The sequence below is a fragment of the Petromyzon marinus genome, chromosome 51 (assembly GCF_048934315.1).
Source record: "Petromyzon marinus isolate PM22_M1 ecotype Great Lakes invasive population chromosome 51, UKy_Petmar_22M1.pri1.0, whole genome shotgun sequence".
Taxonomy (NCBI): Eukaryota; Metazoa; Chordata; class Hyperoartia; order Petromyzontiformes; family Petromyzontidae; genus Petromyzon; species Petromyzon marinus.
Genome location: NC_133717.1, coordinates 7,551,281 through 7,623,369, shown reverse-complemented (window position 1 = coordinate 7,623,369; position 72,089 = coordinate 7,551,281). Strand labels below are relative to the sequence as shown.

Here is a 72,089-nt window from a genome sequence, read left to right as displayed (position 1 = left end):
CAAAGAAAATGATAATACAAAATAACAGAAAACTACGACGTTTCGATCGCAACGAAAGCGGTCGTCTTCACTTTACCTGAAGACGATCGCAGTCCCTTAGAACCACCCAAACCCTTAGAACCACCTAGTCCCCTAGAACCACCCAGTCCCCTAGAACCACCCAGTCCCTTAGAACCACCAGTCCCTTAGAACCACCTAGACCCCTAGAACCACCTAGTCCCCTAGATCCACCTAGTCCCCTAGAACCACCCAGTCCCTTAGATCCACCCAGTCCCTTAGAACCACCCAGTCCCTTAGAACCACCAGTCCCTTAGAACCACCCAGTCTCTTAGACCCACCTAGTCCCCTAGAACCACCCAGTCCCAAAGATCCACCCAGTCCCTTAGAACCACCCAGTCCCTTAGAACCACCAGTCCCTTAGAACCACCCAGTCCCTTAGACCCACCTAGTCCCCTAGAACCACCTAGTCCCCTAGAACCACCCAGTCCCTTAGAACCACCCAGTCCCTTAGAACCACCCAGTCCCTTAGAACCACCAGTCCCTTAGAACCACCCAGTCCCTTAGACCCACCTAGTCCCCTAGAACCACCTAGTCCCCTAGAACCACCTAGTCCCTTAGAACCACCCAGTCCCTTAGAACCACCAGTCCCTTAGAACCACCCAGTCCCTTAGACCCACCTAGTCCCCTAGAACCACCCAGTCCTTTAGAACCACCCAGTCCCTTAGAACCACCCAGTCCCTTAGAACCACCCAGTCCCTTAGAACCACCTAGTCCCTTAGAACCACCCAGTCCCTTAGAACCACCCAGTCCCTTAGACCCACCTAGTCCCCTAGAACCACCCAGTCCTTTAGAACCACCCAGTCCCTTAGAACTATCCAGAACCTTAGAACCACCCAGTCCCTTAGAACTACCAGTCCCCTAGAACCACCCAGTCCTTTAGAACCACCCAGTCCCTTAGAACCACCCAGTCCCTTAGAACCACCCAGTCCCTTAGAACCATCTAGTTCCTTAGAACCACCCAGTCTGTAAACAATCTGACAGTGAGCCAGCATTGATGCAAGCCAACCTGAGTCTACTGCTGATGAGACATTGGATGTCGAAACCAATCCTTGTTTGTAAACAACTTGAGAGTTCACCAGCATTGATTCACGCAAACTTGAGTCGACTGCTGATGAGACATTGCATGTCGAAACCAATCCTTGTCTGTAAACAATCTGAGAGTTCACCAGCATTGATTCACGCAAACTTGAGTCGACTGCTGATGAGACATTGTATGTCGAAACCAATCCTTGTCTATAAACAATCTGAGAGTTCACCAGCATTGATTCACGCAAATTTGAGTCGACTGCTGATGAGACATTGCATGTCGAAACCAATCCTTGTCTGTAAACAATCTGAGAGTTCACCAGCATTTATTCACGCAAACTTGAGTCGACTGCTGATGAGACATTGCATGTCGAAACCAATCCTCGTCTGTAAACAATTTGACAGTGAGCCAGCAATTGGCTGAAGCGAGGCTGACTTAACATTCAAGTAGCGTCTGCGTATTTATTGCCTTAATGTTATTCTCTACGAGAGCTCTAATGATGCAACCATATTGGCAATAGACGCCGTTTGTAGGATTGTGTTTATTTATTTATTTCGTGATTCATGACTCAGAGCTTGGCAACTTTGAGTTGTGCTCAGAGCCTCCAAACCTGGCATCGTTTGATCGAGAAAGCGTGGCCACCTCTGGGCGTCGGGATCAATGTCACATCCTCTACACGCGGGGACAGAGAGAAGGCAGTCGGCAAAGGCGCAGCCCTGAAAATACCCGAGCACGCCACTAGAGGCCGCTCTAGAAGGTCCAGGTCTCGTGGGTGATTGGTCTACTATTCCTTCCACTCGAGCCAGACGTGATTTCTATATCGTTAGTAGGTGCGTGAATAACCAAGCTTTACCACTACGCCACAGAGACAAAGATAGCCTGCATAGCCTTCACAGACTATTGGGACAAGTGCCGTTCGCGAGCACCGACGAAGGCCGGCACGGCACACGAGGGGGTGGGTGGTCAACACCACGTAAACGCGACACTACCGCTCCCCACTCGCCCCCCCACTCACTCGTACCCCCCACCCCACTACTTCTCCAACCCCCCCCCTTAACCCCCACTATCTCAACCCCTATCCCGCCTCCACCCCCCACTATCCCAACCCTCCCTCCACCCCCCACTATCCCAACCCCCCCCTTCACCCCCCACTATCCCAACCCCCCCTCCACCCCCCACTATCCCAACCCCCCCCTTCACCCCCCACTATGCCAACCCCCCCCTCCACCCCCCACTATCCCCCCCTCCATCCCCCATTATCCCAACGCCCCCTCCACCCCCCACTATTCCCCCTCCACCTCCCACTATCCCCCCCTCCACCCCCCCCCCCCCCACTATCCCAACCCCCCCTTCACCCCCACTATCCCAACCCCCCCTTCACCCCCACTATCCCCCCTCCACCCCCCACTATCCCCCCTTCACCCCCCACTATCCCCCCTCCACCCCCACTATCCCAACCCCCCCTCCACCCCCACTATCCAAACCCCGCCTCCACCCCCCACTATCCAAACCCCGCCTCCACCCCCCACTATCCCCCCGTCCACCCCCCACTAACTCAACCCCCCCTCTACCCCCACTATCCAAACCCCGCCTCCACCCCCACTATGCCCCCCTCCACCCCCACTATCCCCCCCTCCACCCCCCACTATCCCCCCCTCCACCCCCCACTATCCCCCCCTCCACCCGACACTATCCCCCCCTCCACCCCCCACTATCCCCCCCTCCACCCCCACTATTCCCCCCTCCACCCGACACTATCCCCCCCTCCACCTCCCACTATCCCCCCCTCCACCCCCCACTATCCCCCCCGCCACCCCCCACTATCCCAACCCCCCTCCACCCCCACTATCCAAACCCCGCCTCCACCCCCCACTATCCCCCCCTCCACCCCCCACTATCCCAACCCCGCCTCCACCCCCCACTATCCAAACCCCGCCTCCACCCCCACTACCCCCCCTACACCCCCACTATTCCCCCCTACACCCCCCACTACCCCCCAACTACACCCCCACTACCCCCCCTACACCCCCCACTACCCCCCCCTACACCCCCCACTATCCCCCCCTACACCCCCCACTATCCCCCCCTCCACCCCCCACTACCCCCCTACACCCCCCACTACCCCCCCTACACCCCCACCATCCCACTCCACCCCCCACTACCCCCCTACACCCCCAACTACCCCCCTACACCCCCACCATCCCCCTCCACCCCCACTACCCCCCCTACATCCCCCACTACCCCCCCTACACTCCCACCATCCCCCTCCACCCCCCACTAACCCCCTACACCCCCCACTACCCCCCCCCTACACCCCCCATATCTCTCACAGAGAGAAGTAAATTAAACATCAAAGGCTCGGGGCGTAGGGGGGGGGGGGAACAAACACGCCGAGCCGGCTGGTGATGTGGAGGGTGAAGGAGGAGGGGGGGGGCACTTTGTGGAGGGGGGGGGTTATTTATTTATTTTTGGCTGCGGGGGGGGGGGTGCAATAAACGCCATGCGAGGGTTGATTTTACTTTTCTCGTTGTGGGGGGCCTCTGGGTGAGCGATGGCAGTCGCCAGGCGGCTCACCTCTTGGCGTGTGCATGGTGAGGTGAGGGTGAGCAGCTGAGAATGTGTTTATGGGTGGATGTACGCGTGCATATGAGCATGAGTGGGGGAGACAAAGGCGGCCGGGTGCGGTGGTGGCCGCCCAGCACATTGTCTCGCCGTTGCCTGCCTTCATAGGCGCTCGCTAGCAGCACTTGCCCCAACGGTATGTGAAGGCTACACGGGGGATCTTTGGCTGTGTATATGGGCAGGTTTGTGAGTGGGTGGGTAAGGTTTGTGAATGTCTGAGTGTCTGTTACTGAACACCCCCCTAGCCTGTTACTGAACACTCCTATAGCTTGTTACTGAACACTCCTCTAGCCTGTTACTGAACACTCCCTTAGCCTCTTACTGAACACTCCCCTAGCTTGTTACTGAACACTCCCCTAGCCTGTTACTGAACACTCTCCTAGCCTGTTACTGAACACTCCTCTAGCCTGTTACTGAACACTCCCCTAACCTGTTACTGAACACTCCCCTAGCCTGTTACTGAACACTCCCCTAACCTGTTACTGAACACTCCCCTAGCCTGTTACTGAACACTCTCCTAGCCTGTTACTGAACACTCCCCTAGCCTGTTACTGAACACTCCCCTAGCCTGTTACTGAACACTCCCCTAACCTGTTACTGAACACTCCCCTAGCCTGTTACTGAACACTCCTCTAGCCTGTTACTGAACACTCCCCTAGCCTGTTACTGAACACTCCTCTAGCCTGTTACTGAACACTCCCCTAGCCTGTTACTGAACACTCCCCTAGCCTGTTACTGAACACTCCCCTAGCCTGTTACTGAACACTCCCCTAACCTGTTACTGAACACTCCCCTAGCCTGTTACTGAACACTCTCCTAGCCTGTTACTGAACACTCCCCTAGCCTGTTACTGAACACTCCCCTAGCCTGTTACTGAACACTCCCCTAACCTGTTACTGAACACTCCCCTAGCCTGTTACTGAACACTCCTCTAGCCTGTTACTGAACACTCCCCTAGCCTGTTACTGAACACTCCTCTAGCCTGTTACTGAACACTCCCCTAGCCTGTTACTGAACACTCCCCTAGCCTGTTACTGAACACTCCCCTAGCCTGTTACTGAACACTCCCCTAGCCTGTTACTGAACACTCCCCCAGCCTGTTACTGAACACTCCCCTAGCCTGTTACTGAACACTCCCTTAGCCTGTTACTGAACACTCCCCTAGCCTGTTACTGAACACTCCCCCAGCCTGTTACTGAACACTCCCCTAGCCTGTTACTGAACACTCCCCTAGCCTGTTACTGAACACTCCCCTAGCCTGTTACTGAACACTCTCCTAGTCTGTTACCCTTCTCTAACACCTCCAGCATCGTCCGTGCCCCCAGCGGGGGATCAGCCAACACCGCTGGGGATGACGAGGTGTGGATGACGAGGTGTGGATGACGAGGTGTGGAGGACGAGGTGTGGAGGACGAGGTGTGGATGACGAGGTGTGGATGACGAGGTGTGGAGGACGAGGTGTGGAGGACGAGGCATGGAGGACGAGGTGTGGAGGACGAGGTCACGGGCTTCCTATCCTCCTCGTTCCTTCAGCTCCAACCAACTCAACCTCGTGTTCTCCGCACACCGCTTCATATCTCACCTCCTCGCCAAGGCTCACCGGTTGCCCCCACCTATGAAGCCGGCGTCTCGGCGGCACCTCCTTCACGTGATCTCTCTCCATCATCGTCTCCACCCTCCCGTCTCTCCGGCCCCCACTCCGTGTGTGCACGCCTGCACTGCCAGTCCCCCGAATGTACCCACCGAATTACCGCTTCTCCCCTTCATCGCTGGCTCCTCTCTGGCCGCTGTTCCGTGCCCGGAACGCTTTTGCACCTGCTCGCCCTGACATGCACCCGCTGTGCGCAAACCCCTGCGCGCGTTTACGCCACCGCAACTGCATTAGACATGGCTTGACGAGGCTCCCATCAGCGAAACGTCGGGCATCATGCCGACCAACACGTGGTGCAATATTTGTTTTAGTCCATCAGCCTATTTGGCCACTCCCGGCGAGAACGTATCCGTCAGACTTGCATTTAATTTCGCGAGGAGACTCTGCACGGATTCTCACCTTGCAGGGCTCATCAGCAGACACGGGCCGCGTTGCAACAAATGCTGCCAGATGACCAGGCGGTCATTGGCAGGGGCGCTCCATCTTCTGATGTGGGACCCCGATCAACAAGTCAGGCCTGGGAATCCATCGTGATTCCGAGTTTTCTTTTTGAAATCCTCACGCGAAATACACCTGCCAAGTGCTTTCGCCTTCAACTCAAGAGAATTGTCATCACTGCTGCTGCACAAAACGCATGGATGCAACCTCAATTCGCATCCTGCTGCTACTGCTGCTGCTGCTGACAGAACTGCTGTGAAGCACTCAGATCCGGCCTCACTTCTGTACCCAGGCAGAAGTCAGAGTGGAGAAGGAGCAGCGGTCGGGGTGATTGCTGATCGGGCACTCGCCGATTCGCTCCACTGTGATTGTCTAACTAGTCTACTTTAAAAAAAAAGCTGACCAAGGTTTACGCAATAGTTAGCTGTGTTTTTACCGGCGGTCAGGCGCCTCCCTGTCACTCTTCTGTCGCTGCTGCTGCCGTGCTCACTGTTCCCAGATACTCTATCGTCTCGTCCACATTGTGTTAAAACACCACACTGCAGCTCACCACTGACTAACTCACTCATCCACTCACTCACCACAATGCAGGTCACAACAACACACTCACTCATCCACTCACTCGTCCACTCACCACATTGCAGGTCACAACAACACACTCACTCATCCACTCACCACACCGCAGGTCGCAACAACACACTCACTCATCCACTCACTCACTCATCCACTCACTCACCACACTGCAGGTCACAACAACACACTCACTCATCCACTCACTCACCACACTGCAGGTCACAACAACACACTCACTCATCCACTCACTCACTCATCCACTCACTCACCACACTACAGGTCACAACAACACACTCACTCATCCACTCACTCACTCATCCACTCACTCACCACACTGCAGGTCACAACAACACACTCACTCATCCACTCAATCACCCATCCACTCACCACAATGCAGGTCACAACACCACACTCACTCATCCACTCACTCATCCACTCACTCACCACACTGCAGGTCAAAACAACACACTCACTCATCCACTCACTCACTAATCCACTCACTCACCACACTGCAGGTCACAACAACACACTCACTCATCCACTCACTCACTAATCCACTCACTGACCACACTGCAGGTCACAACAACACATTCACTCATCCACTCACTCAACCACTCACTCACCACACTGCAGGTCACAACAACACACTCACTCATCCACTCACTCACTAATCCACTCACTCACCACACTGCAGGTCACAACAACACACTCATCCACTCACTCACTCATCCACTCACTCACCACACTGCAGGTCAAAACAACACACTCACTCATCCACTCACTCACTCACTCATCCACTCACTCACCACACTGCAGGTCACAACAACACACTCACTCATCCACTCACTCACTCATCCACTCACTCACCACACCGCAGGTCACAACAACACACTCACTCATCCACTTACTCACTCATCCACTCACTCACCACACTACAGGTCACAACAACACACTCACTCATCCACTCACTCACTAATCCACTCACTCACCACACTGCAGGTCACAACAAGACACTCACTCATCCACTCGCTCACCACTCACTCACTCATCCACTCACTCACCACACTGCAGGTCACAACAACACACTCACTCATCCACTCACTCGTCCACTCACTCACCACACTGCAGGTCACAACAACACACTCACTCATCCACTCACTCACTCATCCACTCACGCACCACACTGCAGGTCACAACAACTCACTCACTCATCCACTCACTCACTCATCCACTCACTCACTCATCCACTCACTCACCACACTGCAGGTCACAACAACTCACTCACTCATCCACTCACTCACTTATCCACTCACTCACTCATCCACTCACTCACCACACTGCAGGTCATCATCTCACTTCTTTCTCACTGTTTCTTCCCTCCCACTGCCCCACTTTAGAACCCCCTCCTCCTCCCACCACCACCATCATCATCACCACCACCACCATCGTCTCTTTTGCCCCAAAGCTCAAACAAATAGAAAATAACAACGACAACCTTAACTCGCTGCGAGAAGCGCGTGACACCTCGGCCTGGCTACTACAAATTTGACGGTGACTGTTTGTTGCTGCCCGGCAACACGTGGCTTGGCGTGTAGCCGCTGCCTCACATTTCTAATATGCAGGGAGGAGGAGGAGGTGGAGGAGGAAGGCGGCAGCAGATACCGCGTGGTAGACAGCCAGGGAGCTGCAGAGCCATGCGCTCACAGAATTGCAATGAAGGTGTCCCGGGTTTTTAGAAATCCGCGGAAGCCCTAATCGCAATTTAACGAATCTACGCAGCGAAAGAACACCCCCCCCCGCCCTCCTCCTCTCTACCCCACACACCCCTCATCGATTTAAAATAATCCGCGGATGCTCTGATTTAAGGAAAAATGAACACGCGTGGGCGCGTTGCGAGCTGGAGTGGAATTGCAACGGAAAGGTTCCAAAAATACAAAAAATCCGCGTCGGCCACGATCACAACGTTCGCGTAAACACGCGAGGCGCATTCTGGTTTAAAGAAACCGCGGAAGCGCGCGTCAGAACCTGCTCGCTGCCTCGTGCGCCGAGCGATGCGCGCTCTTGATATTGGAATAAATGGGCCCCAAGGTTGAGAAATCCACGGAAGTCCAACATCGCAATTATGCTCATTGAGACGTGCGAGTGCATGGGGGATTAGCTATCCGCGGAAGACCGAATGAGAGAAAGAACTCGCAAACCACGTGCGCGACGCTACTCGCGACGCTCTCGGAATTGTAATGAACGGATCCCCAGGCTTTAGAAATCTGCGGCAGCCCGCACCACAAGGTCAGCACGTGCGGCGCGAAGCGCGCTCGCGAAATCGCAATGAAGTTTTTAGAAATCCGTGGACGCTCGGATGGCAACCTGCTCGTAAACCCACGTGCGGGAATGACGCGGCGCTCCTGTGATTACAATGACCAGCACGCAGATTCATAAATCCGTGCAAGCGTTAATCGCAATACACGTAAGCAGGGTCCATGATGAATAAACACGCGCGCGTCAACTTCCCTTCACCGGGTTACTACTGATTCGATGATGAGTACGCGTCGTGATGCGCACCCTCCAACCCCCCGATCCTGAGTGCCCCCCCTCCAACCCCCCGATCCTGAGTGCCCCCCCTCCAACCCCCCGATCCTGAGTGCCCTCCCCTCTCCAACCCCCTGATCCTGAGTGCCCCCCCCTGCAAACCCCCGGTCCTGAGTGCCCCCCCTGCAAAATCCCGATCCTGAGTGCCCCCCCTCCAACCCCCCGATCCTGAATGCCCCCCCTGCAACCCCCCGATCCTGAGTGCCCCCCCCCACACTCCCCCTCCTTTCTCCTGCAATTGTCTCTTGAGAGGCGAAGCAAGATAGGATCGACGGAGAGGTTGGACATGCTGACAGGCACGCGCAAAAAACCGAAGCCTTATATGATGGGGCCTCAAGGCCATGATCATCATCCTCATCATCATCAGCAGCAGCAGCAGCAGCTGCGGCTGCCACGTTCTATCCACCGCTGGTTGAAAGCATCGCCAAGCCACCGGTATAGCTCACACTCCTCCTGTGCTTTGCAAAAATCAACCTTAAAATCTCCCCAGATCTGTAGAGACACAGCTGACTTTGGCGGTGCATCATCTCAATAGATAAAGACAAAGACCCTCCCCCCCCCCGTATAGTCTTAACAGACTGTTGGGGCAAGTGCTGTTCGCGAGTTCCGCCTATGAAGGCCGGTGGCGATGTTGACACGCCACACCGGGTACTACTCATTTGAGGCTGAGTCGGCTTCGGGGAATCCCAGAACCGATTCAATTAATCGTCACTGGTGTCGGCCGTGAGCGGAAATCGAACTCGGGTCACGGGGTTCGTAGCGCAGCGCGATCATCACTCACAACTACGGTTCCCGACACACATACACCTTAACATACTCGATACTTTTGATTTAAAGCTTTCGTGACTGCAGTAATTCATATTCTTAGTGTTTTCGGTAAAGTCACGTTGAAGGGAAACAACAAAATAATAAAATATATATAAAACAATAAAAAAAATTCTCACGACGTTTCGACCATAACTCAAACGACCGTCTTCAGGTGTGAAGACGACCGTTTGAGTTATGGTCGAAACGTCGTGAGAATTTTTTTATTGTTTTATATATATTTTATTATTTTGTTGTTTCCCTTCAACGTGACTTTACCGAAAAAAACTAAGAATATACTCGATACTTCATTATTATTAACTTTTGCAACAACGCACGAGCAGTGGCGAGCCGTTACGACGACATAATCGATATCATTCAGCGATGACAGACATCGACGGGTCGTCCACGTCTTCGTCACTCGCGCCGCTGGATGCTCGGGGTAGCGGCATCTCGAATAAGGGAGGGGGGGGGCTTGAGCGGGCCGATCTGCCCCCCCCCCTCCAGCCCCCCACGATTGGAGAGGAGAGGGCTGTAGGAGCCACGCATCCCAATCCCAGACGTCCGCTCACCGCTCCTTTTGACCCCACCAGGCGCAGCGCTTTGCGCTATTTCCCAAGAGAGCACGTGATCACAGAGCACGTGGGGGCCGCTGATCTGAGCTGATCCCCCCCCCCCCAACTTCTACCCCCTCCTTCCACCCCTCCTACATCCCCCCCCCCCCACTCTCCCCCACTTGCCTACCTGTCAATCAAACCCTTCACTTGTCCTGAATCTCCTCGCAGTGTCAGCCGCCCCGATTAAACCGGCGTCTCGTGCGTAGCGAGTTGACGATGGCCTCAGGCCGGTCACCAGTGATTTAGACAGATACCCATCGACTTACACATACACCCATAGACGTACAGAGTGGCCCATAGACGTACAGAGATACTCGTGGACTTTCACAGAGACCCAATATGCTTACACAGAGGCCCATAGATTTACACCGAGACCCGTAGACTTACACAGAGACCCATAGACGCATACTGCACGTGTTATTATTTCTATTAAGCGTGTTTAGTCAGGAAAGCCTCACTCAATCTCAAGACTCATTTGCAAGAGGGTCCTATCAAGTTTGTCTAAGGAGGTGATGTTGCTGCTGCTGCTGCTGTGTGATCCCAATTGAGTAATTTACAGGCAATGTTTTAGCTTTGGGTTGTTTTGGGCCGATACCATGCGGAAGGGGTGAGAGAGAGAGCCATACAAACTCTACACAGAAAGCAGAACCCGAGTCGGGAATCAAACCTAGGCCCTTCTTGATGCGAGGCACTGCGCCAACTCTATGGAGCAGTGGTTCTTAACGTTTACTGCAGCCTTGCAACCCTTTGGTTCTCAATCATGAAAACAAAGCAATCACAATGTTAATAAATACGTAGGGGTTTGGGGAAACACAGCAAGTTGTCACTTAACGAGACCGTGCTTAATTTGCATTGTCGATTATTTAACTTCTAAACAAAATCTGGCCATCGTCTCGCACCCCCAGAAAGGGCATCTCGCACCCCGCAGGCTATAAACCCATAGAAACACGTGGATTTACATAGAGACCCCCTGTTGGCGAGATGTTAACTACCTCGCCTGGTATGCAGGAGGTCGTGGGTTCGATCGCGACGCTGGCGCCTGCTGCTGTATATTTGGAGTTTGCGTGTCTCTCTCTCTTATCATCATCATCATCACGGTGGCTAGGAGATGTTAACTACCTCGTCTGGTATACAGAAGCTTGTGGTGTTCGATCCAAACCCCTGACGCCTACTGTATATTTGGAGTTTGCGTGTCTCTCTCTCTCTCATCATCATCACGGTGCCTAGGAGATGTTAACTACCTCGTCTGGTATACAGAAGGTTGTGGTGTTCGATCCCAACCCCTGACGCCTACTGCATATTGGGAATTTGCGTGTCTCTCTCCCCGTGGTGGCCGCGTGGATTTTTCTCCGGGTCCTCCTGGTTTCCCCCTCCACATTTCGACTCAGCCTCACGCGTTCAGAGTGTTGGGCTGCTATACATTTCGACATGACGATAAGCCACTTCGTTGAGCTTATCATTTGTGGCCAGGTCGCTTCTTGAAAAAAAAGAGCTTACACAGCTAAATTGTGCCTCCTTACCTAGTAAAATAAAAAATATAGTTTAGTTTTTCATTATGAGACTTCATTTGCCAGTAGCAAGATATAGTAATAGGTTTTTACCCTTTTATCTGGCACCAAAACTGACACCTTTATACAAGGGATCATGTTTGCAATAACCACAACACAAGCAGTCAAAATGCAAACAAAAAAGAGACAACTCTGATAATGATATGCACTGCCTTTTGTCGTCATCTGGTCCAACACCAGTGGAGACTAGGCTCTAAAAAAAGTCGTCTCGGGTGTGGACCAATCAATTCCAAGGACAGTGCCAATATCATTATCAGCGTTGTCTCTTTTTGTTTGCATTTTGACTGCTTGTGTTGTGGTTATTGCTAACATGATGCCCTGTATAAAGGTGTCAGTTTTGGTGCCAGATAAAAGGGTAAAAACCAATTACTAGTTTAGTTTTTGTTCTTACATGCATACCCATCCGCAGGCCCAACACAGAGATCCATCGAGTGTTAGACAGCGAGGCCGAGAGAGACGTCGAGTCCGAGCTGGGGCTAGAACCCGAGTCGGAATCGTGAGCTGACAGTCTCAGTCTGGTCACGTATTTACAAACCCCGCTGAGATATAAACAATAAAAAATATATAGTTTTTTTAATATATATACGTCCCTGCACACCTGTGCGAGAGTGCGATACAGATAACCGAGGATTGCCGAAACGACTTTAATCATACTCCTGTCGCGGAAAATACATATTCTACGCTGATTTATCCATCCAATTGCACAAGTGGAACAGAAATCCACGGAAGTTCCCGCACTCGAAAACGACCAAAAAATTTGCGCCGAGCAAATCTTGCGCGGCCTTTGCTGAGTTGGCTAGCTTGACACGTAGCAGGCTCTCGCAACGTAATATTACTCATAACAAAGGTTTTTTTGAGTTAGATCGCGTAAGTATAAATGTGTCGAAACCTTCAATCAGTAAGGGATTTATCACGTAAAAAAAAAACCGCCAAATAAGTTACCACTTCAACAACCACCGATTTGTTGGAGAGTAAATCCACAACATTCATGCGAAGCCAGGATTCATGGCCTGAACAGCCCAATGTCAGCAGGACCCTCCTGAAAAAGAGTCTCGAGACTCATCGAAGCGGTCCTCCAGTGAACACAGGCCATCGTGTCGATGTTGTTATTGTGCGGCGGAGCGGTGGCGCAGCAGTTAGCGCACCACGAATTGAACCCGGCGACGTGAGTTCCCCTTCTCGGCCACGGCTAACATCAGTGGCGCGTGATGTCTGAGCCGGTCCCGGGGTGACCCCCACCTTCATCACGGTGGTTATGAGATGTTAACTACCTCGCCTGGTATACAGGAGGTCGTGGGTTCGATCCCGACCCTGACGCCTGCTGCTGTATATTTGGAGTTTGCGTGTCTCTCTCTCATCATCATCATCACGGTGGCTAGGAGATGTTAACTACCTCGCCTGGTATACAGGAGGTCTTGGGTTCGATCCCGACCCTAACGCCTGCTGTACATTCTTTTTCCCTTCACATTCAGAATGAACGTCACGCGTTTCTAGTATTTCGGCTGCTACACATTTTCACGTGACAAGCCACTTCCGTTGAGACGTACATTTGTGCCCAAGGTCGCTTCTGAAGAAGATCTACATAACTCAGTGGGGCTTTAACCTGGTACAAATAAAATAAAAACATAGCCTCATCAACCAAGCCGCACTTTATCAGCGTGGCGAAGTATGGTCAAGCAAACCCCAGGCCCTGTCGGTCGCGGGGGAGGCTGTAAATCCACGTCGCGTGAATAAAACAAACTACCGTATTCTCCGGATTATAAGACACACCTCCTTCATAGATTTTGAAGCTTTCGTGACTGCAAGGATCCAAAACGTCGTGATTTTTGTTGTTTTATTTTTTACCTACGTGACTTTACCGAATAGAACCAAAGAGTATGGATCCTTTATATTAAAGCACACGTTGGGATGCGTCGTATTATCCAGCAGGTGAGTCTCTGTGTATGCGTGTGATCAGATTTGTAATAACTTCATTGGCACCGGGCATACGATCGGGCGCCGCGTCTTACTTTCGTCTTAAAATCGTGGGAATACGGCAAATGATTACGTATCAGTGGGAACTCACGCGACCTCTCACGCATTCTCACACACAGAGCTCAATTACCACGCACTCCAGGTCTCCATGGCAACCCTAAGCCTGCATTTCGCTGGGGGGATGGGTGGGGATGGAAGTTAGGGGAGGGGGGCGCTGTAGTGCGGGGGGGGGGAGGTGATATTGCACTCTGCACAATTTAGCGAAAGGGATGCAAACGCGTTCATTGGCCGATCACCCTAATTGAACTACGCGCAGACCACGTGCTGCACCGGAGCAACCTCGCTTTATGCAAAGGAGCGAAGGACCAAGCAATCCACGTGGCCAGCGGCCAATGAGAAATCCGCGGAAGTTATCCCCCTCCAACACCACCACTACCACCACCAGCCGCCCCACCCACCTTTGCAGGAATGCTGCCGCCATGCTGTTGATGGTCAAGGGTCCACCACATTGGCCCTTGAAATTTGTGCGGCGAGTCCATTCGATTGCACCTCGCGTAGGCTGAAACAACGATGGAAAGTTGCGATTTTTTTATGCCGTTGTTGGTGTTGTTGTCGGTGTTTTTTTCAAATCGTCCCCGCCTCTGTCCACCAGCCACAAGCAGAGTGCACGCGTCTCTGCACCACACAAAGTGTGGGTAACTACCCCACCCCTTTATTCCCATAGACGTCTGTCCAGCTTGGAAGAGGAGGCCAAAATCCAACCCCCCCCCCCCACCTCGGGTGAGTGGGGGGGTCAAGGTCAGTCGCGGTGGCGTAAAGAGGTAATTTGCAGGACTGCGCCTTTAACCTTCATTCATTGCCTTGCAACACCTCTGCGTCTGCCCGGTGGAGATTGTGGGGTTCTTTTGGGTGGTATGGGGGCTTGGGGAGGGAGGCTTGGGTGAGGCTTCCGCTGATTTCTGGCGTCAGCTGAGACCTGAGAGTAGATGTCTGGAACATTCTCATCTGGGCCGCGTTGCTCTTCTTGCTGCGGACACGATTAATTATTTAATTAAAATTTCCATCAATTATAGAAGGCGCAGCCAACCCCAATTCCCCTACAACGAAGAAAACCGACTCCATTGTTCAACACGAAATCGTCAGAGGGAGGGCTCCCTAGCCTATAATAAAGATCTGGGCAGCTCACCAGCGTCGGACCAAGCAAGCGGCCTGACACTGCTGATGAGACACTGGACGCTGAAGCCGATCCTCGTCTGTCAAAATCTGACAATTCGCCCAGCGTTAATGGAAGCAAGCCGCCTGAGACTGCTGACGAGACACTGGTGGGGATGCGTGGCTGATGGAATGCGTAACAAAAACATTGACGATTACTTTACGTCAGGGGTGGAGAACGTCCGGCCAGTGGGCCGTTTAAGGCCCCTGAAATCATTTAGTCTCTGGCCCTGCCAAGGCAACCGCAGGCGGGACTCGAAATTAAATCAATCTAGGAGCAAACCTGGAAAAGCAGTTGCGAGTAGCAACATCATCAATACCGGCTAACATCATCACACGCGTCACCAAAGAGAAACAGTTCCAGACATCGCATTAGGCGGGAGTTAATTAAATGTTTGACCAAATATAACGGGCTAATTTTTAAGTTGATAATGTTGTATGGCCCGCGAATGATGCTATAAATATCCAAATGGCCCTTGGCAGAAAAAAGGTTCCCCACCCTGTTGTATATATAGGCCTTTTTCCATTTTTGTTTTTGATATTAATAAGAATTTTGCCAATATATATTTTTTCTCAATCGTGGTGTCACTTGGGGCAAAAGGGGGTGATACAGCCCCCCTCCTCTCACACACAACAGGCTGCCGGAGATAGCAATAAAAAGTAATAAACCCAAAACAAAGAGAAATGGGGGGGGGGGGGGGAATTCCTAATGAGAGACTAAAAAAAAATCCCGACACAGCTTCAAAGCCTCGCCAGATTCCAGGGCGGCGAAAACCGGACAGACAAGTTTTGGTTATTTTAATTAACAGAAAGTCCAAGAAAAACTCAGCAACAAGAATAAGCTGACATTATAGGAATCTACACACTCACTACGATAAAATAAAAACCAGTCTACAATCTACATAGCGGGTTATTACTTCTCATACATAATATTAATACTAACGTTATTCACCTTAAATTATATTACATCTTGCCGTTTACGTGACTTTACACAAACCAAAGAAATTAATTCCAGCAGTCAAGAAGCTTAACCGAAACTTAGCTATACCTCTAAAACTTAGGACATCAAAAACAAATAATAATTCAAGCATAACAGCACCGATCCCCGGATACAGACGGGGGGACGAAAGTTAATCAAAACCCTAGGAAATACGTGGTGATGATAATGTGAAATCACGAATCTTGGAAAACATAAACCAAATAATAGTTATGCAGTATTAAACCGAGGGCTATCCAAAAGAGACGAGGCGAAATAGGTCAAACTTACACAACCAAGATAAACTGTATCCCATAGGAAAAGAGCCTCCCAACCGTCTTTGTCTTCCCACAGCACGGGATAGCAAAGACTGTAACGCCCAGAGCGAGGGAAATAACTCTTTTATTGCAGGGGGCATCTGTGTTCCACGGATGAAAAGATGGCTTAATAAATGACACACACACACGGACACACGTACAACCCCCCCCCCCCCCCGACAACACAGAGCGAGATCCAAGGAAGTTCCGGTCCTTTGTGAGAAGGCGAGCAGAGAAATACATTTTGGCATAAAAAGAGAGACACGGGCCATACATCGCAACACAGCTACCAGCGGCAGAATACGGCGACCATCAGCTACCGAAGACGACCAGCTACCGAAGATGACAGCCAGCCACTGACACAGGAAATCACCACCGACACAGAAGAAGCTTGCCAGCAGAAGAAGAATCCGCAACTCATCCAGGATGGCGAGGCTCGCTGAGTAGCGACATGCTACGCCGTGTGAATTCAGCGCCATCAGAAGAAGTATCGCTCGAAAATCATTCCGCTATGGGCATCGACTCACAAGAGCCACCGCAGTTCGAGCTAAGCTGACGAGAATTCCAGCATCATCCACGAGAGAGGGCGGAAGGCGCCAAACGTCGACCAATCCTGCACTCAACGAACGAAAGCATCGATCATCGCCGGAGAGCCGGAGCCGGCGAGGGCGCGGAGTCGAGCCACCAGGGCCACCAAGCAAGGGTGCCAGCTGCCAGCGGACAAGCGTTGTGCCGACTCGGCTCATCCAGCAGGGGAAAGAGCCTGACCAGCCGCCCGTGAGCAAGAGTGTCGGCGCCAGCGAGCGCGCCGTGGGTTCGACCCACACGCACACCGACCAGCACCAGCTGGGAACCAAGACGAGAGAGAGGGAACCAGCCGTCATTTGTATACCCTCCCCCACACTCACAAACCCACGACGCTCCCGGCGTCTGCTCACACAAGAATTTGCCAAAGGACAATCCAAGCACCCACACAATAAGAAGACTAATTATAAAGTGCATGAAACATCAGCTGGCCGTGAAGGCATCGCGGTTCATCGAGTGATAAGAATACGTCGTTTATAAGTACATTAATTTTTTTCTTCTTATTTTGTTTTATGTGATTTTACTTCCAATCGCATAAATCACCAAAAGATTCATCGATACAAACTAAACTTTTGAAACCTTCGTCACGAATCTACACGCTCACAGAGAGAATATCGTGTTAAACCTGTTTCTTTATCATATAATCTTGTCCACGAATTAATTAAAGCTTAGCCAAAGATAAGAATCTCCCATAGGAGGGCACGCACCCCGTCGCACACCCTTATTTCAAGACATTTCGTTAATTATATAATCTTGCCGATTAATCTATTGGCGTATACTTTTGCCTTTGGGGTATAATAATCTGCTTTTATTGCCTTTCGTATGAATATCGTTGCATTAATTTTTAAGGACTTTTCCTCTCGCCGTGTATATTCGCGTACTCTGAGGAAGAAATCGATTGTACTGTTACCCAGTTAACAAACGTGATCATTGAGGGTTAAATGTATGGATCAATGTGGGGAACATCTCCTGGAGTACTGTGTTGACAATTTCAAGCATACGAATTCGCATATTAGAGTGTTAAGGTTTTGTTTAGAAATAAAAATTGCTTAACACAGAAGTGTCTGAGTGGTTCCTTACTAAGTTCATGCGTAATAATCTTAATTATAAGAACTGTATCCTGCGGTGAGATTTGAATTTGGAGACCTGACATAACACACTAATACATAATCAGTAAATGTTAAAGCGACAATAATTGTATTATACCAATTGATAATACGAACCTAGACAATGAAGCCGAGTTAATCTGGCATACTTACAGCAAAAACCTGCATAACTTCATACAATTAATTGTCTTATCCTGATTGATGATACGACCCTGGGCAACGAAGCTAAGCCTAATTATCATAACTGCCCACATTAGCATAATCGCATACATTCGCATAAATTAATACGATTATCTCTCTAACTAGCATATTTTATGTGCATAATTACACCAAATAACATAATTTCAGAAAATTACGTATTTTTTCAAATGTCATTTAATTTGTATTATTTTCATAAAATTTTCAATACCCGGCATATACAACAAACCCCCTGCTATACGTGCACAGGCAGACTGTGGACAGGATGGGAATTGTCCACTTAAAATATTGTGTCCCATGCAATTTTATGCGAAAAACAAATGCACTGTTGATTAGCGCTTACTTAAATGTCCATCCGCGTGCACGCAACGGCTGGTGTGGTTATATCGTGGCTGCTGTGGTTGTGGGCATGATGCCGCTGTAGTTGTGGTCATAATGGCTGTGGTTATACTGTGGCTGTTGTGGTCAGTGCCGGATGAAGCTAGTGCGGGGCCTGTAGCATATGTTACAAAGGGGCCCTAAATTAATAAAAAAACGTAAATATTAAAACACACATTTTGTACTTGTGTAGTGTTTATAATGACGAATAAACTTCTTATGAGGCACACTCTGTGTATTGTCTTTCTTCTCTTACACAGTCCTTAACACACAAATGGGTATACGGTCCCCTCACCCGATACCCTAAGAAGGTACAGCCTCCGGACTTAGCGGGACCTACACACAGGTCTCTTGCTAACCTAAGGAGGTACAGCTTCCTGTCTTGGCAGGACTTACTCTCGAGTCTACCACTATCCTAGAGTCCTCCGGCTTGGACCTAGGGGAGGCTATCTGACCCACCGCTGGCTCGGTGGGTCTTGACCCACTAGTTACCCCGAGCCTTAGCCCTCAGAAAGGCTGGAAGGCTGGGTCCAGGGTCCTGTCTATCTTCAGCCCGGGGTTCGGTCGTCGTGTAGGGAGAGAACTCCCTGCACTCTGCGCGCTCACCCTTCTTATAACCGTTTGTGGCCATGTCTAACCAATCCCACTTTCCCACGTGGAACTGTCTGATTGGTTCTTACCAAACTGTGGCTACGATCCACTTTACCTCGTCTGACCCCAACCGTTATTCACACAGAGGTAACGCTGCACTGCCCCTTTGATACCTAGTGGCAATGCAGGTTACCGAACAGTGAGTAGTTAGGACCTCTACATCACCCCTCCTTCGGAAGCTCCAGCCATCCCGGCTGCAACAATGTGAAACCCCGAAAACCCCAACAATGCAAGAATTGTGAGTGTGCCTCGCGATCAAAACAGAACAAGAGAAATTCATATAAATACCCCCCCTGATAACACAACATATGTACAAGGCAAAATAGGCATGACACTGAACACACACACGACGCGACAGAGCAGGCGGTGGGTATTGCAAACCGGGTTGGAACCGGGAACGGGTCAGCAAGCAAGGTGAACATCACAAAAACCGGCGAGATTTAGCGCGCGTGTCTTTCGCGGGCCCATTGTAGGGGATGGCCAGCTTCTTCGGCGGCACAGGAGGTTCAGGAAGATTAACAAGAGCGTCGGGTGGGTCCGGAGGCATCTCCGTGGGGACTCCTGACGACCCATGGTCCATCGAGGCCGAACGTGGCCTGCACGGCTCTGTCACTCCCGTGTCACCTGCAGGAGGAAGGACACATCTACACTGTGGGTTAGGGACCAACGGGGCAACATCCGGCTCGTCGGACGCGTCCACACTCGGCCCCCGTGTTGTGTCTGTGTGACGCAGGGACGCGCGGCGCGACGAAGGGCTTTAACCGAGAAGGGTGGACGAACCAGCGCCCCCGTCCCCAGCTAATTTTAACGCATTGGGGACGCAGGACCTCAGTCACCTCCACCGGACAACACCATGGCCTGAGGAGTTTTGTCGATGTTGACACCGGCACCTGGGGGCAGTTAAGCCATGCCCTGTCTCCTGGTGCCCACCGATGCGTGGACGTCCGAGGATCATGCAGTCTCAAATTCGCTCGCTGGCGGGAAGCCGAATTTTCAATGGCAGCCTCCCGTGCCTCGCCCAACTTACGGAGGTTAAACCGCAAGTGGTCAACGAGCTTGAATTTCTGTGGTGGCTGTTCTATCTCCAGCCGAACGTCGGCGGGAGGAATGGCATCCCTGCCGTACATGAAAAAGAACGGTGAAAATCCCGTCGCCGCGTGAGGCGCCATGCGGTATGCGGCAAGGACCCCCGGAACCTGCAAGTCCCAGTTGAGGTGGGATTCATCGACCTGATGGCATAACATAGAGGTGAGAGTTCTATACAAGCGCTCCACCATGCCATTGGTTTGGGGATGGTAGGGCGAAGTGTGCACTTTCTTAGTGCCCAACAGGCGGCACACATCGTTCAACAGGACTCCTGAAAAATGTATTCCCTGATCGGTCAGCAACCGTTCTGGTGCGCCCTTGTCCAGGACGTAGCCCTGAACAAAGGCGTCCACGACGGCCGCTGCCGACTGGTTGGGGAGGGCCCAGGCCATAGGCCACCGCGTAAAATACTCTAACCGCAGCAGAAGGTACTTATTACCTTATAAGTACCTTCTGGTTGGTACTCATTACCACGTGGTGTAGTAGGAAGAGGGCCGAAAATATCGAGAGTCACCAACTCGTTTATACGAGACACCGAAATGGGTTGCAGGGGCGGGCATGTCGTCTTAGCCGGCGGTTTACGTTGCGCGCATTGGGTGCACCCCAATAGAATGTGCGGTTACATCGCGCAGCATGCCAGGCCATAAAAATTGCAACCGCAATAACCCAATGGTTTTATGAACACCCAGATGTAATAAACGCTCGTGCGCTGCCCATTCGGCTTTACATCGCAAGGCGGAGGGCACGACAATTTTATGTTGGCACGAGTCAGCATCCCGATGCATCATCAGCAAGCCGTGCTTCGTAACAAACGAATTGAATTTCCCCTTGTCGCGGAGCCGCATTATTTGCGTGATGACGCAACCGCAACAATGACATGTCGTCGCTCTGGTGCCGACCCCATTCGGCCAAAGTCAGCCCCAGCAAGTCGTCACTGGCCGTTGGATCTGCATGGTCCGACATCAGCGCTGAGGCGACGGGAAGCGCGGCGGACACCGTTTTGAGAGGCGCCACCTGCGCAGGCAGTGGCGGCTTACAACGACCAGAGCCCAAAAAGCACGCACAGTTTTTGAGCCGGCGGGTGGCGAGACAACGCATCGGCATTCGTGTGTTGTGTACCCTTACGGTAAGTAACATTGAACTCATAGTCCTGAAGGACTTTGAGCCACCGAGAAAGCTGGCCGGACGGTTGGTAAACCCGCAGAGCGTACTGTAACGCCGAATGATCAGATCGCACGGTAAAATGCTGACCATACAGGTACGGCCTGTATTGCTGAATGAAAAACACAATGGCCAGCAGCTCACATCAGGTAACATAGTATCGTTGGTCAGCAGGAGACAAAACCCTGCTACCATAGGCAACGTCCCTTTCAAAGCCGTCAACCTTTTGGGACAAAACACCGCCAATCCCCATATTGCTAGCGTCGGTGTCCAATACGAATGGTACAGAAAAATCGGGGTATGCCAGGGACGGTGTCGTCACGCGTGCGTTCGGCTGAGTAGTGTGAGTTAACAGCGTCGCGCACTGATGACGCTGCGAGGTGCGATTGACCCCCAACATTCCCAGAATGACCTTGGCTTCCGCTTCCGGCGGAACCACGTAAAGCCTCGGCGGGAAATTCAAAATGTCCGTCTTGGCCGATGGCGGGAACGTCCGCCGGCGTTTGATCCGCTCCGCCCGCAGCCTCCAAGTTGATCACGTCAAGAATGGAGGCTGCAGCATGTAGAAGTTGGGCGAGACGGCTGTGTGCTGCCCGGAGTCCGTCCCCCATGGCAGGTGGAGCGATGGGCTGCTGAGCCGGTGGTTGGGCGGCCGTCAACGGCCGTCAACGCACCCGCATTTTCAGCGGAGTTGGCGGTTCCCGCAGGTGAGTCAGGGTTTTCTCCATTCTGACCTCGCACGTGGGCTGAACTTCTTGTTTCCATTTTTCAACCACTTCTGACTCCAGTTGCAGTGTTTATAATGACGAATAAACTTCTTATGAGGCAAACTCTGTTTATTGTCTTTCTTCTCTTATACAGTCCTTAACACACAAAGGGGTATACGGTCCCCTCACCCGATACCCTAAGAACGTACAGCCTCTGGACTTAGCGGGACCTACACACAGGTCCCATGCTAACCTAAGGAGGTACAGCCTCCTGTCTTGGCGGGACTTACTCTCGAGTCTACCGCTATCCTAGAGTCCTCCGGCTTGGACCTAGGGGAGGCTATCTGACCCACCGCTGGCTCGGTGGGTCTTGACCCACTATGTACCCTGAGCCTTAGCCCTCAGAAAGGCTGGAAGGCTGGGTCTAGGGTCCTGGCTATCTTCAGCCCGGGTTTCAGTCTTCGTGTCGGGAGAGAACTCCCCGCGCTCAAATGTGCTCACTCTTTTTATACCCGTTTGTGGCCATGTCTAACCAATCCCACATTCCCACGTGGAACTGTCTGATTGGTTCTTACCAAACTGTGGCTACGATCCACTTTACCTCGTCTGACCCCAACCGTTATGTACACAGAGGTAATGCTGCACTGCCCCTTTGATACCTAATGGCAATGCAGGTTACCGAACAGTGAGTAGTTAGCACCTCTACACTTGCATAGTAAAGTAATTGCATTTTTTCATTTGCTATGAAGCCAGATAACACGAAAATCGCTAACCTAAAACACCCAGTCGTTCATAAAAGTTTAAGGTAGTATAGTACTATAGTAATAGAGCAAGTGCAGAATCACTGAACCGGAATTGATAGCTTGAAACCTACTTGTGCTACTACGATAATCCGGCACTGGTTGTGGTTGCGTACATAATTGTTGTTTATGTTGACATGTCATTGTTGTTGATGTAGATATGTCATGTAATTGTTGTGGATGTTGATATGTCATGTAATTGTTGTTGATATTGATATGTCATTGTTGTTGATATTCATATGTCAAGTAATGGTTGTTAATGTTGATATGTCATGAAATTGTTGTTGATGTTGATGTGTCATGTAATTGTTGTTGATATTGATATGTCATGACATGTGCAAATGTCATTATTCTTGTTGATGTTGATACGTCGTAATTATTATTGTCGATTGGTTTAAATTAGGCCAGAGAGTGTCACTGGGAAAACAATATTAAGAAACCCATATGGCTTACAATTCAATTGAGTTTCTATATATATGTACAACATGTAGAACTTATTTCGCACCGTACGCAAATGCGTGCGGGCAACGCTCGTCTTCAACATGCTTTGTGTATTCTTAGTTTTTTCGGTAAAGTCACGTTGAAGAGAAACAACAAAATATATATAAAACAATAAAAAATTCTCACGACGTTTCGACCATAACTCAAACGGTCATCATCAGGTGTGTCGGTTTGCATAAATTTATTTTGAAAACGGCATATTTATTTATTTATATATATAAATAACGTTTGCGTCACGCGCAACGATTGGCTGTTTGCCAGGACTAGTCCATCTATTTTTTGAAAAGAGGAGGGGGGAGACGAAATTTGTTTTTATGTATGCTGTCTGAAAGCCACTGTAAGCGTGAACAATCAATCAAGAACTGAAATGATTTATCAAATCTTTCCAATGATTGCTAAGATAGAATCCATCTTCTCGGTTGAAATTGTCTCTGTGTTTGTATATGTGGATAGCCTCATGAACGAATCTCTCATGGAAGCCAGATGGCTTACAAAGAACCTCCGTCTTGGAAAAGTCAATGGCATGTGAGCCTACTGAATTAGAACAATGATCTGCTACGGCCGAGGTGTTGGTCCTACCGTGTTTAAGGTCTGCTTTATGTTCACGAATGCGGTCCGAGATATGGCGTTTGGTTTCTCCAATGTAACTACTACCACAGAGGCAACTTAGTTTGTAGACACCAGGGTATTGTATGTCCGGAATCACATCTTTTACAGACGGAACCAGATCACGGATTTTATGTAATGTGTTGAAACGGACCTGGATCTTGTGTTTATTCAAGATTTTGGAGATCTTTTTTGTGATCCCAGCAATGTAGGGTAAAGTGATGGTTTTGAAAGGCTCCTCAAGAGGGTTCTTCTTCATGGTTTGAGTGATAGCTTTGCGGATTGTATAGTCGGAGTAACCATTAGCCCTAAGAGCTTGGTGTACGTGCTTGAGTTCACTGCTTATGTGTTCCTGGTCGGATATGCATTGGGCTCTATGATACAGAGTCTTGATGAGAGAATTCTTCTGTGATGGATGGTGGTGGGAATCCGGTTTCAGATAAGCATCCGTATGGGTAGCTTTCCTGTAGACAGAGTGGCTCATTGAACCATCAGGTCTCTTTTTAATTAGGACATCCAAAAAAGGTATCTTGCCATCTATTTCGACTTCCATGGCAAGATACCTTTTTTGGATGTCCTAATTAAAAAGAGACCTGATGGTTCAATGAGCCACTCTGTCTACAGGAAAGCTACCCATACGGATGCTTATCTGAAACCGGATTCCCACCACCATCCATCACAGAAGAATTCTCTCATCAAGACTCTGTATCATAGAGCCCAATGCATATCCGACCAGGAACACATAAGCAGTGAACTCAAGCACGTACACCAAGCTCTTAGGGCTAATGGTTACTCCGACTATACAATCCGCAAAGCTATCACTCAAACCATGAAGAAGAACCCTCTTGAGGAGCCTTTCAAAACCATCACTTTACCCTACATTGCTGGGATCACAAAAAAGATCTCCAAAATCTTGAATAAACACAAGATCCAGGTCCGTTTCAACACATTACATAAAATCCGTGATCTGGTTCCGTCCGTAAAAGATGTGATTCCGGACATACAATACCCTGGTGTCTACAAACTAAGTTGCCTCTGTGGTAGTAGTTACATTGGAGAAACCAAACGCCATATCTCGGACCGCATTCGTGAACATAAAGCAGACCTTAAACACGGTAGGACCAACACCTCGGCCGTAGCAGATCATTGTTCTAATTCAGTAGGCTCACATGCCATTGACTTTTCCAAGACGGAGGTTCTTTGTAAGCCATCTGGCTTCCATGAGAGATTCGTTCATGAGGCTATCCACATATACAAACACAGAGACAATTTCAACCGAGAAGATGGATTCTATCTTAGCAATCATTGGAAAGATTTGATAAATCATTTCAGTTCTTGATTGATTGTTCACGCTTACAGTGGCTTTCAGACAGCATACATAAAAACAAATTTCGTCTCCCCCCTCCTCTTTTCAAAAAATAGATGGACTAGTCCTGGCAAACAGCCAATCGTTGCGCGTGACGCAAACGTTATTTTTATATATATATAAATAAATATGCCGTTTTCAAAATAAATTTATGCAAACCGACACACCTGATGATGACCGTTTGAGTTATGGTCGAAACGTCGTGAGAATTTTTTATTGTTTTATATATATTTTGTTATTTTGTTGTTTCTCTTCAACGTGACTTTACCGAAAAAACTAAGAATATGAATTACTGCAGTCACGAAAGCTTTAAATCAAAATTTTATGCTTTGTGTATTTACATTTTCACTGGCAAGGCCCCGATGTGTAGTGGCATTGCGCTCACCAAATTCCGCAACAACCAATAACATCTGGTAAACCAAGCAGTAGAGGTGTAGCGAGCCTCGCTGTGCTGATGAGACCCAGGATGAGCGAAAGCAGTCGGGAATGTGCCTTGCTCTTCAAACAAACGCACGCAGGCGAGAATATAACACGGACTACCCGACACAGCACACACCACACACCACACACACACACCACACACACACCACACACACACCACACACCACACCACACACACACCACACACTCACCACACACCACACACACACCACACACTCACCACACACCACACACACACCACACACACACCACAAACACACCACACACCACACCACACACACACCACACACTCACCACACACCACACACACACCACACACTCACCACACACCACACACACACCACACACTCACCACACACCACACACACACCACACACTCACCACACACCACACACACACACCACACACACACCACACACACACCACACACACCACACACACACACCACACACACCACGCACCACACACACACCACACACACACCACACACACACCACACACACACCACACACCACACCACACACACACACCACACACTCACCACACACACACACCACACACCACGCACACACCACACACACACCACAAACACACCACACACCACACACTCACCACACACCACACACACACCACACACACCACACACCACACCACACACCACACACACACACCACACACACACACCACAAACACACCACACACTCACCACACACCACACACACACCACACACACCACACACCACGCACACACCACACACACACCACAAACACACCACACACCACACACACACACCACACACACCACACACACACCACACACACCACACACACCACACACACACCACATACACACACAGATGATGAGCAGACACACGTGGCACATTTTAATTACCCTCTTGGGCACAGCAATCTGACATTTTCATAATCACCTGTCCTCAAAGGGCAAGCAAGCCTTCTGAACGGGGGCGCATTGTAGAGGCGATGTCTTCTCAAAGAACGAAGTCAACACGTTGTGAATATCGTCAGTAAATAAATAATAACTACCTCGCCTGGTATGCAGGAAGTCATGGGTTCGATCCCAACCCTGACGCCTGCTGTATATTTGGAGTTTGTGTGTCTCTCTCTCATCATCATCACGGTGGCTAGGGGATGTTAACTACCTCGCCTGGTACACACAAGGTCGTGGGTTCGATCCCGACGCTGACGCCTCATGTATATTTGGAGTATGCGTGTCTCTCTCTCATCATCATCACGGTGGCTAGGAGATGTTAACTACCTCGCTTGGTACACAGAAGGTCGTGGGTTCGATCTCGACCCTGACGCCTCCTGTATATTTGGAGTATGCGTGTCTCTCTCTCATCATCATCACGGTGGCTAGGAGATGTTACCTACCTCGCCTGGTACACAGGAGGTCGTGGGTTCGATCCCGACGCTGACGCCTCCTGTAAATTTGGAGTTTGCGTGTCTCTCTCTCATCATCATCACGGTGGCTAGGAGATGTTAACTACCTTGCCTGGTACACAGGAGGTCGTGGGTTCGATCTCGACCCTGACGCCTGCTGTATATGTGGAGTATGCGGAGTCTCGCTCATCATCATCACGGTGGCTAGGAGATGTTAACTACCTCGCCTGGTACACAGGAGGTCGTGGGTTCGATCTCGACCCTGACGCCTGCTGTATATGTGGAGTATGCGGTGTCTCTCTCCCCGCTGTCGCGTGGATTTTTCTCCAGGTCATCCGCGTTTTCCCTCCACATTTAGAATCAACATCAGGCGTTTGAAGTATTGGGCTGCTATGAACGTCCACACGATGATAATCCACTTGTGAAAAAAAGCTCTATTGCTCATTGGGACCCTCAACTCGTAAAATAAAATAAAAACACTTTCGTTTATATGACGCTCTCCATTCCGTGTGTGCGTCAAACCAATGAGTCACTCCACAATCAAGCCGTATTTTTGGATAACCAGAGATGATTACCTTCAAAATGACACCCCGCGTGCATTATATATAGATCGTTACGGTTGGAGCGGTGGCGCAGTGGTTAGCAGCAGAGTCAGGCGGCTTGCATAAACCAATGTTAACATCAGCGGCGAGTGATTTCAGCAGAAACCCTGCCGATTAAAGTCTTTACGGTGGAGCGAGTGAGGCTTTGCTGGGTAAACACCAGCCTCGCTCGATCCAAGAACACGCGTTAAAACGTCTCCATGTATAGCTTAAGAAAGTGCTGTTCGTTGCTGGCCGTTTGACGTCTTGGGCCCCTGTTGAGCAATGGCCGAGAGGGGGTGGTGGTGGCCGTGAACGGGAACCGAACTCGGGTCGCAGGGTTCGTAGCGCAGCGTGCGCTAACCACTGCACCACCGCTCCCCGCGTAATCTATTTCAAATCACCCACTGTCCATTAATGACACCACCTGCACACGCCTAGCCTGGCCGAGATGGTTGTGGTGGTGGTGGCTACGCTGCACGTGGCTGCCCGTGAGCCAGCACTGCTGAAGTAGCAGCAGCAGCAGCAGCAGCGAGGGGTTGGTGGATCACCGCACGAATGTTGTGGAACTCCCTGCTGCTGCTGCTTCTTCTTCTTCTACCCGTGGGTGTCGAGGAGGTGCCGTCATGCTGAGGCGATGCAGCGAAGTGTGGACGAATCTCCGTACGGGGATTGTTGTCGTTGTTGTTGTCGTTGTTGTTGTTATTGTTGTTGTCGTTGTTATTATTGTTGTTGTTGTTGTCGTTGTTGTTGTTGTCGTTGTTGTTATTGTTGTCGTTGTTGTTGTTGTCGTTGTTGTTGTTGTCGTTGTTATTGTTGTTGTCGTTGTTGTCGTCGTTGTTGTCGCCGTTGTTGTCATTGTCATTGTTGTTATTGTTGTTGTCGTTGTTGTTGTCGTTGTTGTCGTTGTTGTCGTCGTTGTTGTCGCCGTTGTTGTCATTGTCATTGTTGTTATTGTTGTTGTTGTCGTTGTTGTTGTCGTTGTTGTCGTTGTTGTCGTTGTTGTCGTCGTTGTTGTTGTCGTTGTTGTTGTCGTTGTTGTTGTCGTTGTTGTTGTCGTCGTTGTTGTTGTTGTTGTTGTCGTTGTTGTTGTTGTCGTTGTTGTCGTTGTTGTTGTCGTTGTTGTCGTTGTTGTTGTCGTTGTTGTCGTTGTTGTTGTCGTTGTTGTTGTTGTAGTTGTTGTCGTTTTGTTGTTGTTGTCGTTATTATTGTTGTCGTTGTTGTCGTTGTTGTTATTGTTGTTGTTATTGTTGTTGTCGTTGTTGTTGTCGTTGTTGTTGTCGTTGTTGTTATTGTCGTTGTTGTTGTCGTTGTTGTTGTTGTCGTTGTTGTTATTGTTGTTGTTGTCGTTGTTGTTGTTGTCGTTGTTATTGTTGTTGTCGTTGTTGTCGTCGTTGTTGTCGCCGTTGTTGTCATTGTCATTGTTGTTATTGTTGTTGTTGTCGTTGTTGTCGTTGTTGTCGTTGTTGTCGTCGTTGTTGTTGTCGTTGTTGTTGTCGTTGTTGTCGTTGTTGTTGTCGTTGTTGTTGTCGTTGTTGTTGTTGTCGTTGTTGTTGTTGTCGTTGTTGTCGTTGTTGTTGTCGTTGTTGTCGTTGTTGTTGTCGTTGTTGTTGTTGTAGTTGTTGTCGTTTTGTTGTTGTTGTCGTTATTATTGTTGTCGTTGTTGTCGTTGTTGTTATTGTTGTTGTTATTGTTGTTGTCGTTGTTGTTGTCGTTGTTGTTGTCGTTGTTGTTATTGTCGTTGTTGTTGTCGTTGTTGTTGTCGTTTTTGTTATTTTTGTTGTTGTCGTTGTTGTTGTCGTTATTGTCATTGTTGTTGTTGTCGTTGTTATTGTTGTTGTCGTTGTTGTTATTGTTGTTGTCGTTGTTATTGTTGTTATTGTTGTTATTGTTGTTGTTATTGTTGTTGTTGTCATTGTTGTCATTGTTGTTGTCGTTGTTATTGTTGTTGTCGTCGTTGTTATTGTTGTTGTCGTCGTTGTTGTCATTGTTGTTGTCATTGTTGTTGTTGCAGTCGTTGTTGTTGCAGTCATTGTTGTTGTTATTGTTGTTGTCGTCGTTGTTGTCATTGTTGTTGTTGTCGTTGTTGTTATTGTTTTTGTCGTCGTTGTTGTCATTGTTGTTGTTGTCGTTGTTATTGTTGTTGTCGTTCTTGTTGTCATTGTTGTTGTTGTCGTTGTTGTCATTGTTTTTGTTATTGTCGTTGTTATTGTTGTTGTCGTCATTGTTGTCATTGTTTTTGTTGTCGTTGTTATTGTTGTTGTCGTCCTTGTTGTCATTGTTGTTGTTGTCATCGTTGTTGTCATTGTTGTTGTTATTGTCGTTGTTATTGTTGTTGTCGTCATTGTTGTTATTGTTGTTGTCGTCGTTGTTGTTATTGTCGTTGTTATTGTTGTTATTGTTGTCGTCATTGTTGCCATTGTCGTTGTTGTCGTTGTTGTTGTCGTTGTTATTGTTGTTGTCGTCGTTGTCATTGTTCTGACAAAGACGTCGGTCACCGCATCGCGTGGCACTTTCAGGTGCGCTGCTTCTGCGGCCGTCTGGAACGCTCTTCCGTCCCCGATATCAGGACGCCGCCGAGGGCTGTGCACGCTTAAATGACGTAGATTAAAATCTCATTCCTGTAGGGCTGGTTTTTGTTGTTGTTGTTGTTGTTGCGTGCGTTGAGTTGCTTGTCCTTCCCGCGCGCCTTTGGCTACGTGCGGCGTGAGAGAGTTGCGTGTACACACATCAAGTGGCTGAAAACATCTTCAGATGAACGTCGATGTTTTCAGCAACAGCGGGCAGGAGTCATACGAGCCGGCGCCACTCATGTGGATAAGTTCGTAATTCATAGCGAGATGAGTGACATGCATCTTCATCCGGTCGTCCCAGGGGCCGTCTGTGAATGACGTCACGCACCTGGCGGGGGGGGAGGGGGTGGGGTCAGACATTTGTGACGATGTGTGACGAGGAGGAGGGGGGGGGGGTGGAGTTTCAGAAATGTGACGTCACGTCAAAATGCGCAACTTTAAATAAATATAGACAACACGTTCTATTTAATTAAATAGACTTTTTAAATAAATGTTTTCTCCTGCAACATCAGAGCGCAGCGCCACATTAAATACGCACTACGATGACAATAGTTTAAAGCGATTTGAAGCATGTTTTATTTATATATTTTGAGGGGGGGGGGGCAGAGCTTTGTGACGTCATATTTTAGGGGGCGGGTCGTCTGACTTTTAGTGACGCCGTGTGACGAGGGAGGGGGGGGGGGGTCAAAAATCGTCCAAAATCGCGTGACGTCATTTATGGACGGCCCCAAACCTGTCGATTGCCCTCCCTGCGTCGCATTCCGTTTACGCCGCTGGGTGGACAGAGGCGGTGTGGAGGGGCGGGAGGGGAGGGGGAGACGCTTGAGGGGAGGGGTGGGGGAATTGAAGCAACTTCCCCCCATTGCTCCAAGTGCCGCGCCTGGAGATGGAATCGAACCTGCGCGCTTTGGGATGCCAAGCCCGATGCCAACGGCGTGTCGCGAAACGTCGTGATTGATTTATCTTAATATAATTTCATGGTATTTCTACATACGTGACTTTACCGGAAAAAAAAAATAATGAGTAATTTATGCAGTCACGAAAGCTTTAATTCTTAATTAGCGTGTCGCTGGTTATTCGCAGATGCGAGACAAGGATGAAGACAAATATCACCCGTATAGCCTTCGCGTACTGTCGGGGCAAGTGCTGTTAGCGAGCGCCTATGAATGCCGGCATGTGTACACTGTTTGTGTGTGTACTGTGTGTACTGTGTGATGTGTACTGTGTGATGTGTACTGCGTGTGTGTATTGTGTGTACTGTGTGTGTGTATACCGTGTGTTGTGTACTGTGTGTGTGTACAGTGTGTGTACTGTGTGTGTGCGTACTTTGTGTACTGTGTGTTGTGTACTGCGTGTGTGTACTGTGTGTACTGTGTGTATACCGTGTGTTGTGTACTGTGTGTGTACTGTGTGTACTGTGTGTGTGTACTTTGTGTACTGTGTGTTGTGTACTGTGTGTGTACTGTGTGTGTGTACTGTGTGTGTACTTTGTGTACTGTGTGTTGTGCACTGTGTGTACTGTGTGTATTGTTTGTGTGTGTACTGGGTGTACTGTTTGTGTGTGTACTGTGTGTGTGTGTACTTTGTGTACTGTGTGTTGTGTACTGTGTGTACTGGTTGTCTGTGTGTACTGTGTGATGTGTACTGTGTGTGTACTGTGTATACTGTGTGTATACCGTGTGTTGTGTACTGTGTGTGTGTGTACTGTGTGTGTGTGTACTGTGTGTGTGTGTGTACTGTGTGTGAGTGGCTGGCTGAGGTGCCATCTGTTGAAGAAGTACTGAAGGCGATCCGGAGTCTGAGACCAGGAAAGGCACCGGATAGAGACGATCTCCCAAGCGAAATGCTGAGAGAGGATTGCGTTTGTGCACAGACTGCCCTATATGACATCATAACAACAATCTGGACCACTGGACAGGTTCCGTAGGATTGTAAGGATGCCCTGGTGGTCCCCCTCTTTAAGAAGGGGGACCGCACAGACTGTAACAACTACAGGGGCATCTCACTCCTCAGTGTGCCGGGAAAGGTCCTGGCAAGGATTATTCAATATCGCCTTGCCAAGCACGCTGAGGAGAGGCTTGCGGAGCCCCAATTCGGTTTCAGGAAAGGGCGGTCCTGCACAGATGCCATATTTTCTGTCCGTCTGCTACAGCAGAGTTGTAGGGAATTCCAACAAGACCTACATCTCTGCTTTATTGACCTGGTCAAGGCATATGATACCATCAGTAGGCCTGGGCTCTGGGTTGTTCTTCGTGCTTTTGGAGTCCCTGACCCTCTGCTCACGATCATTAAGGACGTTCATGATGGTGAGCGGGCCCGGGTAAAACTACGTGGCCGGGAGTCAGAGCCATGCCCTGTACACCTTGGGGTGCGACAGGGATGTCCTCTGGCTCCCACATTATTTAACATCTATTTTGACCACGTAGTTCGGGAAGCCTTCAATAGCTGTACCGAGGGAATCTCCATATGGTACAGATATAATGGGAGGCTGATCGATGCCCGGGTGCGGTCAAGGGATGGCTCCCTATTGCTCAACCACGTTATGTATGCCGATGATTTGGTAATAACTGCTTATTCAGAGGAGGAGTTGGAGACGCTGCTGCTGAGACTGGCGCGTGCCACTAAGATATGGGGCCTTACCATCAGCCCCACCAAAACGAAGCACCTGCCTGGGTATTTTGTACCATCGGACACTCCACCCCCACAACTCCCAATCGGTGATGGGGCAGTTGTGGAGAGAGTGGAGAGTTTCCCTATACCTGGGCAGTGTGCTTTTGGCCGGCTCCAGTTTAACAGCAGAGGTCTCACTCCGAATCAGTCGAGCGGCAATATATTTTCATCGGTTGCGTAACGCTGTGTGGAAGCTACCTGGTCTGTCGCTCCGCACTAAGCTTCAGGTCTTCTCGGCCACGGTCATTCCCTCCCTTCTCTACGCTTGCGAAACGTGGACCCCCCTAATGGAACATCTTCGCCGGTTGGAAACATTTAGGCTGGCCTGCCTACGATCCATCCTGGGTTTAACCAGACTGGATTGTGTGAGGAGCTCACAAATTCTTGAAAGATCTGGGTAAGGTCCCATCGGTGAGCTCCTCCGGCAGGCAAGGCTGCGTTGGCTGGGTCATGTAGCCCGCATGCCCAGCCAACGCATGCCGAAACAGCTTTTGTTCGGCCGGATCGAGGGGGCTAAGCGTGCGCGGCACGGGCTAGAGAAGAGATGGAGTGATGTGGTACATGAGGACGTGCTAGGGCACAGCAGGTTGGCACAGTCGGGGGCACAGGTGGTGCTTCAGCCAGTCATCTCAGTCAGTCGACTCGTGGCACCTGGGTCTGCCCCATGACCTCCTGCCAGCGGGCGTTCGACACTTCACGTGGCCTCAAGGTGCACATGGCCTGGCACAAGCGTCGTGGTGACGTCACCGCCACTTAGTGGCGAATGGCGGTTGTTGTTGTACTGTGTGTACTGTGTGTGTATGCCGTGTGTTGTGTACTGTATGTGTGTGTACTGTGTGTGTGTGGACTGTGTGTTGTGCACTGTGTACTGTGTGTACTGGTTGTCTGTGTGTGTGTACCGTGTGTAGCATGTGATGTGTACTGTGTGTACTGTTTGTGTGTGTACTGTGTGTAGCATGTGATGTGTACTGGTTGTCTGTGTGTACTGTGTGTGTGTGTACTGTGTGTAGCATGTGATGTGTACTGTGTGTACTGTTTGTGTGTGTAGTGTGTGTGTGTACTGTGTGTAGCATGTGATGTGTACTGTGTGTACTGTTTGTGTGTGTACTGTGTGTGTGTACTATGTGTAGCATGTGATGTGTACTGTGTGTACTGTGTGTACTGGTTGTCTGTGTGTACTGTGTATGTACTGTGTGTAGCATGTGATGTGTACTGTGTGTACTGTGTGTACTGTTTGTGTGTGTACTGTGTAGCATGTGATGTGTACTGTGTGTACTGTGTGTGTGTGTACTGTGTGTAGCATGTGATGTGTACTGTGTGTACTGTTTGTGTGTGTACTGTGTGTGTACTGTGTGTAGCATGTGATGTGTACTGTGTGTACTGTGTGTACTGTTTGTGTGTGTACTGTGTGTGTACTGTGTGTAGCATGTGATGTGTACTGTGTGTACTGTGTGTACTGTTTGTGTGTGTACTGTGTGCGCTACTCTTCTCTCCTTCCCTTTGGCTGCACCACGGGGAGGGGAGTACACACTCTTTAAACTTTAAACCACTTTTAACTTATTATTTTATCAGTCTACAAAGCTATATTTATTATTGTTACACGCTTTTATTTAACTCACTCTGTCTGTTGTTGTTGTAGTATCCTCAAATCTCGTAACTCAATTTTAACCCACTTCCCAATGTGGCATCGACTACAAACTTGGTCTCCTTATATCATACTGATGACAATACTATATTCTATCATTAAAAAAATATATTTCTAAACATTATTTTACATGTTGTTTCCGCTTGGGTCTAATTGTCCACGCTCAACTGACGTTGGCTGTAATTCACCACGGTACCCTTACGTTATGGCAAGCTTCGGGTTCACTTCCTCAGGTCGTGGAGTTTTGCCATTACGAGTACGGTACATTTCATTAAAGCGTGTTTTAAAAAAAAAAGTATTTTTAAATATTACTTATTCAGAAGCAACCTCGCCATGAATGATAGCTGAACGAAGTGGGTTACCACGTGGAAATGCATAGCAGTAGCAAAATACTCTTAACGTCCTGTGTGAGCGGAGTAGCACTAGTTGTAGTAATATTGAACGGTTAATACGATCCCGCAGCAATGGCCAGGGCAGCCTGTCGGATTCGAACCGCGATCCTCCGCAACCCACGACCTCCTGCATGCCGGGCGAGGTGGTTAACATCTCGCCTCCGAGTCAAGGAGGTAATGGATGTGAACAGAGAACGGAACGGGAGAGGTACGAGAGGGAACGCCTCGACTCTGCTGCTGCTGCTGCTCCACGGAGGAGGAAGCAGCGTCTGTTCTCACAGTGGGCGGGGAGAGGGGAGGAGACTCAGAGTGGGGGAGGGGGGAGGCACAGACGTCACGTGGTTTGCGGGAGACCACCAGCTGATTTACATAAAGTCACGTGGAATGTTTTCCTTGTATTTTCTGCAAATGTTACCCCAGATTTATGTTACCGTGAAGGATTAACCCCCCCCCCCCCCGGCGTGACGAGCGCTGTTTTCGAGGACACGTGAAGTCCCAACACACGCGCACACTACTGTACTCCAGACCAGGTGTCCAAATCCACTGCTGGATATGCCAGCTTCTATCCACACCGTGCGGGCCCGTGTGTGCGGGGCTTATTCAACCGGAATAATCATAACCGAGCACATTTGGTATTCGCCACACGAAGGAACATAACGTCGCTGCGGCGTTTCACAGACACAGCTTGCAGTAGTTTCCCAGCGGGGGGGTGGGGGGTGGGAAAGGAGGAGGAGGAGGGGGGGTGTTACTTTCTGTGCAGAATCGCAAGTGACCAATTTGTGGCGTAATTTTTAGAACGTTGGCACATTTGGGGTGGGGAAGCCAAGGCACACAATGGGCAAATCTCGTTTTCGAACTCCGCCAAAGGCGATCTCTAACGTCGTCGTAGCAGCGGCAGTCCTACCGAACGGTTAATATGGTCCCTGCGGCAATTACCAGGGCGGCCTGTGGGTTTCGAACCACGAGCCTCCCACAACACACGGCGACTGCTGGGGCTGTATCGCCGCCCCATACTTCACACCACACGTGGGTGACGCCGGCGGTGATGATGATGATGATTGCACCATGAGTTGTGAAGAGGAGTTGATTGTTTGGCGTATGTGGGGGGGGGGGGGGTAGAGTTATGGGTAGAATGCAGGCTGCGATGTGGTGTCGTTCCCGTGGGTGTCTCTCTGCCGATCTGCTGGCCCTAATGAATAGCCATTAGATCAACGCGGGTGACATGCTCGGGCGCTTAATGCTGGCTGCCCCTGCAGGGGATGAGCTCAGCCGCACGGATAAAGATCCGCGGAAGCGCCGTTCCTACCTCGTTGCAAGCAACGCATTCATTTATTTTTTTCCGGCGAGTTTAATTAGCAGTAGATAAATATACGATTAACACGTGTAGGCTTTTACCACCAATATTAGGATTCGTAAATGTATTTATTTGGGGGGGGGGGGGGGGGGGTGGAGGGAGGGTTAGATGGTGCATGTGACACGTGTGTGTCGAGAACCCTCCTACACCCGGACACGGCCAATTGATCAAGTATCGATGAGACGGAGGTGGATGAGAGCTGATGAGAGCTAGAGTACATGCTTGGGATGACACTGAGAGACAGAATGAGGAGCATGTGGATGAGAGAACACACGCTCAGGGCTTGATACAGGTCACCTCGCCAGTGGTCGAGACTAACAGCGGAGTGGCAGCCAAAGGAGCGAACAAGTCCCACGAGAGCACAAAGATACCCCATACAGCCTTAACGGACTTCTGGGGCAAGTGCTGTTAGCGAGTAGCATCTATGAAGGTCCGCACGGTACACGAGGGGGTGGGTGGCCAGCACCACCCCCGACCACATTTGTCTCCCCAGTGGCGATGTTTACACATTGCAGCAGGTACTCATTTTAGGCTGAGCCGACCTACAGGAGGCCCAGACCCGTTTCAAATAATCGTCACTGCTAACCGACCGTGAGCGGGAATTGTACTCGGGTTTCCGGGTTCATAGCGCAGTACGCAAACCGCTACACTACCGCTCCCCAAACACACACACACACACGCTTATGTAGTGAGTCATTCAGAGAGACTATTTAGGAGGCAACGTTTATTCTACACTTTACGCAACACCGTGACACACGGGACTAAAGACACCTATTCCCACTCTTGTTACGCATGGGACCACAATACACCTATCGCTCTTGAAGATGGGATAACTATAATCGGGTCAGAACAGCCAACGTGCTGACCGACCTACGATGTCGAAGACGGGGACGAAGACGCGGCACTTGGGGTTCCACTTCACCTGCAGACAGCCCGGATCTGTGATGGGAGCTTCCCTTTAATCTCTCTCGGCGCGGCCTGGCTCCGCCCTCTGCCGCGCCCTACGTCCAGGCGACACCGCACCTGTTCCCTCGCTGGCTCCGCCCTTAACCACGCCTCTCCCGGCAACTCTCCAGACGTTCCCAGCTACTCCCCGTGCCCCCGCGCTCACCTGTGGCCAACATTCCTCACCCCGGCCCATCACGTGCTTAACCCGGTGCCGGGGTAGAGTCGTCCCCACATGTCCCCTACCACCAGCCCCCCCACCGCACTCCCTGTGGAGATTCCCTGCGGCGCTGGTGGAGGCTGCAACCCCCCTACTGTCGGTAGGACTTCGTCAGGGTTCATCCAGCTAGCACCCAGTACCATGCCCCTAGCGGCCAGCTGAGTGGTACTGCACGGCGTTCGCCTCTGCGCTTGGCGCTACGCGCCGTAGTGATCCATTTAACATCACGACACATGCAAGCAGACGACAGAAAATCAGAGTTTAATATCTCATGGAGTGCGTGGGTTTGTTTTCAAGCGATCTGCCCCAGACAGCGCCGTCAACAGAACGCGACAGAGGGCGGCGATCTTTTATTTTACAGAGCGGGAGGGGTGTCACTCACTCACCCCCTCCGTCAATCATTCCGAGGCCCTGCCACAAACATTAACCTACTCGCTCATCCACCGCCTCAACCACGCATATACAACTCGCTCTAATCCACGCTCATTCACTCAAACCGCTCACTGAACCACGAGCTTGCAACTGCACCGACTCGCTCAGCCTCGCCCACTCGCTCGATCAAACCACGCACTCACAAATTCACCCAGCACTCACGAAATCACTTGCTCGCAAATCACCTGGAGCGCAATTACTAAACTCGTCCGCTCACGAAATCACCTAGCCCACGCACTAAAGTAGCTATACTCACCATTAGAGTCGCCAAGTTCGCGTGAACCCACGTGCTCACCTCACGAGTTCACAAACTAGCGCATCCACTCGCAAGAAATCCACGCGCTTGATCACTCAAACTCACAAACCCGCACGCTCAAACCCAACCAACTCGCATCACAAACCACCTCCCTCGCTCTCAAACCAACTCAGTCGCTCATCGACTCGCTCGCTCGCTCACAAACTCACCAGGCGAAGCACTAGCCCAGTGTCATTCACTCATTTTCACCGAGAAGGGGAAGCCACTTTCGCCGATAAGACATCGTCAGTGTGAGGGCTGCCGCACATTATGAAACCATGTGTGGGGGGGGGCTTGATAGCAGCACCATGATGATGATGTGTGGTGTTCTCACTGGGGCCGTCAGTGGGACCACGGGCCATGCAGTGAAGAACTACGGCCCGAGGTGGTGGATGTTGAGACCGTCAGAGTGGGGCCTTCGCTTGGCCGTCAACGACGAGCTGTATGGCAACACGGTGACATCACCACCAATGACCTCTTGACCTCGAGTGTCCACCAGGAACCTCCCCCGTTCCCCACCGCCTGTTGCCAGGAATCGCTCAATCGCACGCCGCCACACCGCAAGGTAGAGCTTGCACGTTGTTTAGTTTTTATTTATTTTCCCCGTCTCGTGATCGCGACGACCGTAAACACCCGAACAAAGCAGCCGCCAGTGGTGCACCGCAACGCAGTCCACAAACACACACTCGCCGATAGCGCTGCGTGTGGCCTAAAAAAAAAGGAATAGGCGACGTTCCAGGCAATAGCCCTTCTTCAGAGCACGTTAAAATATATATTACGTGCTACGAAGAAGGGCCCATTGACAAGTTGACAACGCTGCACGAGCCTGATGATTGATAAAAAAAAGTTGGTTGCGTGCTATCAAGGGTCATTGCCCGAACCGAACACCAATTATAGAGTTTCGCTATTAAGGCCACACAAGTGGTATTGAGAACGGTGGAGATCGGGTTGGTTAACGTGGTGCGAGGGGTTCAGTGTTGGGGGAATTACACAGATCGGGGTGGGTGGAGGGGTGATTGTGAATACTTCAGACCTCGCGAGCCACCCTGGTCGAAACATCGAGCATTCACACGCTGCACGCACCCGATGGATTTGCTAAACAGCAGCCTCAAGGCGGGGGAAAAGTCGGGGGGAAAGGCAGGGGGAGCGCGTTGGCTCCAATTCCATGAAGGGTCTTCTCCGTTCCGAGGCACACACAGAGTGGTTTACACCACGCTGCGCGAGCTTGATGATGGCGAAACTACAGCCCCTCTCGCCGACGTGGATTCAGTGAGAGATCTCGTGTGTGTTTGCTCTGTTTGTGTACATTTCGTGTTGGGGGGAGCGGTAGTGTTGCGGTGAGCGCGCTGCGCTACGAACCCGGCGACCCGAGTTTGATCCCCGCTCATGGCGAACACTTAAGCGACAGCAATTATCTGAACTGGTCCTGGGACTCCCATAGATTGACTCGGCCTCAAATGAGTAGCTGGTGGTGTGCAAACATCGCCACTAGAGAAACAAACGCGTACCGTCCCAGCCTTCGTAGGTGCTCGCGAACAGCACTTTCCCAAAGTCTGTTACAAGGCTATACGGGGAATCTTTGCTTTTGTGTGTACATCACGCGTGACAAAGATCACTCGTTTCGTCTGATGGGGAAGATGCCGTTGGCGAGTACCTATGGAGGCGGACACCACGCCCGACCGCCTTCGTCTCCCCGATGCCCATGTGTTACGCATCGCGCAGATGGTACTCGTCTCTGCCGGAATCGACCGAGAGAAGTAGCCCAGGATAGTTTTAAATAGTCGACGCCGATGTGGGCTGGCCATTTCAGGGAAGTCGAACCCAGGCCTGTGGTCGGGTGAGCAGTAGTGCGCCGACCACTCCGCCACCGCTCCACCCATGCACACGTGACACACACACACACATCACTATATTAATATTTAAATTCTCCCTCCGCACATCACGTGGGACCACGTGTTTACTGGTTTACTTATCATCGGGCGCGTGCAGCTCGTAACTCACCCGAATTGCTAACGGACGTGGGCAAACGTGTACCGTGGTGAGTTTGCGAACCCTTATCAACGTCTACATTTACTTATTTAAATGGTTTAAAAAGATACGGGCGCGGCCCTGCAATGGCTCACTCACGCCACTGCTGGTGGAAGGGGCCTTCGCACGGACAGAGAGAGAGAGACACCTTTTAGGAGGGTGGGGGGGGGGGGGTGTTTTGGTCTCCTCTTCCACACTGTGTCCCAGACGTATTGGTTGAAGGTGAGGGGTGGGGGAGCAGCCTTCGTTTCAGCTAGGAGCTGTCCGGTGCCGAGATTCAAACAAACCAAAAACATTCCATGGCAAGTGAACCCCTGGCTGGCTTCAGTACCCACACATTACCCCACCACGCGTTACCCCACAACGCGTTACCCCACCCCCACTCGTCGACTTAACTGTGGCGCAACTATTTATATTGCTGGGTGCACAGAGGGAGATGGGGGGGGGATAGGAGGGAGGGGGTTGAGGAGGGAGGGGGTTGAGGAGGGAGGGGGTTGAGGAGGAAGGAGACGGCGGAGGCTTAAGGAGGAAGAGGCAGGAGGAGGAGAGAGGGAGGGGGGATGAGGAGGAGGGGGGGGAGCTTCAGGGGGAGTGAGAAGGGAGGCAGTAGGCGGTCTAATCGAATCGACGACTTCTGGATTGCAAGTTCCAGTGCATTAACCATCACAGCAGCCCACCCAGACACACGCACGCACCGCGAGCGACAGGTGGTGTGATGCAACAGGGACGCGCGCTGGGAATGACACCCGAGAGCCAGAGAGAGAGAGAGAGGGGGGTTGGGGTGAACGCGTGGATTGGACAACAGACACGAGCTATCGGTATACCAACAGGTTTAGAGTCGGCGCGATTCCCTGTTCGAAAGAGTATCTGGGGGTGGGATTCCCACGTTCCTATGACAGGGGCGAATCCATCCATATAAGGGAACCGTCGTTGAGCGATCTCCCCACAAAGTGGCTCTCATTGTATCGCTTCTGCAGAGATGGACGGCGTCAGAGGCTCCCCCCAGCGTCCCCCCCCCTCCCCGAGTCCATCCCCCCCCCCACCACCACCATTGCCCCCCACACCTCCATTCCTCCCCCACCCCGCCAACCAGGATTTGAACTCGTGACCTCTCATTCTATGACCGCCAAACCACCCGCCTATATTTCACACAATTACCGTGCCCTACATTGCAACACAGGGGTACAATGAAAGAGTATTCGCATACGATGGGCGTGTGCGTGCCTTGTACCCCAGTGGCAGTGCCTTACGCCGACGATCCCCAACCCCGAGCCAGCCGAGCAGCTGTACAAAACAAAAATAATCGATCAGCCCAGAGACGACACAACCTCTCGCCACCCAGAGCCTAGGGTGTCCGACCTCGAAGAGAGCAACAGAACAAACAACCCAGGACAGATGAAGAACGTCTCCATAGCGGAAGAGGTGGCGGTGGTGGTGGTGGTGTGGGGGCGAAGAGATATTTCAACCGGAGTCGTCCTTGTGCCGAGCTCCGGAATAATATTGCTTACCGTCGCCGAGACTCAAAAAACCGCTCGCGACGCGCAACAGCGTAGAGGCGAAGATGCTCGATCACGGGTTATTGTCGTGGTAGCCGTTTGCGCGAGTGCGTCATCCGCGCGCAAGCGACACGCTTGCGGCCGCTTGCCGTTCACCGCGACGTGGCAAAGCAACAGGACGAACCGACACAAAAAGAGATTCACCCAACGTACGAGTGATCCAAAATCGCAGAGCCAAAGTCCTAACATCTCGTCCAATCGCGAATGGTCCCCTCTCTGCCCCCCTCCCCCTCCCCCCCGGGGAAAGTATCCTGGAACAGCACGATGACCGCAAGCCCCGAGCAAAACTCGCGTCGTCGTCAGGGGGGTCCCGCCCACATTGGCACGCGCTTTGACCACAACGTTCCGCGGGTTAAAATGGCGACACACACACACACACACCTCGCGTTGTTTTGTAAAGATGCATTTTTTTGTTACCGTTTACGTTTGACCACTGTTGTCGTTGTTGTTGTTGTTGTCGTCGTCACAGATTTGCTCGACACTTCATTCGAAGCTCGCGCTTCCCCAACCGTTGAACTTTTCCCGCTAAAAAAACAACAACACTGGCTGCTGCTGATGATGCAGATGATGCAGATGCCTTCAGGGCAGATTCAATGCTTGCGGTTATAGAGGGTTTTCCCCACAGGGTACCTCCTCCGCTCCCATAGTTCACACGATGGAGCGGAGTTACCCTGGGAGGAAAAAAAAAAGATTACCCAAGATCCCTCCTGGGTGGGGGGGCGGAGGCGGTAGGTGGGGGGGGGGGCATGCGATCGCCACCTCTAAATCGGTCGGCCAATCGCGGCGAATTCGGTCGACGGTGGTGCCGACTAAAACTCCACAATAACCCACAAAAAATCTAAAGCACGCTTGTGTATCCGTCGCTAAGCTAGCCCACGCAATGCTGGGATAATCGATGGTTTAAATAAGAAAATCTCTCTGCAGACGGTTGTACGATTTACAATTCGTGAATTCGCTTTCATCGTCCGCTTAAACTCTGCTCACGCCCAGCAAGTGCCGGCGAAACGGCACCGCCCGGGAAATTTGCTGGGCGATGAGATCGAGTGTTGTGGCTTATCGGGATTCCTCCAGGACACCTCTCAATTCATCACGAATAAATGACACGAGCACTAGCAGGGCAAGCGCGCGAGTGGTTGGGCAAGCGGGCGAGTGGTAGAGTGAATGGGCAAGCAGGCAAAATGGGTGAGTGGGCGAAGAGTAGAGTGAGTGAGTGAGTGGGCGACCATAAACCTCTGCCCCCCCCCACACTGTTGTCGTCTCCATGACTCTCAAAAGCTGCCCCCCCCCTCCCCCTCCCGCGTGCCATCTCGGGTCGCTCCGCGAGTTCTATACGGCTGGCTCGTTCACCTCTCTGCGGGCTGGCTCCGGCTCCTGGTTCGCCCGCGTGCTCCGTTTGGTCACTTGGCTGCCTGCTGACCTTGACTTAGCTCGAGCTGCTCATCCGCTCGCTCGCCGGTCCGCTCCCTCCTCGGGGTCTGCTCGTCCGCTGGCTCACTGGTCTGCTCCTCTACCTCGCCCACTGGTCTCGCCGGCTCGCTCGATCCGCTTTAAATCACACGTCTGCAATATCAGCTCGATTTGTTGGCTGGCTCAATCGCTCATTCGCTCGACCGCTCGCCCTTCGCCTCCTCTCGCCTCCTCGCTCGTTCGCCGGCCAGCCCCCGGTGTGGTGGTGGTGGCGGCGACGGCGGCGTCGGTGTGGTGGCTGTGGCGGCGTGGCGGGCGGCGCCCCTAGCAGCACGACGAGGTTTTCCCGCTGCGGTTGAGCCGCCCGCTGCCCCCCCCGGCCCCCAGCGCGTCGCTGCTGCTGCCCTCGAGCGACACCGTGTCCGTGTCATCGCGCTCCGTGCCCAGCAGGTGCTCGTTGCTGAGCACGTGGCCCACGAGGAAGCGTGCCGCCTCGTCGATGTTCTTGTTCTCCTGCTCGCGCGCGCACACGCACACACACACACACAAGACAATGGTCCCCCAGTGTTAGACTTGAAGGGGCTGCTGGGGCAAGTGCTGTTAGCGAGCACCCATGAAGGTCGGGACGACACACGAGAGGGTGGGTGGCCAGCACCACACACAACCGCCTTTGTCTCCCGAGCGGCGATGTTTACTACACACCGCACCAGGTAATAATTTGAGGCAGAGTTGACCTAGGAGAGGCCCAGGACCGATTCAGATAATCGTCACCGGTGTTGGCCATGAGCGGGAATCGAACTCGCCGGATTCGTAGCGCAGCGCGCTAACTGCTACCCCACCGCTCCCCACACAGACACACAAAGACAAAGATCCCCCGTATAGCCTGAACAGGCTTGTAGGGGCAAGTGCTGTTGGCGAGGACCTATGAAGGCCGCAACGGTACACGAGGGTGTGGCTGGCCAGCACCACGTCCGACCGCCTTGCCCAACAGACACACACACACTGGGCAGGACCCTCATGGCAAACAGAGCCATGGGACTCTGCGAGGAGGTTCTCCTGGGTGATAACGTGTGAAATTAGCGCCAACAATAACCACAACCATTGAAACAGTTCCACAGCGGAGGTGCCGACCACCGACGCCCATTTACACAAAAGGACCGGGCGCCGAGGATCACCTGCTCAGGAGTTACCGTGACCCCAGGTCACCCCTAGTCACTCCAGTCAATCACCCCAGGTCACAGACGGACGAAGCGGGTTTGTCGATGCTTAGTTGGGGGGTTAGGAACCCCGCCGTGGGAGAGAGGCGCGGGAGGTGTGGGAGGGGGTGGGGGAATGGCGGGAGTAATGGGGGGCGCGCGTTCTCTCCAATATTCCATGCCAGTTCCAAAATTGGAACGTTTGTCACCCGTGGCAATTTTCAAAAACGCTCTTTAGATCAATCAACCGGAAAACACTCGAGATGTGGGGAGAATGCGGGGGGGGGGGGGGGGGGGAAAAACGGCAGAGAAACATTCGTCCCGGCTAAAAATAATTCCGGTAATTGGACCGTAAGTGCGGGTTCCGAGATAAATAGACGGCAGAGCCGTGGTGCAAGCAAGCTCGCTCGCGTGTGCGGTGGGGTTAGGTGCGGGGTTGTACACCCACCGACAGCCAAATCGCGGTTCCCAGATGTGCACGACGAGAATGTTGTCCACTGCAAGCAAGAGTTGCGCAACTGCTGGCAACCTTGTTGCGGACACGTGCACATCGGAGCGATTCAGTTGCGTGCAGCACTCGCGCAAATGCTCACAACTGGTTTGCAGATACGTCCACTCTGCGAGCCAGAGACTTGCATAGAGACCCAATGAATTACAAAGAGATCCATAGACTCGGAGACACCAACTTACATTAGAGACACAGTTACAGTCCCGGTGACTTAAGAGTCCCCATAGACGTAAGAGTGTTATCGTATTAGCCGATTAATCGAATCGGTTGCATAATCGATTATAGAAACAATCCATATTTATTTTTCCCAGGTAGGGTCCACAAAGCAATGTAGCTCTTTTTTTAGAAGCGACGTGGCCACACAAATGATAGCCCAACGAAGTCGCTTATATTTGGTGGAAAATGTATAGCAGCCAAATCCTCGAAATCGCAAGTTTCTAAAATGTGGAGCGAAAAGCCGATGTACCCAGAAACAAATCCATGGAATGGCGGGGATAGACGCACGACAACTCGTCGTTAGGGTCGGGATCGAACCCACGCCCTCCTGTATACCAGGCGAGGTAGTTAACATCTCCTAGCCACCGTGGTGGATCGAGTGTTGTTGTCGTTGTCGTTGTTTCAGCTCCCTCGCCGGTGACCTCGAGGCAGAATTCTGACGTTGCGGATCCTGTCGTAGCCGAAGAAGCTTGCCCGCGGATTTTTAGGCCAAACGCTGCGAAACCAAAAATCGCCGAACGCAACGGCAAGAGTTGTTCCTCCACTCGCCCACGGCGAGCGAGTTCAAACATCGCACCTCCGATTGGCGTGGTTTGGCTACGGTCGGCGCAAAAGAAGTTATACATACATCACTGACAACAACAACAACACACTGGCGCGGCGGGGTGGTGGGAGGGTTCAAATATTTTTTTGACGGACCATTACCACCGGGCCTAACCCGACAATCACTTACGAATCCACGCAAGTGGCATCGTTTGCGTAGGTGACGTAGACACGCATTCTTGCTTCACACTCGGAGCCTTTATTTCGGACACAACTCTCAATTCCAGAGTCCGGGCTTTGTTCTTGATGCTCAAACTTCGTCTTCTCCTCTCCAACTGTCCCCCCTCCCCTACCCCCCATATCTGGAAGCCCCCCTCCCCCACCAACAGTCGACCCTCGTTTCCCGCCCTTTAACGTTTGAATCTCTCCTCCAATCCCTTTGCGTCTCTCATCCCGATCTTGAGGACTCCCCTGCACCAATAAGGGAGGCCTTGATCGACTTCCCGAGCCGTCCGTTCGCACGTACGCGCTTACGTCAGGCAAGTGGTCTGTTGCCTCGGTCATTACGTATGCGAGTGACGTCACACAGTGTGAAAGGTTAAAGGCGCAGGCCCTGCAGTGGCTTGCTGCACGCCGCTGCTGGCGGAAGGGTCTCCACGCTCGGGGGGGGGGGTGGAGGGGGCATCTCTCTGGGAAGGGCGTCACCCACGGGAGGGCTTTGTTGCTTTCAACCGTAGAAAAGGGGTTCGGTTAGATGACGTAAAATGTAAATGTGTCGTTCAACCCGCCACCACCCGACCCCACAGCTAAATCAAGTAAAGTTTTGGTCATGTAAACAGAACGTACTCTTTGGTTATTTCGGTCAAGTCGCGTACATAAATAATAATGGATCGCCACGACCTTTTCGATAGTCGCACAAGCGATCGTCCTCAGGTGGGATAGAGGATGATCGCTCTTGTGTGGCGATCGAAACAGCCGTGGTGATCCTATTATTATTTACGTACGCGACTTTACCGAAAGAACCAAAGAGTTATGGATTCCTGCAGTCACGAAAGCTTCAAATCAAGATTGAACAGAACGTGCCAAGTTGGGCGACTACTTCAGCACAGCCGGTGTTGCACTGGGAGGAGAGTAAACCCACTGCAGCAACCTTTGCAATCAACGACACGTTCATGTTTACGCTATCGAACCCCTAAACAACAACAACAAAAAACCTCTGTGTCACGGATAATATTGGTCACAAAAGGCTCTGGCTGCTACTACTACCACTACAACTACGTTGTTTTATAATCTGGGTTCCACTTGGTAAAAAAAAAAAGAACGGAGCACAAAACCTTACAAAGTGCGACTTCGGGATTTTACGGGGGGGGGGGGGGGGGGAGGGGGACCGGCCCGGGTCTCCGTTCTGTGCAGCAAAAAAACCACAGCGCTGACGACGCATTTCTCAACACCCTCGGCCACCACCACAACCACCAAAGACAAAGATCCACCATATAGTCTTAACAAACTGTAGGGGCAAGTGCTGTTAACCAGTAAACGAGGGGGTGGGCGGACAGCACCACGCCCGACCGCCTTTGTCTCCCCAGTGGTGATGCTTACACACCGCACCAGGTACTCATTTGAGGCCGAGTCGACCTAGGGGAGAGGCCCAGGACCGGTTTGGATAATCGTCACCGGTGTTGGCCGTGAGCGGGAATCGAACCCGGGTCGCCGTGTTCATAGCGCAGCGTAGCGCTATGAACACCACCGCTCCCCACTACCACAACCGTCGCGTGTGTGATGGCGTGCGACGCTGCCGCCGTTGACGCTCCCTCCAGCCGGATCGTGCCATGCGACGCTTTCTCCAAGTCAAGTTAAAGGTGTGCATCGTTTTATTTAAAAAAAAAACACGTGTAGCTGGGGGGGGGGGGGGGATTTTCGCAGTCAACTATCATGACTCGTGGGTTTGGACTGGGTTTGTTGTTGGTGTTGGTGGTGGCGGTGGGATTTTTTTCCCCATCGTGCGTAAAATTGAGAAAAATAAATTAACTATTTTTTTTATCAAAGTGTTGTAAGCCCCCCCCCCCCCTCCCTTCCACCGGACACAGCCAGCTGATAAACCAGTCAAGAACCACGTGGCAGTGTCACGTGGTGACTCTGCGCAACACACCGCCAGCGCCGGTGGCGGCGGTGGCGGGACTGAAGCAGTAGTAAAAGTTGGCGCACGTATTTACACCAAGTTGCTCCGGTCGGGTGGAGGAGGATGGACGACCGCACATCTCATCCAAACCCAAAACAAATCATTACGAATCGCTGGCTTGCGCTCATTTCTTCAGCGTTTTACCTGTTCCGCAACGCAGTCGTTTTTGGTGCTCCATCTCCCATCTCGGTCGTTCAGAGCGCCGATTTAAATTGCATTCGTTGCCGTTACTCGATTGTAACCGAATACAAAATCAACTTCGGATTCCGATATTGGATTTTGTCCTTTTTGGTGTCGACGACTTGCACACCCTGGCCTCCTGACTTTTCACCTTGGCCAAACAAAGTTGACCGTAGACCATTACAAGCCTTTTTTGTCTTCCAATGACTCTACTCTGCAGATTATAAAGACGCTTGAAAAAGCGGCGAGACGCACCCCAAAACGTGTGCCCAGTGTCAATAAAGTCACACAAAATCTGCTCACACGCATGCACGCACATTCACACATGTGTGCAAGACAAAGACCCCCCCCCCCCATGTAGCCTTTAATAGACTGTTGGGGCAAGTGCCGTTACCGAGCAGCAACTATGAAGGCGGGCACGGCACACGAGGGGGTGAAGGTGGCCAGCACCACGCCCGGTCGCCTTTGTCTCCCCAGTGGCGATGTTTACTACACACCGCGCAAGCTACTCATTTAAGTCCGAGTCGACCTGGTGGAGGCGCAGAACCGGTTCAGATCGTCGTCACTGGGGCTGTTGGCCGTGGGCGGTAATCGAACTCGGGGTCGCCGGGTCCGAGGCGCAGCGCGGCGCGGCGCTAACCGCTGCGCCACCGCTCCCCACACACAAAGACACGTGGCGTGCGGGGGCACCTTGGCGGAGGTGTGGAACCAGCCGGTGAAGCCGTGCTCCTTGCAGAACGCGTCGAGCTGCGGCGCGCTGGCGCCGTCGGGCGCCTGGTCGCTCTTGTTGGCGAGCAGCACGGCGGGGATGGGGCCGCCGTTACTCAGCATCACCTTGGCGTCGAGGTCGCTCTTCCACTTGGCCACGGCCTCGAACGTGGAGCTGCGCGTCACGTCGAACACCACGAAGGCACCCACCGCCTCCTTGTAGTAGACCCGCGTCATGTTGCCGAACCGCTCCTGGCCTGCGCCCGTGCCCGCGCATGGAGGGAAGAGTGGGGGGCGTCAGGGACACGGAGAGTCGGGGTCAGAGAGCATGAGGGACACGGAGAGTCGGGGTCAGAGCATTAGGGCCATGGAGGCTCAGGAGGGTGGCAGTCACAGCGGGGGACACGGAGGGTTAGGAAGGATCAGAGGGACAGGCTCGTGGAGGTCAGGAAGCCAAGTGAGGTAACGGAGGCACGGAGTAGCCGGACGCCGGCAGCAACGACCATCGATATCGTTAAAAATCGGTCAAGGTCGAGAGGTCATCACAGACAGCCGTCGACGTCGCCAGCGGACGTGCTGGCGCCCGCCACCCCGAGCCAGGCCGCGCCTCCCAGGAGGCAGAGGGAACCCGCGACCGGCCAGTGGGCCCCCCGGGTGTTACGGCTCATCTGTCGACTGCCATCTTTCTACGATCAGCCCGGAAATAGATCTGCCCCAATAGACATCACGGAGATTGTTTTATTTCTTATGTATCGCATTTAGGTTTGGGGCAGCATTTTCGATTTTGCACGCAATGCAGTTTGTTTCGGCCTCCGATGTCCGGCCTCCGATTGCTTCATCGCTGCTACTAGTTGTTTTTTTTTTTTTACGGGATCCCCCGGCTTTACGCGGTAGTCGGAGTAGTAAATGCATTGCAAAAAAAAAGTGCGCACAAAGCGAACGCGCACCAGCTCTGGCGATATTGAGACACCGCCCCAGGTAATCATTTGAGGCCAGGTTCGAAGCGCAGTGCGCTTAATGCTACACTAACCCCTCCACACAACAAAGACAAAGATCCCCCCGTATAGCCTGCACAGACGGTTGGGGCAAGTGCTATTAGCGAGTAGCACCGATTGAGGCCGGCATGGCACACGAGGGGGTGGGTGGCCAGCATCACACCCGGCCGCCTTTGTCTCCCAGTGGCGATGTTTACACATCGCACCAGGTACTCATTTGAGGCCGAGTTGACCTAGGGGAGGCCCAGTACCGGTTAAGATAATCGTCGCCGGTGTCTGGCCATGAGCGGGAATCGAACTCGGGTCGCCGGGTTCGTAGTGCACATTTTACACACAAATATCGCCCATAAAGCTTTAACCGACTCTTAGGGCAAGTGTTGTCAGCGAGCAGCACCCACAAAATCCGGCACGGCGAGCAAGGTGGTAGTGGTGTGGCTGGGTCACCACACCCCACGCCCGCCAGCCCGGCCGTCTTTGTATCCCCAGCACTGAAGTTGACACACCGCACAAAGGCACTGCGCTCATTTTAAAGGCCGAGTGGACCTAGGGGAGCGCCCCGAATGCGTTCAGCACATCACTCGCCACCGACGTTGACCGTACGCGGGAATAGATCACGGGTCGCCTGGTCGGGAGGGGGGGGGGGGGGATCCATAGTCCTAAAGAGCGCTAACCACTGCGCCACCGCTCCCCCGCACGCTCAGGCAGGAAGTGTAAATGGGAAGCGGGGGGGGGGGGTGGTGACGGTTGGGGCACGGGGCAAGTCACGAGACTCGGACCCCGCACACTCACAGAGGGGGGTGGGGGTGTAGAGAGAGGGGTGGGGAGGGGGGCTGCGGTAGAGGGGTAAGATGGGGGGGTAGAAGGAGGGGTGAGGTTGGTGGGGGGGGGTAGGAGGGGTGGAGTTGGTGGTGGGGTAGGAGGGAGGGTGGGGTGGGTGGGGGTCCCTCCTTCCACAGTCATCACTGCTCAGCCAACACAGCAAGCGCCACTAAGACCCCTCCCACCATCCACGCCATGTGACCCACACAGCCATCCCGGGGCCAAGTGCTGGGTTGGTGCCGTCCGCATCACCGCTGGACCCGGCATTCAAAATCGGTCCTCGTTCAGGGTTACCGCGCAGTACTTGCCCCCAACATCCATCCACAAAGACAAAGATGCCCCCCCGTATAGCATTAACAGACTGTTGGGGCAAGTGCTGTTATAGCCAGCAGCGCCTATGAAGGTCGGCACGGCACACAAGGCGGAGGGTGGCCAGCACCACGCCCGGCTGCCTTTGTATCCCAGGTGCTGATGAGAAACAGCACCAGGTAAATCATTTGAAACCGAGGCTACCTCGGGGAGGCCCAGAATCGGTTCGGGATATCACTCGCCACCGACACAAACAGCCGCCGTTCGCCACGAAGTGGCGGTGACGTCACCACCGCGCTCGTGCCAGGCTAGGTGCAGAGGCCACGCGAAGTATCGAAGGCTCACTGCTGGCAGGCTACGTGACAGACCCAGGTGCCATGGGTTGACCGAGACGCACCACTTGTGCTCACCACTGCGCCAGCCTGCTGCGTTTTAGCCGCCCGGCACGCCGCTCGTTGCTGCGAGCGTCGCTCCTCTACCCTCCGCTGTTGCTGGAGGGCGACTGCCTCCAACTGCCCAGCAGCGGTCTTCGAGAGCCTCCTCCTCCACAGAGGCCGATATTGACACCGCTGGCACCACTCTTCAGCAAGTCCACTCAGCTCCACATCCCTCCTCCTGTATCACATCAGTTAATCTTTTCTCCAGCCCGTGCCGCGCCCGTTTATACCCACTCTATCCAACCAAACAGTACTGGGCCTGCTTTGTAAAGCAGTGGCTGGGCATACCGACTGCATGACCCAGCCAACGCAGCCTCGCCTGCCAGAGGAGCCCATTGACGAGGCCGCGTCCAGATCTTTCAGGGATCTGCGACCTCCCCAAACAATCCAGGCTGGATCCCAGGGGGCAGGCCAGCCTCAACGTTTCAAGCCGACGCAGATGTGCTTTTAAAATGGCTCCACGTTTCGCAAACCACACACACGCGCACACACACGCATTCCAGCGCACGCACGCACTGGCATGTGACGTGCAAACACACGCCGAGGCATGTGACATGCGCATGGACACGCACGCACATTCACACGCAACATTGTCCAAGTGAAACCCACTGGGAAGATCAGAAACGAAACGAGACCTTTAAACGGCTCCCATTATAATCCGAGTAGAAGGCAAGCATAAACGGAATTTACATCCGAATTGCCCCAGTGGCAGATCAAGCAATGCGCATCCCCATTTGAGCTCTGGTATGGTATTTCACCTTAACATGTTCCAAAGCCACCTCCTTAACCTCCTTCCGTTCGTCTCTCTTAAAGCCTTGCCACCTCTTCTCCATCGTCCATTCCTTTCCCTCCTCCTCTCCACTCCTTCCCGTCCCTCCCCTCCCCGTTCCGTGATCCCCTAAGTTACCCCTCTATCGCTGTCATCCCTCAATACCTCGTAGCGTGCCCCTGTTAATTCGTTCCATTCTGTGTCACCGTTGTGCAAGCTACGTCATCAAGAGCCTTGGGTCAAGGTGCTCTATAAATGTACAATTCGATTGGATGTACAGCCTTTCATCAATCCACTGCTGGATCAAGGCTTCCCCCATGCTTTGTCGGTCTTGGGGTGGGCGGTAGGGGGCGGAGGGCAGGGGAGGGTTCGACCATACCTCCCCCACGCTGGCCAGCGTGCGTTGGCGAAGGAGCGACCCGCGGTGGGCCACTTGAGACGCTGCCCACCACCGATGGTCGGCCGCATGGGAAGGCCTCATCCAGCAGTCGACCGACCAAAGGCTAGCACCACACGCACCTGCCGTGCTCAATGTCGCACCCCAAAAGACTGTCCTGGGGCCGTCGGTCGGCTGGACTGAGAGACGGGCATCCCGAGGCAAGTCACCACAAACGCGGCGAGAGGGAGGCGGTGCACTGGATTTCCGTGTGCCGCCAGGCGACGGAAAATTTTCTGGTTCGCCGGCACGGACAGACCCCGGGCGTGAAAAAAAATTGACGACAAAAATAGACAAAAACATTGGTCCCTGATGAGCGTTCCACTTCAAGGGGGTGGGGGCTTTGTGTCCGACCCATGCTTCACCACGCCGTGGTCAGCGCGAGTTGGGTTGAAAACGAGAGTCTCGGGGGACAGGCTACGCAGGTTCAGATAGCGCTCGCCACTGCCGTTGGCCGTGACGGCAGAACGTGGAAAATGAACGGGCCAGTTTCCATACTCTTTGGTTCTATTCGGTAAAGTCACTTAGGTAAAAAAATAAAACAACAAAAATCACGACGTTTCGGCCACAACACAAGCGGCCTTCATCAGGTGAAGGGATCAGGCTGTCTCGAGGACAGCGCTGGAATGAAACACAGCCACGCTCAGACCGCGGACCTTTAAGCTGTGTGCGAGGAAACAAGGTGCCTTGACAAAGGAATTAACATAAAATTAGCATTTGATTGGCCGACTTAACATAGAGGTGGTGTACGTGCGGGTGGACTTGCCGTTTGGCGCGGGGGAGGGGGAAGTTTAACTATTGATGGTGTGAAAAGGGAATTTTTAATAGCTGCGAAAGTTTGGGGTACCACTACTTGAAAAATATACTGTACCATTGAAAATTAGTTTAATGTTTAGTTCGATTTAGAACATCTTTCCAATGGTTGCTTAATTTGAAACCATCTTCTTGGTTGAAATTGTGTCCGTGTTTGTAGATCTGAATTGCCTCGTGAACAAATCTCTGATAAAAACCCGTGGGTTTGCAAAGAATCTTGGTATCGGAGAAAATTATATCGTGATCACCCACAGCGTTGTAACAGTTATCAGCCACGGCAGAAGAATTCGTTTTGCCGTGTTTCAAATCTGATTTGTACTCGCGAATTCGGTCAGAGACATGTCGCTTTGTCTCCCCGATATAGCAATCACCGCAGGTACAACTCAATTTGTAAACCCCGGGGTACTGCAAGTCAGGAATGACATCCTTCACGGATGGGATCAGATCACGAATTTTGTGTACTGTATTGAACCGGACCTGGATCTTGTGTTTGTTTAGAATTTTGGAAATCTTTTTAGTAACGGCTAATATATATATGCTAGTGTGATGGTTTTGACCGGAGTATCAAGTGGTTGTTTCTGTATGGAGGGAGAAACAGCTTGGCGGATGGTACGGTCAGAATATCCATTCCATTTGAGGGCCAGGTGTACATGTTTTAATTCACTGGTCAGGTGGTGTTGGTCTGAAATGCAATGAGCCCTATGGTATAAAGTTTTGATGAGAGAATTATTTTGGGCTGAGTGGTGGTGGGAATCAGGTTTCAAGTAGGAATCTGTGTGGGTGGGTTTCCTGTAGACAGAATGCCCCAATGAGCCATCAGGTCTCCTCTCAAACAGAACATCTAAGAATGGTAGCTTGCCATCTTTCTCCACTTCCATGGTGAATTTGATGGCGAGATGTCTGGAATTGATGTGGTGTAGGAAAAGGTTCAGAGCTGGGAGGCCATGTGGCCAAATGACGAAAGTGTCATCCACATATCTCTTCCACAGGGAAGGTCTGAGGGTGGAAGTCTGGATGGCGTCTGATTCAAATTTCTCCATGAAAATATTGGCTATCACTGGTGACAAGGGGGATCCCATGGGGGTACCTTCATTTTGTTTGTGATCACGATATAATTTTCTCCGATACCAAGGTTCTTTGCAAACCCACGAGTTTTTATCAGAGATTTGTTCACGAGGCAATTCAGATCTACAAACACAGACACAATTTCAACCGAGAAGATGGTTTCAAATTAAGCAACCATTGGAAAGATGTTCTAAATCGAACTAAACATTAAACACATTTTTAATGGTACAGTATATTTTTCAAGTAGTGGTACCCCAAACTTTCGCAGCTCTTAAAAATTCCCTTTTCACACCATCAATAGGTAAACTCCCCCCCCCCCCCCGCGCCAAACGGCAAGTCCACCCGCACGTACACCACCTCTATGGTAAGTCGCCCAATCAAATGCTATTTTTTATGCCAATTCCTTTGTCAAGGCACCTTGTTTCCTCGCACACAGCTTAAAGGTCCGCGGTCTGCGCGTGACTGTGTTTCACTCCAGCGCTGTCCTCGAGACAGCCTGATCCCTTCACCTGATGAAGGCCGCTTGTGTTGTGGCCGAAACGTCGTGATTTTTGTTGTTTTATTTTTTTTACCTACGTGACTTTACCGAATAGAACCAAAGAGTATGGATCCTTGCAGTCACGAAAGCTTCAAATCTAGAAGGGACAGTTTCCCCCCGCACCGCCCTCTCCGCGGCGAGTTGCCATTTGCACTGCGCGGTGTGCCAACCGCTGCGCCACCGCTCCGCTGATGATTACCCTTCCCTCATTAAGGGGATGGGAGGGCTACAGTCAGGGCAGGGATTAAACGCAGAATTAGAGCTGAGGGCGGCGTGTTTATTGTTTGGGGCTGCGATAAGGATTTACTCCTAACAAGGGTTAAGGCAAGTTTAATATTCCTTAGGATTACGGTCTAGATGGTAGTCGCTGTGGTCTCCCTGCAATCCATTGCTCAAGTCACATGACCTCGCTGTTATTATTTTCACTATTATTATTTCAAATCGGTGCCAACTATGGACGTGGTCCAAACTTGAGGATTAAGCAAAAAAAACATCCTAAATTTGGCCCAGATCCGAAATTTTCGATGATCCTCCAAAAAAATGTTCGTTTCGGATTTATGTGCGACGCTACTTTGCTACATCGGTCGCCAATTTGCGTGGCTGCAGAAGTGGTCGTTGGTTTAGGCCCGGTGGTCATGATCATGCCAAAAATCTGTGTCGGAAAGAACACTTCTCCACCCCACGCGGCCAAACAAATTAAATGGTTTAAGGCCGCAGAAATGTTTGTTGTTGTTGCCATCGTCAATGATGTATGTATAACTTCATTCGCACCTTGCGTAGCCAAACCACGCGAATCGGAGGTGCGATGTTTCAGCGCGCTCACCGTGGGCGACAACTCTCACCGTTGCTTTCAGTGAATTTGGTTTCGCGGCGTTACGCCTAAAAACTCCGCGGCCAGCTTCTTCAGCTACGACAAGATCCGGAACGTCAGAATTCTGCCTCGAGGTCACTGGCGAGGGAGCCCAAACAACAACAACTCGGTCCGCCACGGTGGCTAGGAGATGTTAACTACCTCGCCTGGTATACAGGAGGCCGTGGTTTCGATCCCGACCCTGACGACGCCTGCTGCTGTATATTTTGAGTTTTGCGTGTCTCTCGTGGTCACGTGGATTTTTCTGAGTCCTCCAGTTTTCCTTAAATATTTGGGATCAAAGAGAGTTTGTAGTATTTGGCTGTCATAAATTTCCACTTGATAAGCCACTTCGTTGAGCTATCATTTGAGAAGGCCAGGTCACTTCTGAAAGACCTACAGAGCCCAGTGGGGCTTTACCTGGTAAAATAAATAATTGTTTATTGTTTAAATACTGCCAATGTTGGGCCACGATTAGGATTCAAAATCGGGTCGCCGGTCGGTTAAGCCACAGCGCGGTCTCGCTAACAAATGCGTCAACCTCTCTACCATCACCACCAAACTGCCTCCGCCCATCCCAGACACAAAAAAGACAAAGATGCCCCCCCTTGTAACCTTGTAACAGACTATTGGGGAAAGTGCTGTTAGCGAGCAGCACCTATGAAGGCCGGCACAGCACACAGATGAGGGGGCGGGTGACCAGCAGCACAAGCCGGCCGCCTTCGTCTCTCCAACGGTGATGCACCACGTGCTCATTTAAGGCCGAGCTAGACGAAGCCCAGGACAAGGTGCGGATAATCGTCAACCATCCTGGTCGCGAGGGGGAATCGAACTCGCTCCACACACACACACACCCCAACACCTTTAATAATTTCTGAAAGAACGACAAAAAATCGTCTCGGATATAATTACTTTTGGGGTGAGTGGGCGGGCAGGGAAGGGGAATGAATGCACGCATAAATAAATAAATAAACTATTCCTAGCGACGAACCCCGATCCGCTAATAGACAGGAAATGTTTGACGGGAAGATTATGGGTAATTTTGCCGATGGGCTGTAATTGACTGGCACGTGGAGGGAGGAGAGACGCTGCAACGGTTGAGTCACCGATAGCTTTTCACTGCCAATATGGGGGGGTGGGGGGGGTGGGGGGGGGCCCTGCCCCTATCATGCGTCGGGCATTGTAACAATGCCAGTCGAAGTGCATCGCAACACCACGCAGGACTCCGAGCATTGCCGCCACTCCACCGCACGCGCTCCGTTTGAAGTCTGGCGCTGACCACGAGTGGAGCCAACATCGGAACATCGGGGAAGCGGGGGGAGGGGAGATGCACAAAGCGAGACGGGAACAACGCGGGTCGGAGTCCCGTGCTCGCGACCGCCCAGGGAGAGACGGAGCCGCCGGATCGGTCGCTGGCGGACCGCCGTCTGCAAAGAGCGAGTTGCAGACGCAGGAGGACTGGGTTCGATTCCCGACTCTGGCGCCGTCGAGTGGAGTTTGTTTGCTTTGGTACCAGCAAATAAGGTCCCCATGCTGTAGTAGCTGCTCACCCCAAGCTATGAATGTTCTCTGGTCTGACGCTGGTGGTGAGACTAGGCCCGATTAGAGCAAGTCTTGTTTGTGTGTTCACCACAAGTACGGTGGTGTGGTTAGCGCAAACTTGATGCCTTGCAAAGGATTTCTGTTTGGTGTTTGAACATCTGAACACAGCTCCTGCTGTTTTATTGCCAGGATGGGTAAAAACCTCTTCTTATTTTTTCATAATGGAGTATGTATCTTCTCACCCCCGTTTCCTCCCATAGCTAACAGAACCCCCATAACGATGTCACCCGCTATCGGCCAAAGGATCCCCCCCAGTGCAAAATAATATTCGCCGAAAATGACGGAAATGGGAGTACGCACACGGGGCATCATCATCAGCATCATCATTATCATAATCATTATCATCATAATCATTATCATCATCAGCATTATCATCATCATAAGCATCATCATCATCATCGTCGCCTCCCACTCCACCACCCACCCCAAGTGGCAGGACCCTCCCGAAACGGAGTCATTGAGACTCGGCGAGGCGTTCCTGCGTAAACAAGCGGAGCAATAACAATACTAAGCACGTCTAATGTGACAATAACAATACTCTAGTGCGATAATAATAATAACAATAACAAACACGTGTAATGTGGAGAGCAAACGTGGCCCGTTTACAGGTCGCAATGCTGTTCATAACGGGTTCTTAAAATAACTTCATACACGACTGCTCCTGGGGGGTGGACCGTCAGTGGCCTGGCGAGGGAGACCATCCAACAGTGGATTGATCATGGATAACGATGATCACGACGCTGCGTATTGACCCACGACCCCACACAAAATCCGTGGTGTGCTGGGGTGCGGCCCCACTTAACAAACCCCCAAGGGCCCCCCCACAACCACCCCACCACGGAGGCAGCTCCGGTGCAGTTGCACCGCCTGCGCACACTCGAGATGCCCCTCCCCCCCCTCCTCGGGCCCCGCCCCCTCCCCGTGTCACCTCGCACATGAACCCGAACTGTGCAGGCGAGAGGTTTTCACCACCGACATTGTTGTTAGTGTTCAAAGCCTCTGTGTGTGTGTCTCTCTCTCTCTCTGTCTCTCTTTTTTACGATCAGAGGAGACAAGAAGATGCTCGGTGTAGTCGGCACTTTGCTTCGTTCATCATTTCATTTTTTTGTTAATGCTTTGCCCCTTTTTAAATGAAAGATTTAACAAAATATTTCTCGCTCTGCTCTCCTTACCCCGTCTCTCTCCTCTGTGTGCGTCTCCATGTCTGTGTTGTCTCTCTCTCTCTGTATATATGCATCTCTCTCGGAGCTTGCATTCATTCACGCCTGATGAAGGTTGCTTGTGTTGCAATCGAAACGTCCTATTCTATTACTTATTTTATTTTCTTTCTACGTGGCTTTAACGAAAAACCAAAGCGTAATTGTTAGTGTTGTTATTTTGTTTTAAAATCCCAGCAGTGAATTGTTTTTATTTATCGTCTGCCGACATAGTGCGGGGGGGGGGGGGCTAGGGCCGGGTAGGGGGGCGGGGCGGTTTATCTTATTGCACAAAAAAGCCAAGGACATACAAAAGTGGGATGCAGTGAATAGCAAACCGAGGCTCAACGACAACCGATGCAATTTGCAGAAAGCATGTGCACGCATGGACCTTGTGTGTAGACCTTGTGTGTGTGCGTGCGCGCGCGTTTGCGGGGAGCGGGGGTGCAGCGTTTAGCACGTTGCGAAAACAAACCCCGGTCCCCCCAGTTCGATTCCCGGTCTTGTGCCTCCCCCTAGGTCGACACGGCCTCAAATGAGTACCTGGTGCGGTGAGTAAACATCGCCACTGGGGAGACAAAGGCGGCCGGGCTTTGAGCTGGCAACCCACCCCCTCCGTGTGCCGGTCTTCATTATGTGCTCTCTAAAAGCACTTGCCCCCAACAGTCTATGAAGGCTACACGGGGGATCTTTGCCTATAGTGTGTCTGTCAGAAGGCCTCGCCAGAGCAAGTTTCAACATCCGCCGCCGTGATCGATCCACTGCTGGATGAAAGCTTCCGAGCCATAGCCACCTCCCAAGGTCTTGTGACGCAACAATCCATCCGACTCCTGCACGACAGCCAATTCCAACGCCTCCCTCTTCCCCGCTCTCCTCTTCCCTCCCTCCCTCCCGCTTCTCCGCTCTCCTCCCTCCCTCCCTCTTCCCCGCTCTCCTCCTCCCTCCCTCTTCTCCGCTCTCCTCCCTCCCTCCCTCTTCTCCGCTCTCCTCCCTCCCTCCCTCTTCTCCGCTCTCCTCCCTCCCTCCCTCTTCTCCGCTCTCCTCCCTCCCTCCCTCTTCTCCGCTCTCCTCCTCCCTCCCTCTTCTCCGCTCTCCTCCCTCCCTCCCTCTTCTCCGCTCTCCTCCCTCCCTCCCTCTTCTCCGCTCTCCTCCTCCCTCCCTCTTCTCCGCTCTCCTCCCTCCCTCCCTCTTCCCCGCTCTCCTCCCTCCCTCTTCTCCGCTCTCCTCCCTCCCTCCCTCTTCTCCGCTCTCCTCCTCCCTCCCTCTTCCCCGCTCTCCTCCCTCCCTCCCTCTTCCACGCTCTCCTCTTCCCTCCCTCCCTCTTCCCCGCTCTCCTCCCTCCCTCCCTCTTCTCCGCTCTCCTCCCTCCCTCCCTCTTCTCCGCTCTCCTCCCTCCCTCCCTCTTCCCCGCTCTCCTCCTCCCTCCCTCTTCTCCGCTCTCCTCCCTCCCTCCCTCTTCTCCGCTCTCCTCCCTCCACTCTCGCCACGCTCCTTTTGCGCATTTTTGTTCGGCTTCGTTTGCCAAAATTATCCGAAACCCAAGAGTCACATGTCCGCTACCGAGGGGTGAAAGAAAGGCCTCTTGAGAAGTGGTGGCCAGACGTACGGAGTGGGGGTACCCGCTAAGCTTGCAGGGGGGGGTGTGTGACAGTTACATGGGGGAGGGTGGGGAGAAGGGGAAGTACATCTTGTGCAACAATTCCCCGGCAGGGTCACGAGAGAGAGAGAGGGGTGGTTGGGGGGGGGGGGTTGCCGTGTGAATGTGGAGAACCACAATCTGACTGCGCAAGGCGGAGTTGGCCCTACCCAGAGAGCGAAGCTCATCGCTAAACGTCGTCATCCACGGTCGATGAAACTAAACTTTTTTATTTGATCAAGGGCCACAGAGCTGTACAGCCCTTTTACAGAAGCGGCCTGGCCACAAATGATCGCTCAACGAAGGTGGCTCATCACGTGGAATGTGTAACAGCCGATTGCTCTAAACGCGTGACGTTGATTCTAAATGGAGGGAAAACGCGGAGGGATCCGGAGAAAAAATCCACACGACCACGGAGAGAGACACCCAAACTCCAAATATACCGCAGCTGGCGTCAGGGTCGGGATCGAAATCACGACCTCCTGTAGACCAGGCGAGATAGTTAACATCTCCTAGCCACCGTGATGATGAGAGAGAGACCCCCAAACTCCAAATATACAGCAGCAGGCGTTAGGGTCGGGATCGAACCCACGACCTCCTGTACACCAGGCGAGGTAGTCAATATCTCCTAGCCACCGTGGTAATGATGATGACAGAGACACGCAAACTCCAAATATACAGCAGCAGGCGTCAGGTTCGGGATCGAAATCACGACCTCCTGTATACCAGGCGAGATAGTTAACATCTCCTAGCCACCGTGATGATGATGAGAGAGAGACACGCAAACTCCAAATATACAGCAGCAGGCGTCAGTGTCGGGATCGAAATCACGACCTCCTGTATACCAGGCGAGATAGTTAACATCTCAAAAGCCTCCCACGAGCCGCTGCCGCCAGCAATCGTGGCCCACCTCCCTAGTGCCGGCTTAAGCTCGTGCGAGGCTTGTGGTATATAGGGCCCTAACAAAAACACAAAAATAGAAAACAACAATGTTGGTTTTTAACGTGCATAGTAAAGTAATTGTATTTATTTTATTTGCCGCACAGCCAGATAATACGACAAATCGCTAACCTTAAATACCCAGTGGCTCATAAAAGTTTAAGGCAGTATAGTACTATAGGAATAGAGCAAGTGCAGAATCACTGAACCGGAATTGATAGCTCGGAATAATTTAGCACGGGGCCCTTGAAAGTGCGGGGCCCGTAGCTACTACATATGTAGCTACATATGTATATATGCAGCTACATATGTAGCTACATATGTATATATGCAGCTACATATGTAGCTACATAAGCAGGGGCGGAGCCAGGATTTTCAGCCCAGGGGTGACATTCAACAAATGTTAATTTCAAGAATGATTTAGAGAGTCTGGCTGTTGAACTAGACGCCACACTCTGAAGCCCAGACGACACACTCTGACAATGCAGTCGGGTACGGGGTCCGCCAGACCGAGTGTCGTACACTTCTAACGCAGAATGTTTCAGATTTTCGATTTATTTTTTTCGGGGGTGACAATTTTCGCAACCCTGTCACCCCCCCCTGGCTCCGCCCCTGTATATATGTAGCGACATATGCAGCTGTATATGTTGCTACATACGTCGCTACATATATGTCGCTACTTGTGCCACGAGGGCAATCCGGCACTGCCCCGAGCGCACCTGCACAGCCCCGTTGTATCAAAGAGGCTGCTCACCACTGGCGAATGTAGCGCGCGCCTATCCGTTGGATGATTTTGAGACGAAGGGCGTCGCCGTGACGAGCCAGGTTATTGTAAATAGTAGAGCGGATAATCAGTATCGCGGCACACACCAAAGACAATAATCCTCGCGTATACCCTTAGACCGTCGAGGCCAAGTGCTGTTAGTGAGCGCCTATGAAGGCCGGCACGGCACACCAGGGGGTGTGGGGTGGCCAGCACCACGCGCCTGGCTGCCTTCATCTCACCAGCGACGATGTTTACACAACGCACCAGGGACTCAACCGAGCCCGAATCGTCCTGGGGGGGGGGGGGGGGGGGTGTGGCGGAGGTCCAGGATCGGTTCAGATAATCGTCACCTACTGCTGGTTGCCGCGAGCGGGAGATCGAACTCGGCGAGTAGCCGGGTTCGTAGCGGAGCTGCGATACAGCATCGGCGGCACGCACGCACACAGTCACAGTGCGTGCGGTGGTGGTGCAGGGTGCAGTGTGTGCGTGCGGTGGTGGTGCAGGGTGCAGTGAGTGTGGTGCTCTTGCAGGGTGCAGTGCTGGTGCAGGGTGCTGCAGACGAGACGTGTTTTTCGCCACCGTCGACCGTTTTTGGGCACTCCGCCCATCTCCACGGGGCCGGGTTTGGCTGCGTTTGCTCTAAATGCGTCCTGGTGGTAATGGCATCATTTGTAATGGCCTGGGACTGTGACGGCTGCTCAGCCGCTCGCACAAAGAGCCCCCCCCCCCTTCAGCACTCCGCGGAACAAAAATAGCGACCCACCAGCGTCGAAAGCCGCAATTTTATGAACAAGTAGCAACGAGATCGCGTTCGAGCGATTGTCATTACCCCCCCCCACTCCTCTCTCTCTCTCTCTCGTGTTAACAATTTGTCCACTCATTTCTCGACGTAATTCGATGTCCTCCCCCCCCCCCCCCCCCAACACCGATCGCGCCTAGGGTCACAGCGCATCGTTGTCACGAGACGGAGACTCCGTACGGAAATCTCGAGAAGAAGCGGCCGGCATCAGCCACGCCACCCCTCCCGTTGTGTTGTTAGGGGAATGGCCCACGGAAGCAGATATTTGCAGAGCGACCGCTAAGCTTGGCCCCCCCACCCACCCCTCCTGCCCCACGGATTCAAGAGACACCGCCTCTGGTCCGTACAAAACGGCCCACGGAAGCGGATGAGAGACTGGCATATAGAAAACCGACTTGCATCGACACGGACACCTTGTTACTGAATCCGAATGTCCCTAACGTTGGTTCTCGTTTGTTCAGATTCGCGTGCGTTTCGTTTGGTGGCAGCAGTCCAGGCTCCTCTCGTCTGTCAGTTGCGCGATAACTCCTCAAGGACCCCCCACCCCCTCCTCGCTGTGCTTCATCAGCGGCAATATCAACGATGCCTTTCGTCTTTGTTGGTGTTGTTGCGGCTGCGCTAACGCAGCACAGCGGTGGCTAGGAGATGTTAATTACCTCGCCTGGTACAAAGGACGTCGTGGGTTCTATCCCGACGCCTGCTGCTGTATATTTGGAGTTTGCGTGTCTCTCTCTCTCTCTCATCATCATCACGGTGGCTGGGAGATGTTAACTACCTCGCCTGGTATACAAGACCGCGTGGGTTCGATCCCGATCCCGACCCCTGCTGTATATTTGGAGTTTGCATGTCTCTCTCTCGCTCGCCGTGATCGCGTGGATTTATCTCCGGCTCCTCCGGTTTTCCCCCCTCCACATTTAGAATCAACGTCACGCGTTTAAAGTATGTGGCTGTTGCACATTTACACGTGACGGCGACAAGCCACTTCGTTGCGCTATCATTTGTGATCGCCAGGTCGCTTCTGAAAAAGAGATGCATATAGCACAGTGGGGCCAAACTCGGTAAAATAAAATAAAATAGTAAAAACAAAAACACGGATCATCCCGTGTAAAATAGCCGAGTAACAAAAGCTAAATATTTGTAGACTCACACGGTGAGACGGTACACCTTGGGGCTACCGTGGTTCCATCCGTGTCCGTGTGACGTACACGTGGGTAAACACGTGTGTACATCGTCGTCGTCGTCATCATCAACGTCACAATCGATGGGCAGATACCCCAGATGTCCAATGCACACTTCATCACTTTCCTGCCGCGTCTTGTGGCAATATGCTCATGGCGCGGCGATATCTTTCTGGCATCGATCTCTCATGCCGTCCTTCAAGCCATTCCCTCCGTCAGCTTCTTACCCTCTCTTTCTGGTTCCTACGCCACACATTTTTTTTTACATTTCCTGCCCTTGCCCATCCTACACGTGTGTGTGTGTGTCCAAAAGCAGCGCCAGTTCCCGTCTGCTACGTGCGACTTTTTTTTCTTGCCTTCTGCGTCGGTCGCCCTCTTTTGCGGGGGGGGGGGGTCCAAGCTCAGACGCCGCCGAGAGCGAGATCACATTTCGGAGTGTCGACATTGCCATCCGTGTCGGGCCGCGAGTGTACAACGGCAGCAGGACGCGGCCGCGGCTACCAGGGCAGAGGCGGATTTGAGATACATTTGAACGCACTCCAAGCGGGCTGGTGGGCCTATCCCGCTCCCCCCCCCCCCCATTTCATTCTAATTACTACAACTCAACTGTGTGTTTATTCGCTGAATATCAAAGAATAGAAAATCTAGGGGTCTAAATATATATTTGTTTTCGAGGGATGCAGGGTAGGGGTGGAGGGAGCTCCAGTGGGAGGGGGGATGGGAGGTGGAGGCCGTCAGGATTTTAGGGGGAGCTGTGCAGGGATATTGGGATTGGGGGTGAGAGACGGGCTGTGGGGGGTGGGGGCTGCTGAACGGGCTGTAAGGGGGAGATGTTGAAAGGGGGGGGGGAGATGTTGAAAAGGGGAGGGGGGCTGTAGGGGGTAGATGCTCGACGGGGGTGGGGAGGGGCTGTGCGGGAAGATGCTGAATTGGGGGAGGGGCTGTGGGGGGGGGCTGAATGGGGGGGAGGGGAGGGGCTGCCCCTTGCGCGTGAGTGAGTCACGAGGTAGCGCAGCGCGTGCCGGCGATTACAATTTGTTTCATTATTTCCTTACTGCCTCCCCTTTTTCTCCCACCCACAAGAGCCATGGTCAATCCACTGCTGGATGAATGCTCCCTCTCCACCCCTTGCAATCTGAAGCAAACTCACGATCCCCAGATGTATCACAATCCACCTTGCAATCCGCTCAAAGCAGGATGGTCCGGCAAAAACAAAATAACAATAAGTAACAAATATTTATATTCTTGGTTCTTTCGGTAAAGTCACGTAGAAGGGAAACAATAAAATAATAATTGTATTGTTTTATATATTTTTATTATTTAATTGTTTCCCTTCTACTTAACTTTACCGAAAGAACCAAGAATATGAATCCCTGCAGTCACGAAAGCTTTAAATCAAAATTCAAACACTTGTTTCTCGAATTCTGTAAAAAAAAAACTCAATATTTTAAGAGCCACAATGCTCTGTGTGGTGAATAGGAGGTGGTGGTGGTGGTGGTGGTAGAGGTTGGTCCTTAATAAATAACGTCACTAAGTCCCAAGAGAGCCAACACATGCGGCTCAGGAGGCGAAGGTGGCCGACCCCCGGGCTTAAAGCGATCTCCTGCGCTTATCCTGCCGCCCTCGCAGAACTTGGGATCTACTGCGAGCTTAACTTGACGATCGCCATCATCGTCAGCCTTGGTAAGTCCACTGCTAGATGAACGCCTCTCACACAACCAAGCCGTAGCAATCTCCCACGACCCTACGAAGTGGCGATACCACAGCGGCACTGCGTCACGGATGGAAGGGACTTCAACTAAAAAAAAACACATCCATAATAAAAGGTTTAAATGCGGGTTAGAGCGCATTTACGCCAACCCAAATACAATCCTATATTGTGGATGATATTGGTTGCGAACGCCTACGTGTTAAACTAAAAATAATACATTTATTTTGCCAGTTAAGGCCCGCTGAGCGATTCGCTTCTTTTTCAGAAACGACCTGGCCATCACACGTGATAGCTCCAAGACGCGGCTCATCATTATGGACATTTCCAGCAGTCGCCAAATACATACTCTGAACGCGTGACGTTGTTTCTAAATGCGGAGGAAAAACTGGAGGACACGGAGAAAAATCCTCACAACCACGGGGAGAGGGAGAGACGCAAACTCCAAATATACAACAGGCATCAGGGTCGGGATCGAACCCAGGACCTCCTGTATACCAGGCGAGGTAGTTAACATCTCATAGCCATCATGATGATGATGATGAGAGACACGCAAACTCCAAATATCTCGCCACCGTGGCGCACAGAGACGGACGGTGGTCGAGATTACCGACGGAATGGCAGCAAAAGGATGGAGCGACGCGCTCCACCCTGGAGATGGAGCGACAAAATCGACTCGCGTGCGTGCGGGCCGGGGGGGAACGGATCGCGTGACCACAGGGAGGGTGGCGACGATTCGAGGATGGGGGCGGTGCAGACGCCTTCATCCAGCAGTGGATAGGTCAAGGTCATGGCTCATGACGACAAGTTGGAAGGAGGTGGTTGGTGGTGGTTATTTCTAGATTTAAAGCTTTCGTGACTGCAAGGATCCATACTCTTTGGTTCTATTCGGTAAAGTCACGTAAAAAACAACAAAAATAAAAAAAATAAAAATTCACGACGTTTCGGCCACAACACAAGTGGCCTTCATCAGGTGAAGGGCCCGTGCTGTCATGAGGACAGCGTTGGAGTGAAAACAGCCAAGCCCAGGTCGCGTCCTTTAAGCTGTGTGGGGTGGTTATGTTACAATTGCCACCCCGGCTGTCAGAAACCACCCGTGGTCACACTGGCTCGGCGCCGTGCTCGTAGCGAGAGAGACACTTACAACAACCACAACTACTGGGACACACACACAGATAAAGATCTCCCGCGTAGCCTACACAGGCTGCTTGGGGCAAGTGCTGTTGGTGAGCACCTACGAAGGCCAGAACGACCCATGGTAGGGTGGGGGGGGGGGGCAGTGTGGTGTGGTCAGAATCATGTCCGGCCACCTTTGTCTCCCAAGTTCTGATGGGATATTTTGGTTTCAATCTTGATTTGAAGCTTTCGTGACTGCAGGAATCCACACTCGTGACTTTACCGAAAGAACCAAAAGAGTATATATTTTGGTTTGTTTTACACACGGTACTCATTTAAGGTTGAACTGACCTAGTGGAGGCCCAAAACCGGTTGAGCGATCCATCACCGATGTTGGCCGTGAGCGCGAATTTAACTTGGGTAGGCGGGTTCGTTGCGCAATCGCGCTAACCACTGCGCCTCCGCTCCCCATGACACACAACAAAGAGCCCCCCCCCCCACCCCACCACCACCGTATAGGCGTACCAGACTTTTCGGGCAAGTGCTGTTATCACGAGGTATGGGCACCGCCAGGGCAGGCCGCATTTGCGATTATCCGAACCGATTCCTGGGCCTCGCCTAAGTCGACTCCTCAGCCTCCAATGTGCAAACTGGTCTGGCGTGTAAAGACCGGCACTGGGGGAGACAAAGGCGTGCGTGCGTGCGGGCCACCCACACCCTCGTGTTCCGTTCCGGCCCATCGCACGTGCTCGCTCCCCACGAGAACACGCACGCGCACATTGTAACGCTTTAATTATATATCGCCTGCGGTGGATTGCTTCCTAACACGACTCTAAAATGCGTGTTCACTAAATGAAGGGCATTCGTGCAAATGCTACGCGTCATGTCAAGTGCTCCGAGGCGCATCATTTTACGACAAGTGCGCTAAGTAAATAAATACCGATATTAATAGGGTCCATCAGCCATGGTCAATCCACTGCTGGATGAAGGACCGCCTTCCCCCACCCACCCAAGTCACCGCCACCTCGATTATTACGATCCATACGATCCACGTGAACGGATTCACCGACACGAAGCGGAATAAGTAGCGCTGGTTCGCTGTAAACGGGCTCGATTTGATCTTCGTGGGTGGAACGAAGTATTGTTAACAACACTGAATCACCGGAGGAGGGGCATCACCAACCCGGCGCGGTAGCCCGGTCTACGATGTCGAAGGCAGACACTGCAGCTGTGTGTACATGTGGCCCAATTATCCTGCGGGGAACATGTAACTGCAATGGAATTTGTCAAATCAACATAGTAACCCCACCCACAGTACCACCACCACCACCGTAACGCCACCCTACCACCACAACACTGCCACAGTACTACCAAAACACCACAGTACCACCACAACACCACAGTACCACCCTGCAGGTTATCATCTCACTTCCTCTCTCTCTGCTTCTTCCCTCGCACTGCTCCACTGTGGAACTCCCTCCTCCCATCATCACCGAGGCCTTGCAACACAAATAGCCTCGCTCCATCCAAGAACCCCGTTACACTCGATTGCAACGTTGACGCCAGTGCCGTTTGTTGCTGGCCGCTTGGGGTTTTGTGCTTTTTGGGCCCCTGTGCTCAGCAAACCGTGATATTACATACATAAACATTCAATTACAGGAGCCTCCTGATATAAGCGGTCCTGAGACTCAATGGAGGCGTTCCTTGACCGATACAGGGCACGACTATTAAATATTGTTGGGAGTGGAGTGGTGGCGTTGCGGTTAGCACAGGCCACTGCCAACCAAAATACCCGAGTTTGATTCCTGGCCACGGCCAGCATGGGTGGCGAGTGATACTCGGAACCGATGTTTGGCTTCCCACCCACCCACATCCATCAAACCGGCACCGACCAGTGTGGTGAAGTATGGTCAATAAACTCCCATGACCGAGGGGGCCTTCATCCAGCGGTGGATTGATGCCTATACATTTACATTGCTGTAGTTAGTGTTACTATTAAATCACACACGGTCATGAATACTCAACGCTTAAGAATGCTAAAGTTGCCCCATAGTCTGGCTCTGTGCACCGCTCACCGCTGCTTGGCATCAGATGAGGCGTGCCCCCCCCCCCCCCCCCGTGAGTCAGCGATGTCAATTCTAAAAAAAGTACCTGGGGGACATTTTAATTCAGATATCGTGGCCCTGCCGATGACGGGGAAAAGAGGCCTTCAGTCCAGCATTGGACAGAGCACAGCCGCTGCCAAATCAGCAGCATGAGGTCGGACCCGCAGTAATGATGCCGCGAGGACATCACCCGGCGGGCAATGCCACTGCTGAATGGGGGGCCCTCCGCCCCAAATCCAAAGTCACCATCGCTCCATCCTCCTCGATGTTTCGGGGGGCATCGCTCCCGGTCCCCGTCTCGCTCGCCCTTTGTTCTGCCACTCCACGGTTCATAGGTCTCGGACCACAACACTCGGCAATTGTACAGGGTGCTTCAAAAACATGTTAACGCTTCCGAGAATGTTTATTTGTGTTTCTCTCAAAAGCAACAACACCACACGAAATGTGCTGCTGCCTCCGGGCTCTGGGGGACCAGCTGGAGAAGATCCCAGGCCACGTGTTAACAACGCTGGCGAACAAGTCAAGGCTCTTTGACTTTTTGAAGCCATTAACATTATATTTATCGTGTTACAGTATTACCCGTTCTTTTTCCATTAAAAACTTTTGCCCCATATAAGTGTTAACATTTGTTTTGAAGCAGCCTGTACACAATCAAGCCCCTACCGTGCGAAATAGGTCACAGTCTGATTGCACGGCTTCGCGCATCTCATCCACGGCGTCGTCCCCCCCACCACCACCACCGAACTGTAATCGCGACCGACGATTCGAGATTTACTCCGCGCGATGGGATCGCTCAACGTCGAGATTTGCTAGCCGCGGCGAGAAGGGTTCTCTCGTAGCAGTCGTAATAATAATAACAACAACGTACAGCAAAAGCCCCTTTATCAATCCGCTCGCTGCTGCATTTCTCCCACCCCAAAACCACGTGGTGGATCACGTGGCGGCTGTTGGACCATACTTCACCACGCCGACTCACAGCTCGGCGCAACAAACCCAATTCAGCCTCCTCATACAACCCCCCCCCCCACACACAGATTCCCAAATCGAGGTGTGGGATTATATGGGGGTTGTTTGACCATACTTCACGCAGGCACACCCAACCAAGTCACAGCTGACAACCCACATCGATACCCCCCCCCCGGACCACCGAATGTATCTCCCTCCTCCTCCTCCCTCCTCCCTCCCCACCCCCTTTCTCCACCACCCACCCAAATCAAAAAACTTACCGGCAATGTCCCATAGCTGGAGTCGAACCAGGGTGTCGGCGTCCCAGGTGAGGACTTTGAGGGCGAAGTCGACGCCGATGGTGGCGCGGTAGTTGTGCGAGAACAGCTGGTGCACGTATCGCTTGATAATGCTCGTTTTCCCAACGCCAAGCTCTCCGATCACCAGCACCTTGAACAGATACTCCTTCTTGTCTGTAGCCATGTCCTACCGACTCGCACAGCGCATGCTTCTCTTTTTATGTTTGCGTTTCCTGTCCCCGCGGGCGCGTGCTCTGTTTGATGTCGCGATCTGTTTTGGCTTTTTTTTGTTTGGTTTGGTTTGGAGTCGACGTTACGTATACGCGGTGCTCGTCTCGTCCAGCTCCCACCGCACAAACCAAATCGACCGCCGTGAGCTTGCGTCGACGATGTTGCTAGAGATGCTATTTCGGTGGTTGTGGTGGTGGGCCCTACACACAAACACACACACGGCCGGGAATCTCACACGGTCCACCGCCTTCAAGTTATTGTTGCGTCTTGTTGTTGGCTGGTGTTCAAAACTCAGAGCCGCCCTCCAGCAACGATAAGAAGAAGTAGAATGATGAGAAGACGACCGGCTGGCTATCGGGGGCAGCGGACAAGAAGTTTTCACCCGATCGTGGTGGTGGTGGTGGCAGGCGAAAAGAGGAGTGAGTGCGGAGATGGAATAAGAAGGGCGTGGAGTCGGGTGCCTGGGGTGGGGGTGGTGGTGGATGATCGTGGGTGATGATGAGTGACGGAGAAGAGAGTGGTGTGTGTGTTGGTGGGGGGGAATGGTGAACGTGGTGGTCGTGGTGGGTGTGGGGGTGTGGTTGGGTTAAGCCAGATCAGCTGATGCCCGTGTGAGTGGGGGACGTGAAACGAAAGCGAACCGGCAGTACCGGTTGTGGGTGTAGCAGGAACTGCTGCTGCTCATGATGCTGATGACGGTCCGCCCTCCGACACTGCACTGCGCCGAGTGCGTTTTATTTCTGAACTGCACCGAGTGTGGCACGGCGAGCCGAGAGTGGCACGGCGAGCCGAGAGTGGCACGGCGAGCCGAGAGTGGCACGGCGAGCCGAGAGTGGCACGCCGAGCCGAGAGTGGCACGGCGAGCCGAGAGTGGCACGCCGAGCCGAGAGTGGCACGGCGAGCCGAGAGTGGCACGGCGAGCCGAGAGTGGCACGGCGAGCCGAGAGTGGCACGGCGAGCCGAGAGTGGCACGCCGAGCCGAGAGTGGCACGCCGAGCCGAGTGTGCCACTTGCCCTGTTTCTAAACTCGGACTTGAATTCGCACTGCACTGGTCAGGAGCGCCCCCCACTCCGTGTTGTTTGTTGTTAGTACGCAGCACATGTGCGTACTGTATTATGTAACTAAAACAAGGGGGGAGGGGATTGTGATGGGGGAGCGGTGGCGAAGTGGTTCGCGAAATGCGCCCTGAGCCCGACGGCCTGAATTGGGTGACCAGTCACGGCTCACATCAGTGGCGAGTGACGTAGGCCGAGCGTGTTCTGGGCCTCAATCAGTAATGCCATACCCAGGAGCGGTCTCTAGGGGATGTTAACTACCTCGCTTGGTATGCAGGAGGTCGTGGGTTCGATCCCGACCCTGACGCCTGTTGTGTATTTGGAGTTTGCGGTGTCTCTTTCTCTCATCCTGTAGTGGCGTGGATTTTTCCGCGGGTCCTCGGGTTTTCTCCCTCCACATTTAGAAGCAACATTCCGCTTTTGGAGTATTTGCCTGCTGTAAA

At 52.1% G+C, this 72,089-nt stretch overlaps 1 protein-coding gene across 1 annotated transcript; it reads right to left on the bottom strand.

Moving 5' to 3' along the window:
* Positions 1-39,084: 39,084 nt before the first annotated feature.
* LOC116953366 (ras-related protein Rab-32-like) lies at positions 39,085-71,415 on the bottom strand. Its single transcript, XM_032973512.2, has 3 exons — positions 70,342-71,415; positions 49,022-49,296; positions 39,085-44,022 (listed from the first exon to the last, which is right to left on the bottom strand). The coding sequence occupies exons 1-3, from the start codon at positions 70,541-70,543 to the stop codon at positions 43,834-43,836; spliced, it is 666 nt and encodes a 221-aa protein (XP_032829403.2). The 5' UTR covers positions 70,544-71,415; the 3' UTR covers positions 39,085-43,833.
* Positions 71,416-72,089: the final 674 nt, after the last annotated feature.

Bases quoted from the DNA above. Each gene is read 5' to 3' on its own strand.
- LOC116953366 (XM_032973512.2), bottom strand. From the start codon at position 70,543: ATGGCTACAGACAAGAAGGAGTATCTGTTCAAGGTGCTGGTGATCGGA. The intron at 49,297-70,341 runs GTAAGTTTTTTG...GCACGGGCGCAG, and splicing joins CCAGCTATGGGACATTGCCG to GCCAGGAGCGGTTCGGCAAC. The intron at 44,023-49,021 runs GTGCCCCCGCAC...GCGCGCGAGCAG, and splicing joins GGTTCCACACCTCCGCCAAG to GAGAACAAGAACATCGACGA.